Source organism: Dipodomys merriami, unplaced genomic scaffold (genome assembly GCF_024711535.1).
Source record: "Dipodomys merriami isolate MVZ:Mamm:240054 unplaced genomic scaffold, mDipMer1.0.p SCAF_1141, whole genome shotgun sequence".
Classification (NCBI taxonomy): domain Eukaryota; kingdom Metazoa; phylum Chordata; class Mammalia; order Rodentia; family Heteromyidae; genus Dipodomys; species Dipodomys merriami.
The window spans coordinates 1-59411 of NW_027202429.1; the positions used below are offsets into that span (position 1 = coordinate 1).

Here is a 59411-nt window from a genome sequence, read left to right on the forward strand (position 1 = left end):
GCTACTCAGGAGGCTGTGTTCTGAGGATCGAGGTTCAAAGCCATCCCGGGCAGGAAAGGCCATGAGACTCTTATCTCTAACTAACCCTCAGAAAACCAAAAGTGGTGCTGTGGCTCAAGTGGTAGAGCGCTTGCCTTGAGCTGAAGAGCCGAGGGACAGTGCCCAAGCCCAGAGTTCAACCCCATGACCGACCAAAAAAAAAAAGTCTGTACTTTCCTAAGATTGCCAGGTCAACATGGATAGTTTCCCAGTGACTGTTAAACTTTACTTTTCATCCTTTGCTTTGTAGTATTTGAAGTAATTACTTGAGAGTAAATTAAAAATCTTAATGAGTATATGTAAGGATCACCTAAAACCAAAAGTCAGGCTGGGCGCCAGTAGCTCACACCTGTAATCCTAGCTACTTTGGAGGCTGTGGTCTGAGGATTGTGGTTTCAAGCCAGCTCAGGAGGGAAAGTCTTTGAGACTCTTATCTCCATTTACCCACCAGAAAAACTGCAAGTAGAGCTGTAGCTCAAAGTAGTAAAACACTCGTCTTGAGAAAAGAGCTCAGGGACTGTGCCCAGGCCCTTAGTTCAAGCCCCAGGAGCACAAAAAAATAAAATGAAATAAGTCAGTAGTTACTCCTGGTAAATCGAAAATGAATGGTGGAAAATCTATCTAAAGATTCCTTATTACTAGCCAGTCTCCAGTGGCTCACACCTATAATCCTAGCAACTCAGGAGGCTATGATCTGAGGACTACAGTTCAAAGCCAGCCCAGGCAAGAAAGTCTGTAAGACTCATCTCCAATTAACCACTAGAAAACTGAAAGTGGCACTTTGGCTCAAAGTGGTAGAGCACCAGCCTTGAGCAAAAGAGGTCAGAGGCAGTGCCGAGGCCTTTAGTTCAAGCCCAATGACCAACCAAAAACAAAAACAAAAAAAAAACAGAAAACAGATTACCTAAACAATGACATGAGCCAGATAAGATGAAAGGATGACATGATATGCTTCGGATTGTGGACCATTTTTATATTACCTGTTAAAGCAAAAATATCATAACAGGCTGTCATGTCTTCCTCTTGGAATATATTTTTTGCTTCACACAAAACATAAGGGGTTTGCATTACATAAAGTGAAAGTGAGGCAACTTCCAGAGCATCAGTAGGTCTGTGGTATCCTAATAAGAGCAGCAGAAATGTATATCCAGGCTCACCTGGCTCTGGGTCTCAACTACAGTGGCTGCACATTTTAGTAACTCAGTAGTGAGCCAGAGACACCAGGGGAATCTGAACATGACCTTCAAGGGACCATCACTTGAATGTGATTGTAGACTTCTTTCCTGAACACAGTAGACAGGAAGAACATAAGGTTCATAAATCAGTAATTAGTTGAGAACAGTAGTATACTCCTATAATTCCAGAGCTGTAGAGGCTGAGGCAGGAGGACCACAGGTTCAAGGCCAGCCTAGCTACATAATGAGACTTCTAGAGAGAATGAGAGAGAAAGAGAATTCAAGAACAAGTTGTTAACACACAAGGTTAGCCCTGTGGAGACTTTGTACTCAGTGCCACATTCAGACCTGTTTTTGCTCCTAAGTGGGCACAACTTGGGCACAAAATCGCTTAGTTATAAGTGAATCTGAAAGTTGTTATACCAAAGAGAATCTTAAGAGGTGAATTCTTGAGTATATGCAAAATTTTAACTTTATTTCCCCACACACACTGAAAAGAAATATGCATGTTATTATCATTTTCCTACAACTTTGGAATACTAAAATGCATGAATAGCTTGACAGAACATGTACTAATATTTTCTGGCCCCTTTCAAAGTCTTTTTTCCCCACAACATTTAGATGTCAGCTACTTTATTACTAATAAGTTAAAAAATTACTGCTTTTATGGTAATGTCCTTGGTTGACAATATAATAAGGTTTTTTCATGTTAAGTCTGTGAAATTTAGTATTTTTATACCCATTGGAGTATGTCATTTTTAAAATTACTCACAGGGTGTTGGAGGCAGCCTGTATTTCTGTGAAATTTGAACTCTGAGCCCCCATGTAGTTACACTTGTGTATATGGTGCCATTGGGCGGGCAGGCACCAGCATGCAGCAGCCACGCAGCATTCTGTTTCTCTTTCACAGATGTCCTCACAGCTGTCCCGGTCCTTGAAACAGCCGGTTATGTGCAGAGGGACAAGGCCACAGTGGTGTGTGCAGATGCTAGCAGCATGGGGTTAAGATAGAAGGCTTCCCACCAGGAAGTTGGAGTTCATTCTTGCTCCTCCAGCAGTGGTTTGCATTAGCATGTTACCTAAATGAACTGTACAATCCCACTTGATTAGATTTCTAGAGGAAAACTAGCCCAGGGTCAGCTTTGCCAACAGAAGGAAAGAATGGGTTTTCTTAACCCTTCACCTTGTGTTCTGCCTGGCCTACCTGGGTTTGCTATTGTGTGGTTGTCTTGCATCCTAGCAACAGAATATGCTGGGCCAATTTGTGCCCCGTAAGAGCAGGCTTAACTTACATTGAACACAGAGCTCATTGAACATCAGCCTTGTGTTAAATTTAGCCATCAGAGCTACAGAAGAATTTTCAAATGACTAACTGGAGACAACTTTTTTCCCTAGTAACAATGCGTCAGTTTGATCATCCTCATATTGTGAAGCTGATTGGAGTCATCACAGAGAATCCTGTCTGGATAATCATGGAGCTGTGCACCCTGGGAGAGGTACTGAGATCTCCACACCTCCCATGCTTCCTAATCATTTCGTTTGTGCTTGGTTTTTCATAGCCTTTGCCTGAGAACCAGAAGTACAGAGACTACATCATAGGTTCTGAACAGAGTTCTCATTAAAGATTATGTGTGCTTTTGATTTAAATATGGAAATAAATACCTTCGTTGAGCTGGGTGCAGTAGCAGCATGTCTATAGTCTCAGCTACTACAGGTGTTGAGGGAAGTAAATCACTTGAGCCTGAGAGAGAGAGAGAGAGAGAGAGAGAGAGAGAGAGAGAGTGAGTGTGTGTGTGTGTGTGTGTGTGTGTGTGTGTGTGTTCATCATTACATTTCCACAATCTCTTTCCCATAGGCCTTATTCAGGACAGGTTTTATGGGTTTTTGTTTCTCTTACTCTTTGGTACCATTGCCTAAATAATTAGCCCAGTGATTTGAGGATGAAAGAAACACTTTTAGTGGAATATGGGTAGATTAATGGTGAATTGAGGTAAACCTAAACATTTCTTCATTTTTTTGAGAATTCACTTGCAATATCTTTCAGACTAGTTGGAATTCGTCATGGTTTCTTTGAAAAATATGAGTAACAGGAGTGTCTACGTCCTTTTAGACATCCTCCAGAGCACAGAAACCAGTGAGTCATCCTGTCACCTGGAAACTTGCTAACAATGCAGATCTGCAGATCTGCAAATCCAGGGCCAATCCCTGCCCGTTGAGTCAACCCCCAGCAGGGAGGTGACCAGGATTCCCCTTTCACCATCTCCCTCTGCCCTATGTTTCCAAGTCAAATGGAGGGATGGCATACATTTTTTTGTTCAATAAATTTGTATGCCTTTCTTTCCCATGTTAACATCTAGCTGAACTAATGGTATCAGTAGGAGTCAGGACTATTTAAGCCCAGTGGGGTAAACACTTGATCTAGGACCATTTTATTCTTTGCATCAAAATCCTCAAGGAGACAGAAGGGCAGATTTCTTGCTTCTTCTTCCTTAATTCCCACCCTAAACACTTTGCCTAAGGCAGCAAGGTTTGCAGTGGTGGATGGGCTATGTGTGTGTTAACGTTTGTTTGAATAGAAAATAGGTCTCTTTGTTCTCTGTTATTTAGTAGTATTTCATATTGTGCTTTAATTCTTTCCCTTGAGGGATATCTTTATTTTCTTAAAAATCTGCTCATAGTCACAAATGTTTTTATATTAGGATTTAAAACACGTAACTGTAATTTCTGAGTTACAATATTGCATCTGTTATACTTTTTTAAGTAAGGGAGAATCGAAGCCATCTTCCTGTAATAAAAAATGCATTTGAAAATGCTCACATTGCTGTTTTATGTGGCATTCTTGTTTTGATTTCTATTGTCTGTCTCTGAGTTATTCTCTTTTGTTTTGGCCCTTGTTCTAAAAGCTGAGATCATTTTTGCAAGTAAGGAAGTACAGCTTGGATCTGGCGTCTTTGATCCTGTATGCTTATCAACTTAGTACAGCACTTGCGTATCTGGAGAGCAAAAGATTTGTACACAGGTAAGACCCAGTCATGAGGCTGCTAAGTTGCTTTCTAAGCAGAAGTAGTAGATGAGAAACAGGCAAGGAAAATACCCCATAACCTTTGAACCATTTAAATCTCTAGTGCCTAGAAAGTCATTTGTCCTTTCAGACTGAAGTACATGGTACATGAATAAGCAGTGAAAGGGTTTGGGGATGCATTTATTCCGCCCACAAATACAGTCAAGCGCCTATACCTGGCTTGAGCAGTGAATATGTGGAAATAGGAAACTCTTCTGAGATTTTCAGGATATCTCTTTATTTACAAATGACATCTATTGGCATTCTGCAGAATTTCTCTTTGTAATTTGCAGCTCTGTAGTTTGAATCCACATGAATTTGTTTGCTAGATACAGTGTTAAGAGTTACGTTCTAGGAGCCGGGCACTGGTGGCTCACGCCTGTAATCCTAGCTACTCAGGAGGCTGAGATCTGAGGATCGCGGTTCAAAGCCAGCCCGGGCAGGCGAGATCGTGAGACTCCTATCTCCAATAAACCACCAGAAAACCGGAAGTGGCGCTGTATTTCAAGTGGTAGAGCGCTCACCTTGAGCTGAAGAGCTGAGGGACAATGCCCAGGCCCAGAGTTCAAGCCCCACAACCGACAAAAAAAAAAAAAAGAGTTCTATTTATTTAATGAGATCTCTGATAATGGCACAATTCCAATTTCAGTTGCGTACTATTGTTTGTCAGTTTAATGTAGTGGATAATATGACAGGTAATTTTGTAAGAATTTTCCTAATTTGAGAATGTATTTTGCCATCATTCAAAGTAAATATCAGTATTTTATGTGTGCATGTACAAATATATGTATTGTATGTATGTATGTATTTATGGGGTTGTTTTTATTATGTTTATTGTCCTCAATTTTTTATTAGGGATATTGCTGCTCGGAATGTTCTGGTATCCTCAAATGATTGTGTAAAATTAGGAGACTTTGGCTTATCGCGATATATGGAAGACAGTACTTATTACAAAGGTAAGAAATAGGTTCCAGACCTTCACTGTATTTTTTTAAAAGGCATTTTCCAGCTGGGTGCTGCTGGTGGCTCATGCTTGTAATCCTGGCTACTCAGGAGGCTATAAGACTCTTATCTCTAATTAATCACAGAAAAAATGGAAGTGGTACTGTAGCTCAATGTTAGAATGTGAGCCTTCAGAAAAAAAAAAAAAGAAAACTTAAGAGATAGCACCCTGGCCCAGAGTTAAAGCCCCAGGAATGGCCCACAAAAACGGTATTTTTCCAATGTGCTTGACTGAGTTATGGAACCAATTCAGTGGAGGAAAAATGGTGGTCTGTTCACATACAGTGCTGGAGGAGTTGGATAGCTTCAACCCCAGTCACCACAAAGAAATTCAAGATGGATCATACAACTATACAACTTTTAGAAGGAAAAAAAAACATAGTTAATGTTTACAGTCTAGATCTTTGCCAGGAGGTCTGTAGGTTGGTTTGGCACTAAAAACAAGGATGTAGAAGCAGCAAAATATGATTAGAATTAAACATTCTTATTCTACAAAAGACTCCTGGAAGGGTGAAAGGACAAGGTACAAATTAGGAGGAGATAGTTTGCTAACTACATGAGGACAGATATATGAAGGACTGACCATAGTAAGTGACAAGGCACAGGAACATGAACAGAAAAAATATGTGGGACACGTGAAGATGCTCAATATCTTTATCACTGAAAAATGCAAATTATACAACATCAAGATGATACTTACAACCCCATCAGGACTATTAAATCCATCTGTTTACTAAGATTAAAAAAAATAGTGACAACACTCATTGCCATAAAGACACAGAGAAACTAAATTTTCCATTATTTATTGATGGCAATAGAGCCAAAAAAGCTCAGCAAAATCTTAAAAACTAAATATACAGCTACCATACAACATAGCAGATGATGTTTGTATAACACGTTAATACAGTTTCAGTTGTAATAGCCAAAAAGTACAGTCAGGAGCTGGGGATCTAGCTCAATAGTAAAGGGCTTGCTTAGTATGCATGAGGCCCTGCTCTGATTCTCACCACAAGAAAAAGGAAGAAAACAAAAACAGTGCTGTTAACCCAAGGCTCTTCAGCTAATAGATACAAAAACCTCATCACTGCCGGGCGCTGGTGGCTCACGCCTGTAATCCTAGCTACTCAGGAGGCTGAGATCTGAGGATTGCGGTTCAAAGCCAGCCCAGGCAGGAGAGACCGTGAGACTCCTATCTCCAATAAACCACCAGAAAACCGGAAGTGGCGCTGTAGCTCAAGTGGTAGAGCGCTCGCCTTGAGCTGAAGAGCTGAGGGACAGCGCCCAGGCCCAGAGTTCAAGCCCCACGACCGACAAAAAAAAAAAAAAAAAAAAAAAAAAAAAACCTCATCACTGTTCTCTCAATATCCTATCTGCCTTTCATAGCTTATTACTGTTTAAACCATGATTGTTTGATATTTGAAAAGAATATGTAATAGATAAAAAGAATTGTTTGGTTGATAGTTTTTGCTATTTACTCATTTAACTTAGAAGCTCATAACCAGGCACTAGTGGCTTATGCCTGTAATCCTAGCTACTCAGGAGGCTGAGATCTGAGGATTCCAGTTCAAAGCCAGCCTTCGGCAAAAAAAAGTCCCCATGAGACTCTTATCTCCAATTAACCACCAGAAAATGGAAAGTGGCACTGTGGCTTAAAGTGGTAGAGCGTTAGCCTTGAACAGAAGAGCTCGGGACAATACCAAGTTCAAGCTCCACAAGAGACAAAAGAAACAAGAAAGATTTTATCCTAGTGAACTGAAATCTTACAACACAGTGCTGTCTACTTACCCTCCTGCCTGGTGGTTTATGCCTTCTGGCTCACACCTCACTTTGGGGAGGGCAGGACTTCAGTGTCTCATCCTCTACCCAGCTTCACCACTTACCCATCCAAACACCTCACAGAGAATCAAGGTCTAGAGGGTCAGATAGCTGGAGCTTTTTAGTTTAATACTGAAAGTCTCAGCAAGCTCTATAAGGTTCTCAAGCAGATAACAGGGAAAATTTATCTTCTAGCTTCCAAAGGAAAATTGCCTATAAAATGGATGGCTCCAGAGTCAATCAATTTTCGACGGTTTACCTCAGCTAGTGACGTATGGATGTTTGGTGAGTATTTTATTTTTAAGTTTTGAATTTAAAAAGAAAACTACATTTCACGTATCCTTCAAAATAAAGAATATTTTCTTGTCAGAGTAGGTAGAGTGTTGCCTTCCCAAGCTTGACCACTGCCCTCATTGGGAGGTCACTAACAAGTAGCTATAGAGCAAAGGTTATGCACCAGCTTCAAGTGTAATTCTCTGATACTCTATCTCACTTTCACAGCCTGTCACTTTTCGCTTTTGGTCCCTTTGGCTGCCTCCTCTTCCCCACAGGGAGATGCCCTATCTGTTTTCTTTTATCTCTCTTCCCTCCATTACCATCACACTGAATGTGGACACTTAATGTTCTTCTGGCTATGTGACAGCTCCTTTAGCCTGGAGGATCTATACTGCTCCGTCCGTCTCAGTGTTCCGAAATAGGCTTGTCTCAAGGCTTGGTTATCAATCCTTTGTCTTCTATAACTTCTCTTTCTTTGATGTTTGGTCTGTCTCTTCCTTTCCTCCAAAGTCGTCCTGCTGCTACTCTCTGGTGTAAAAGTGTGTTTCTAATTCATCTACACTATGCATGTACACTGCCTTTATCCAAATTGCACAGTGACTTGCTCTGTTGATGTGGAGCACTGCTGCCTCTTCTTGCCTGATGTTATTTCTACCCTGACTATCTCTTTCCTACACCCAGTCCTTCAGTGCAATCCCATCTAAGGTTAAAATCCATCTAGGTTCCCTGAAGGCTAACATTGCAGATAACCAGATACTGACCCCTCAAGAAATGTACTAATAGTAACCTCTCTGTACATCGCCTTTATAATAACAATTAAAACTATTTACTGGGGCTGGGAAGATGGCTCAGTGGTAGAGCACTTGCCTTGCATGCATGAGGCCCTGGGTTGAATTCCTCAGCACCACATAAGCAAAAAGAAAAAAGCCGGAAGTGGCGCTGTGGCTCAAGTGGTAGAGTGCTAGCCTTGAGCTGAAGAGCTGAGGGACAGCGCCCAAGCCCAGAGTTCAGGCCCCATGACCGGACCCAAAAAAAAAAAAAAAAAAAAAAACTATTTACTAAAAAAATAAATGGGGCTTGGAATGTGGCCCAGCATGCATAAAGCCCAGAGTTCAATTCCTCAGTACCACATAAACAGAAAAAGCCGGAAGTGGCTCTGTGGTTCAAGTGGTAGAGTGCTTGTCTTGAGCACAGAGAGGCTCAGGGACAGTACCCAGGCCCTGAGTTCAAGCCCCAGGACTGGCAAAATAAAATAAAATAAATGTAGTTGGGTGTCAGTGGCTCATGCCTGTAATCCTAGCTACTCAGGAGACTGAGATCTGAGGATCCAGATTCAAAGTCAGCCTAGAAAGGAAAATCCATGACATTCTTATCTCCAATTAATCACAGAAAAAAGCTGGAAGTGGCTCTGAGACTCAAGTGATAGAGTGTTAGCCTTGAGTAAAAGGGGCCCAGGGACAGCGACCAAGCCCCCAGTTAAAGCCCTTAGGACCCTCAGGAAAAAAAAAAAGAAATGTAACTAAGTACTGTGTATATCACCTTTATAATAACAATAAAAACCAACTTAGAGAATTAGGAAAGACTCTGAAGACCATGTGATTTGGGTACAAATCCAAACCACAGTTGCTAGCTGGGTAAATCATAGGACAAGTTAATTTGCCTTCTCAAGGAAACTTGAGAAACTTGATTCAGAAATCCCTACATTTTCACATTTTAACATTTCTAAAACTGAGGAATAACTTATAGTTGATAATAATTGGGGCTTTTTTTTTTTTTTCTTTTTTTGGTTGGCCGTGGGGCTTGAACTCTGGGCCTGGGCGCTGTCCTTCAGCTCTTCAGCTCAAGGCAAGCGCTCTACCACTTGAGCTACAGTGCCACTTCCGGTTTTCTGGTGGTTTATTGGAGATAGGAGTCTCACGGTCTCTCCTGCCCAGGCTGGCTTTGAACCGCGATCCTCAGATCTCAGCCTCCTGAGTAGCTAGGATTACAGGTGTGAGCCACTAGCACCCGGCCTAATTGGGGCATTTTTAAAATACAGTTTTCCTTACCCAAATTCATGTGAACTTCATAAGTTTTGCTCATATTGCTACTTTCATAGCCAAATGAGTTTAAAAAAAAAAAAAAACCTCTTTGTAATAATAGATTTAAAAATTAACCATAAGCTGGGCTCTGGTGGCTCACGCCTATAATCCTAGCTACTCAGGAGGCTGAGATCTGAGGATCACGGTTCAAAGCCAGCCCGGGCAAGAAAGCCTGTGAGACTTCTTTTTTTTGTCAGTCCTGGGGCTTGAACTCTGGGCCTGGGTGCTGTCCCTGCGCTCTTCAGCTCAAGGCAAGCACTCTACCTGTGAGACTCTTATCTCCAATAAACCACTAGAAAAACAGAAGTGGCACTGTGGCTCAAGCGGTAGAGCTCTCGCCTTGAGCTGAAGAGCTGAGCGACAGTACCCAGGCCCAGAGTTCAAGCCCCATGACCAATAAAATAACCATAGTAAGAAAAAAATTACACCATAAATTGGCACCGTTCCACCATCCATTTTGTCCTGTAAAATAATGCTGTTCCTTACGATCAGAGGCATCTTAGATGCAGTGTAGAGTACAGAACAAATGATAGAAGTTCAAACCAATATTCAAACAGTACTAGATATAGAGGGAGAGAAGAGGGCAAGAAAAAAGAAAGAAAAGAGGCCATTGCAAAGACTACGGGTCTTACAGGGTGTTTTGTTTTGTTGATATATGGTGCAGGGCATTGAACTCAGGGCCGTAAACTTTGTAGACAGGCACTCTACTTCTTGAGCCTTGTACCTCCTATCTCTTTATTCCTCATTATTTTTTTGAATTGGTCTCAAGTGTGTGTCTATGCTGGTCTGGGAGCAGTCTTCCCAAGTCAGCCTTCCATGCAGCTTAGGATGGAAAGGAATCTTGAAAACTCCTGCCCAGTCTGGCCTCAAACTCTAATCCTCCCAGTCTCAGTCTCCCAAGTAGCCAAGTTTACAGGTTTCATTAAGCTCAGGAGAGGTGATACCTAGTGTTACCATTAGTGTTGTGCATGAGTCCTGGTGAGGAAAGCAGCACCAAGGCATTTTTGTTGGTGTATTACTGGGTTGGGATGTGTGTGTGTTGTGTCAGACTCTTCAAATTTATATTAAAACTTTTGGATTGGGCTGGGAATGTGGCTTAGTGGTAGAGTGCCTGCTTAGCACACATGAAGTCCTGGGTTTGATTCCTCAGTACCATATGTGTGGGAAAATCTGGAGGTGGTGCTGTGGCTCAAGTGGTAGAGTGCTAGCCATGAGGAAAAGAAGCTCAGGGACAGTGTCCAGGCCCTGAGTTCAAGTACCAGGACTGGGCCGGGGGGCAAGGGGACAGGGGACCTTCTGGATCTTGGATCAGTTTTAGAATCAAATGCCTACATTGCATTAGCATGTAATACACAGTTCATCCTATAAAGATACAGTTCCTTCTTGGGGCATCATTTGTACAGTGTATTCTATGTTAGAAGTAGATTTAAAAGGACAATTAATTTCCTGGAGGAGAGGCAGGAAGTAGAGTTCCAGAAGAACTACAAAGGCACAGCACAGAGTGTACTGTCAGCCACGGCATGCCATGCAGGAGGCAGAAACGAGAGCGTGCTGGAAAGAAAACCCCAGCACTAGCAGAAAGCTTTCCCCTCTTTCCTTGCATTACTCATTGTAATCCTGTTGTGTTTGTCTAAAGTTGAGTTCTTTGAGACTTGGGGAAGGTGAAGGGAAAGTGCTTGATTTCCCAAGGTAGCGTCAAGTGTGTTTGGTTGTTTGTGGACAAGATTGCCAGAGTTGGGGCACTTTTTTGAGTTTTTTTTTTTTTTTTTAATCACACGTTTGCTGCAGGAAGGCAGTGAGTGTCGGGAAGGTAAAGTGACGGTAGTGCTGTCGTGCATCTCCACAAGGAACCTGAACTGTCTAAAGTCTTCAGCTTCCAGGTTTTGATTAGCCCTCAGGTCAGCTGCCGTAATATCTCCTCCTCGGGACATATCTAAAAGTCACTTGTGGTTTTTGGCACTGATCCATCAAACTAACTAGTGGGCTACTTCATAAGTGAGATTTTCAGAAGTAGACTACTAAAAACAATTATGACTTTATATGACTTTTTCCTGATAATAATTCAACACTCCATTCTTCACACTGTGTAAACTAATGCTTGTGCCTGGAGTTCATTGAGTGCTGTTGTGGCTCGCTGAGCGTCCCAGATCTTTCTGCTGGTTCTCTGGTCCTGAAACCTGGTGGACTATCTTCGTGCTGAGCTCACTGCACTGTTTTCATTCCCACTCCACAGGTGTATGTATGTGGGAGATACTGATGCATGGTGTGAAGCCCTTTCAAGGAGTGAAGAACAATGATGTGATCGGTCGAATTGAAAATGGGGAAAGATTACCAATGCCTCCAAATTGTCCTCCTACCCTCTACAGCCTTATGACGAAATGCTGGGCTTATGACCCCAGCAGGCGGCCCAGGTTTACTGAACTTAAAGCTCAGCTCAGGTAGGAGTGGGGTGGAAGGGGTCTGGGGCGGGGGCAGATTTTGCTGCTTCTCCTTCGCAGCTGTAGCACTTTAAGCTGGTTTTGTTAGTTCATCTGAGGCTGAATTGTTTCCTCTGCAGTTACTTTGACATTGATTTACATTTCTCTATACCTTGTCCAGAAACTTTAGTGAATTCAGTCTTAAAATCTTACTCCCTGACTCTGACTTAGCATGGCTTCCATTCTGTCCCTGCTGCCCTCCCCATTCTCATACCAGGCCTTCCCTGGTACCGTGTTCCAGCAGTACCTAAGTGTGTCATCCTCCTAGTCCCTCTCACCACCTTCCCACACAACATGTTCTCTCTCCACTTTTGCCACCTGTCCAATCTTCAGAATCCAGCTCAGCTATTCCCTCCTTTATGACCCTTTCCAAGTCAACCGTCTTCCCCAATGAGACAACCCCTCTCTAGTACCTTTTAAGCATTTCCACTATCCTATTACAAGCATCTGTTGCTTGTTCAAGTGCCAGTTCATGGCTCCCATTTTGGGCAAGGCACTGCCACCAGTAGCTCCCAGTCACTTGGAGGATCATGGTCCCCATGGGAACCACTTTGTGGTAAGCCCCTCAGAGAAGTGTCTGTATAGTCTACCTGCTGCCTGGCCTGGGAACATCTGGGTTGCTTCTCTGTCTCCCTGACTCACCTCAGTGATGGCCATCACCATGCCCCACTTGTCACCTGCCAAGCCACATTTGGACCTAGGCATCACGTAACTACCCAGTGAACACTTGTTGAATTCGATTCTAGATTCAAACTGAGCTCTAATACTTTCATAAGATGGTGTTTTAACATAGTACGCGGATATGAAGAGGTTAACCACACCATAGCACCATGGCTTGCTCTATGTGACCTCCCTCATATCTGGGTGACCTCTCTGAGTTTATGTGAGTATTTTTCAAAAATACCTCCAAATGTCGGGCTAGAAGACCCTAAATGTTTGTCTGCCCTCAGCACAACTTTGGGTACTCAGCCTGCTGAAAAGAAGTCTGAGCTCTGGGAGAAGTGTGAAGTTCATGTGGTCAGCCGGTATTTATGTCCCTGACCTACAGAGCTGAACCCAGTGGTGGGGGTGAGGAGAATGGGACAGCGTGGCCATACTCATTTACACTTCCATGAGACCTACCCTCTGAAAGGCCAGGCACTCTGGGTCTCCATAACCTGGACCCACAGGCCTGGCTCCACATTCAGGTCAGTGACACACTGCTTTTCATGTGCTTGGCCTTTAGATACCTCAGAGAATATTCTGATCTCAGTTTTCTTCCAGTTGAAGTTCTCCAATCTTCTTCCATCCTCTTATCATGTAATTATATATCCTATTGCTGTTAAATCTGGTTTTCTAATGGGCTTTATTTCATGTTTGGCTTGAAACTTCTTCTCCTCTTTGATCTTTCATTAAAACCTGACAGATCCTGACTTTACCTACTGATATTCCCCCTGCCTTTCTGACTTTACCTGCTGACATCCTCCATCTTGCTGCCTCCCACCCTTACCATGAACTAGACAAGACTTGGGTAGCCACCTCTTCTGTGCCTTCAGTACTCTTTGTGTCTGTTCAGCCTATTCATAGTCTCTGTCTCTCCCCTATTTAGCTTTGGTCCTGTCCTTTGCTCACAAGTACCACATCTCTACTTGAGATTTCCAGCTGGCTGTCGTGTTATCCAAGAAGCAAAGCCTTCTCTGAGCCACCTCCTCTCCCTTCTCCCCATAACTTCTGTGGCATAACTTCTTGGCCTATCTTCCTGAAATTCCACTAAGAAAAAGTAACACTGCTACAAAAGACAACTTCTAGTGGCTTACTGTGACCTCTCATGTTCTGGCAGAGGCTAGCAGGTACATTTAAACCTCCTTCTTTAGAGCTTGAAGAGCTCTTCCTCACAAAGCCAAATTCACTCTCTCACCCAGATTCCTCCGCTACCTGTGGAGACTGTCCCATCTCTCTCAGCTTCCTCCCTGCCTTGGCTCCTCATCATGGCTGCCAGCCTGCACCTCTGAGTCTGCATGGCTTGTGTGTTCTTGCACTTCCCCAAGCTCCCCCAGACCGTGCGTCCTGCAGTCAGTTCCGTTTCAAATGCTGTTGGGCCTGGTGCTGGTCACTGGGCACAGATGACCCAAGCACTTTTCCTGCCCTCGAGGAGCTCACAGTCTAGTATGTCTCCTTCCTACTAGACTGAGGCTCCTTGAGGACAGGGATCGTCATACTCACCACGGTGTTGCCCACACCTGCCGCCAGGAGCACTGGTATACACATGTGCCTCTTCTGTAGTTGCAGGTGGCCTTTTGTGCACGTTGAGCACAGGTGATTGATCATTTTCTCTGAAGCATTCTGTTTCTGCCTGAAGCAGTTTAATTTGCATTTTGAATATTTATAATATGGCTACCCAATAACTTTATACAGTCTGTTTAGATTTTACATGAACAGTGCATCACAAAAACTAAATCTGTAAGGTTTATTTCATATTTTATTTTTTAATAATTTTTATTGAGATTAAGTGATTATATAAATCACAGATTTCACAGTATTATGGGATAGTGATACTTAAAGTCACAAACACATTTTAACCTTCACAAAACAAATTGTCATTATCTTGGTCTATAAAGTTTGTGAATTCTACAAGCTTTGACAGTACAACTATTTCTTCTGCATTGGGTGATACGTACATTTCTTTTGCTTAGTGTTAGCTGTTCCCTCTTTCCCTCTTCATTCCTTCCCTCCCATTGTTGCCCTTGAGTTGCTTAGTTCATTTTCATCAATGTCCAGTGCAGCTGATGGTCTCCTCCGTTGTATTTTCCCATTTTATTTCATATTTTAATATATCCAAAGTTTTTTTTTTTGGTTGGTCGTGGGGCCTGTCCCTCAGCTCTTCAGATCAAGGCTAACGCTCTACCACTTGAACCACAGCACCACTTCCGGCTTTCTCTGCTGATGCGGTGCTGAGGAATCGAACCCAGAGCCTCATGCATGCAAGCACTGTACTATGGAGCCACTTTCCCAGCCCCCAAAGATTTTTTTTTTTTTTTTTTTTTTTTTTAACCAGTCGTTGGGCTTGAACTCTGGGCTTGGACGTTGTCCCTCAGCTCTTTAGCTCAAGGCTAGCGCTCTACCACTTGAGCTATAGCTCCCCCCAAAGTTTTTTAAAAGACATAATAGTAAATATTGGGTAACTCAGGCTTGTTTCCCAAACCCATTTCTCTCAGCTGCCTTAAGTACATGTGGCAAGCAGACTCCCCACTGTCCTGCCATTCTTCCTTACCTGGACTCTACATTCCCTGCAACTGCATAAGTTGAGAAAAGTAACTTTTGGGGACAACACTGTGAGACTTGGTCAAAGGCACAGAGATATTACTTGGTCAGATTTTGCTGAGATAGCCTCTGTGACCAAGAAAGCTCCTTTTGCCCTGTTTGCACGCTCACAGGAGTGAACGTGCAGGAAATGGGAGCAGCCTGTAGGTAGCCCTTATCTAGTGTAAAAAATTTCTCAATGAAAGTATTTCAATATGATTAAAATACTCTTGTATTTTTGTGCTTTATGATTGATTGATTATAAGAATGCACTAAATATTTTTAACGGGAAATCATTTAATCCCTTGTTAAGCTCTATTCTTTGTTAGATACTATGCCCCAAAACACCCATAATGAACAGCTTGTGCAGCTTCTGTTCAAAAACAGCATTTACCAGGGTACTCATGTCTTTGTGCCACCCTGTCAGTAAATACTGGTCATTCACGTTGTCTCTTAAATCCTGTTTTTTAGATGAGGAAGGACAAGAAATAAGCAGAGTAGCCATTTAAAGTTTTGTCTCATAACTTTTTTACATTTGTGAACTTTTTATTAAGTTGTATAATAAATAACCAATGTCAATTTGAAAACAGCGAACAAACAGTTCAGTGAATTTTCACAAATTGTACACATGATGTAACAATTATTTAAAACAAGAAAAGAGCCCAGAAATCCTCAAGAATGCTCATTCTAATTCATTGTTGGCCCTCTTACGGTAGCCACTATTCTGTCCATGGGTGGGTTCAGTCTGTTGATATGAAGGTATCAGTAGGTATGTTCTGTTTTGCTCATCATTTAGTTTGTGAGACCACTGTGTTATCTAGATAGTTCATTTTCTTTGGTGTACATAATACCCTGTTGGTGAATATGCCACAGTGTATTTGTACCTTCTGCTCTTGGTAGAAATTTGGATGAGTTCCATTTTAGAACTCTGCATGTTGCTCTGCAAGTTGGGCAGTTGTTGCCTGTGAGTGTGCGGATATGACTGTCCCTTTCTGGGGTTCTGGGGTTCCAGCAGTGAACTGAACTTCTGGTGGCTCTAACACTAGTTGTTTCCCAGGATTTTTTTGGGGGGGTCCAGTCGTGGGCCCCGAACTCTGGGCCTGGGTGCTGTCCCTCAGCTCTTCAGCTCAAGGCTAGCACTCTACCACTTGAGCCACAGCGCCACTTCCAGCTTTTTTTTCTTTTTGCATATGTGGTGCTGAGGAATCGAACCCAGGGCCTCATGCATGCAAGGCAAGCGCTCTACCACTGAGCCACCTTCCCAGCCCTCCCAGGATTTTTTGTTTTCTTTGAAGTTACATATTTAGAAATTACTATTGGTGATAAGTCATGCTCACACGTGCAGATGAGGTAGAGTGACGTAAATGGTGTGTGAAGTTTACTGGAACCTCACCTACTTCGCCATCCAAGACGGTCATGCTTTGAATTGGCCTTTGTCCCTGAGTTCTTCAGAAAGAACTTGCTGTGTGGGCAACAGCACTCTTCCCTCTGCACTTAGCTTTACTAGTTACAACTTCAAAAAAGTGACTGTTATTGAACCCTTTGTGTTGCTCAGCATGGTGCCTTGGCAAGCAGGAAGCACTGTCCCTGTCAGTGTGCAGATGAGGACGCTGCCACTGTGGCAGAGCTGGAACTCTGGCATGTCTGCCCCAGTAACCGCCCAGAGAGCGGGCACAGATATGTTAGTTTTGGACAAGGTCAGGTCTCAGCAGAGGTGATTTCAGGCAGACTGGAGCCAGGCCACTCTGAGGTCTGCTGTGAACTCTTTAGGTGGCATTTTAGCTGCAGCTTGGGGTTGTTGTGGGTTTTGTTTGAGGTTTTTGGTTTTGAATGGTATATGCCTGTGGGATTTTGTTTGGGGATTTGGGTTGTTTTAACTTTATGTTGTGATGTTTACTAAACTTGATCTTTTTTTTTTGGGGGGGGGGGGGTCCGGTCGTGGGGCCTGAACTCTGGGCCTGGGCTCTGTCCCTCAGCTCTTCAGCTCAAGGCTAGCGCTCTACCACTTGAGCCACAGCGCCACTTCCGGCTTTTTTTTTCCTGCTTATGTGGTGCTGAGGAATCGAACCCAGGGCCTCATGCATGCAAGGCAAGCGCTCTACCACTGAGCCACCTTCCCAGCCCAACTTGTTCTTATAGTACTGACCTTTGTGAGAACCAGCTCCGTGGCTGCCAACACGAATATCTTACCCTTTTTCCATACTGCTTCTCAGAGCATTTCAGGAACACAGACTATGTTTCAGTTGATCTCTCAGAGTTACCGCAACACCTTTAGAGTTGACAGGATGTTGGTGTGCACAAACAAAATTTAAAAGGCTTGGTGACGTCCAGAAAGTTACTTAGCATCCCTGTAAGAGCAGAATCATAAATACTGCCCTCCTGCTAGTTTTCAGGATTAAGTGAAATAATCCAGAAATGCCGTCTCTTGCAGATGGCCCATGGAAGTGTTTATAGTGTACACACTGTCAACCAGTCTCCTAATGGACACTAGTAAAGACCTTAAGCAGTTCGTAATAGTGTTCTTTGTGGAGATAAACAGTTAAGTGTCTTAGAGCAGTGTGGTTGTTTGAATTTGATTTTAAGCTCAGGCACTACAGAACTGTGTGAGAAAATGAGCTTTGGAGTGAGACAGACCTGAGAGGGGGCCCCGGCTCTACACTGACTGTTCTTGGGGAGTACCTGATAAAGGAGAACCTCCTTTATCACTTGCCCATTAAGGATGGCAGCAGCTGCAGGTGCTTCCAGGCCAGCTTGTGAGGCACAAGCGAGTGAAAGCAATGGCCTTAGTGCCTGGGAGGCGCTGTCCACTGCCAGCAGCCTCACAAAGACGAGGAGTGTAACAACACAGACTTTAAAGGTGGTGTCTCAACACTTCCTTAGTCTCCACATTTAATTTAGCCTTAGTGTTCTCTACCCTGTTGCCCTGTTAACCTTTGGAGGCCAGATAATGTACAAAAGAGAATTCGGTTCCCAGTGGTTCCCATTTGCTTCTTTAATGTTTATAGTAGCCTTAGCCTTCTTAATAATTAAAAAGTAAATAGTAAAGCTAAATGTGTGTATGTGTATTACCACTTGAATCACACACTTTCAGCACTTGTAATTAATGGGGATAAGATGCACTGATTTTCCTGCCCCAGCTGGCTTCATACTGTGATCCTCACATCTCAGCCTCCAAAGTGGGTAGGGTTACCAGCATGAGGCACTACTGCCCATCTGTAATCCTAAATTTAATAGGAATTTAATGGAAAGTTGAAGTTGTTTCCACTAAAATTATGTCTTTGTTGTTGTTGTTGTTGTTGTTGTTGTTGTTGTTGTTGTTGTTGTTGTTGTTGTTGTTGTGGGGCCTGAACTCTGGGCCTGGGCGCTGTCCCTCAGCTCTTCAGCTCAAGGCTAGCGCTCTACCACTTGAGCCACAGCACCACTTCTGGCTTTTTCTACTTATGTGGTGCTAAGGAATCGAACCCAGGGCTTCATGCATACAAGGCAAGCACTCTACCACTGAGCTACCCTCCCAGCCCTAAAATTATGTCTTAACTGTTGTTGTTCTTGTTGTTGGTCCTGAACTCAGCACCTTATACTCTCATTCACCTTTTTTACTCATGACTAATGTTCCACCACTCAAGCCTCACCTCTACTTCTGGCTTGTATAGCTGGATATGAGAGTTTCTCAAATTTGTCTACCCATGGATCTTAGATCTCAGCCTCCTGAGTCACTAAGATTATAGATAGACATAAGCCACTGGCACCAACATCCGATGCGGTGTTGTGCACAACAAAGAAATCTTTCCTAAGATTGGATTGCATTTTATAGAAATGACTTCCTAGGGCTGGGGAAGTGGCTTAGCAGTAGAGTGCTTGCCTAGCATGCATGAAGCCCTGGATTCGATCCAGATAAACAGAAAAAGCCAGAAGTGGCACTGTGGCTCAAGTAGTAGAGTGCTAGCCTTAAACAAAAGAAGCCCAGGGACAGTACCCAAACCCTGAGTTCAAGCCCCAGGAGGACTGGCAAAAAAAGAAAGAAAGAAATTGCTTCCTATACTTCCATAACCCCACACATCACTGTTATAGATATTACCTTATTTGGATTTCATAGCTTCTCCAAAGGATGAGTACTGAGGCTTAGAAGTCAGAAGACTTGCCCTGGTTGCTCAGGTCACAGGAGGCAGGGCCCCTCCTTTACGTCCAGACCTGTATTTCTTTTTGTCTCTTCCACAGTGCATCCCTCCTCTCTGGCTTCCCCATCCCTCCTGTTTTTTTGTCTCCTGATCAAATATCTCCCCTACCTGCCTTTTGTAAAGAGAGAACTCCAGCCAGATGTAACTTGCACATTTACTTTTTTTTTTGGGGGGGGTGGGGGCTTCCAGTCGTGGGTCTGGGCGCTGTCCCTCAGCTCTTCAGCTAAAGGCTAACACTCTACCACTTGAGCCACAGCGCCACTTCTAGCTTTTTTCTTTTTCTGCTTATGTGGTGCTGAGGAATTGAACCCAAGGCCTCATGCATGCAAGGCAAGTGCTCTACCACTGAGCCACCTTCCCAGCCTCGCACATTTACTATTTACCGCTTGATTCTGATCTCTGAACCACAGTGAAGTCATCAAACTTCCCTGCCATAACTACCAGAGTTCTTTTTTCCCAACTGTTCTATCACTATTTTCCTGTCCCCACAGTTTCTTTTTGGTTCTTCAGTTGCTCTAAATTCCCATACACTGAATTTCACTTCCAGGTTATGTCCTTAGAAAGCATTAATAATGATGGACATCTTTCTTCCTCTGGAAAGTGAAGTATCTGTAGTTCTCAGTGGCACCTTCTTTATTCAGCTTACAGATGGTCAGGAAAATTAATCTAGACGTGGGAGACACAAATGTGGGAACCTTGACTCTGTCTATGTACAAAAATTATAATAATTTCAAGTTGTCGAGCACAGCAACCAGGACTTGTTTCCTAAAGTTTGAGACACGTCATGAGTGGAGAGAGAAATGTGATTTGTGATTTTGGCATTTCAATGGAGCTAGGTGTCCATGGCACCTGTTCATAGGGGGAACAGAGATGCAGCTGCAAAAAAGCTTGTGGCTGTCAGCCTCCAGCTCACCCAGCCCACATCTGCCAGCCCCAGCTCTGCCTCAAGCCTACAAGTTGTTTTCCCACAAAGACACCAGGGGGCTTGTTAGAAGGTCAACTTCATTCCTTTCTGGTGAGGCAATATTGAGTAATTAGAAGAGATCATACTTCAGAACTGGTATTCCCATGAACTTGCCAGAACAAGCCCTTTTTTCTATTTTTCTTTTTCCTTTTTATTGCTCCTGTCTCCTCTGACTCTGTCTCCTTTTCTTACTCTTTCCCTCTCTTCCTCCCTCTGATATTTTTCAGAAGAGCCCAAATTACTATAAACCCAGACTGATTTTATGTTCAAAGCGAATTGTGAGATATCATCTCTTTGTTTCAGTGATAGTTTCAAAGAAAAGAGTTGGTAGAACATATGCTGTAGAAATTATATGAGGGAGGGGATGTGCTCAGTGGTACAGCACTTGGCTAGGATGTGCATGGCCCTGGGTTCCAGAAAGAAAGAAGGGAAGAGGGAATAGGAAGGAAAAGACCAAGAAGGGAAGGAGAAGAAACGAAGCATGTATAACTTCATCCCTTCCTAGTGTCTAGAAAGAACTACAGAGGCAGCTTACATTTACTTAAATTCCAAACCCTTTGTTTCTTGGAGGTGATAAGATTGCCTTGTGACTGTCTTCTGTGTGCTAAGCTTCCCGCCCCCCACCCCGGCGGGGGGGGGGGGGGGGGGGGAGTGAGCTCCTCCCACTGCCCTTTCTCATGTAGGGCTGCTCCAGTGACTTAGAGCATCAACTGTTCTAGATCAGTTGGACTCCAGTATTGCTGACTTGTCCTGGCTGGAGATCTGGGTTTGCATTTTATCTCAGTACTGAAAACAAGGGACCTAATAGACAATGTTCTTGCTCACCACCACAATACCTAGTGGTGAGCTGTTGTTTTGTTGCTCCAAAAGGGATTTAATGTGACTTCTCCATGCTTTGTTTAGCCAGTGGACTTTTGAGACTGAGTTTCTCAGAGGTGTGGCAAGAAAAAAGAAAAAAAAAAAGTAGCTATCAACAGTTTTAATGTCTTTTAACTGCAAATTGGCTGCCTTGGTGACGTTTTCTTTTAAATTAAAAGAAGCAAAAATACATTTGAACTAACGTTAAGGGAAGCGCCCTTTAAGATTCCCTTTCAAGGTGGAGCCCGTGAATAAGCCTATGTAATTATCAAATGCACTCAGGTTTACTAAATGACAAGTCTCAGCTCTTACTGTTTCATCTGTTTGCAAGGTTGAGCCTTGGAAACCACCATCCCAGGAAAAGCTGGGAGGGCTCATTGCCAGTTCACATTAGGCAGCTGGAAGCTTTCAGATGGAATGTATTGCTACTAAAAATATTGAGTCTGGGAAAATATGCTTCAGTCTGACCTCATGACTGTGTGCATTCTCGTGTGCCGCCCTGGGCTCTTCCACAGCTGTAGGAAGAGAGCTCTGCCAGGTCTCTGCGTGCCTCTTCTTCCATCTATGGAGTAGCCGCACACTGTAAAAACAGATAGTTTATGTGTTATTTACGTTCTTCACTACTCAGAGCTACAGACTGGGGTTTCTCACAGGCATTTTGACTTGCAGTTCCTGGTATGTGACAAAAGTGCAGAGATGGAAAGAACTTGCTTTCTACTTGTCCTTGTGTGCTTTGAGGCTCAAGATTATCTGCCCAATTAGACCTGCTGTGCACATTAGATGCTTACACCTCAATCCCACACACAACAATATGTAACTAAGGGCGGAAGAGAGAGGCTGTAAATTCAAAAGGTCAGAGCTGGGAAGTGACTGGAAAGGTCTATGTGTGGGAAGGGCCTCACAGGGCCTATATGAAGATTTGAAGAGAAACATTAGCCTTAAGACCAGGGTGACCAATCTAAAATGAAATGGCCCAGTGGGACCTGCTTAACATGGGATTGCTATTGCTTGAAAAAAAAAATGTCCAAATTAGCTTCTCAAAGCTTATCTGTATTTTCATTATTTCAAGAAGTAAGAGAAAAAAAAAAAAGAGAAAGAGCTTCACATTACTTTTTCCAATTGGTTTTTATGTACTCTATAGTTTTTGCTTTGTTTTTTTTTTTTGTAAGCCAAAAAGTATCAGGATTTGGTATCTGATGATTGTTTTCAGCATCAGGTGTTGAACATGACTCTAAAAAATCACTAGTTCAGATACCATAGCTCCTTGCTATAGTCTCAGACGGAAGCTGTGTTCCGAGTGGCCATCTGGAAGAAAGTTGCCAAAAGGCCTTTCCTTCAAACTATGTGGCCAGTTGCAAGCTCAGGAAGCCTATCCATGTGCTCTTCACTCAACAGTCAGCTGGAATAATCCATATTCTCTTCACTTGACAGTAGCCTTCTCTATCCATGGGTTTTATTCCTCTGTGCCTGGGCTTCGTTCAGCCATTCACCTGTCCCTTACTTGTGCATATTACCTACCCTTCAGAGTCTGTACCAGTTATAGGAATGGAAAAAAAAAAAATGAGTCTGTATGTGACAAAAGCCAAGCAACCAGAAATTTCCAATTTCCAGAGTTAAATTTAGTTAAGTGGTAGTTCTTTGGTAATGTAGACAAGAAAGGTAACTCAGCCTCAAGAGAGTTGGGAGCTTGAGAGAAAACTCCAGTGTTATTGGGCACTGGAATACTAGTGACATGGGCCAAGGAGGGAGAGGCAGTTTCCTTGCAGGAGAGGCTCAGGGAGCATAATAGGACCTTCTCTGGGGGGGGGGGGGGTGTAAGAAAGAGCAATAAGCCCAAATGTGCATGGCTTTGAGTTTCCTGTTTGCCTGTTTCTGTCCTCCTCAGGAGCCTTCGGGAATGGGTTCTGTGATGTAGAAACCTGAGCCATGCCCTCCCAGGACCCCACTGATGAACCAGCAGGGCTCGTAGGTACCATTCCAGATCATGCCCTGAACGAGGCGACAGATTCAAAGGCATAGCTTATCAAAAAGATGCAATTATGTGTATAAAAGTTATACTACAGGGGCTGGGAAGGTGGCTCATGGTAGAGTGCTTGCCTCGCATGCATGAGGCCCTGGGTTCGATTCCTCAGGACCACATAAACAGAAAAGGCCAGAAGTGGCCTTTTGTGGTAGAGCTCAAGTGGTAGAGCACTAGCCTCAAGATGAAGAGCTGAGGGACAGCACCCAGGCCTAGAGTTCAAGCCCCACGGCTGACCAAAAAAAAAAAAGCACATTTGGTCTCTTGCACCTCAAATTAATTGATTTTTAAGTCATTTTTTAAGTCATTTGAAAAACTTGGCTTATAGCCCCTTGTAGGAATGGTAGCCATCAGATACTGGGGAAAATTTGATGGGGAATTTGTCATAGTTCTTTATATTTTAAAAAAGCTTTTTGAGTTCAGAACCCTATTGGTGGTACTGGAGTATGAACTCTGGAACTTGCAGCTAGCTCTCTACAGCTTGAATACTCCTCCCGCCCATTTTGCATTAGTTCCTTTTTGAGTAGGGTCTCACTTTTTTGCCCTGGTCCAGCCTGGGCCTGGATTCTCCTAATTTTGCTTCTCATGTAGCTAGGGTCACAGGTGTGCACCATCATGCCAAGTTTTTTTTTTTAATAATTTTTTATTGAGATTAAGTGATTACATAAATTTCACGGTATTGTGATAGTTATCACAAACACATTTTAACCTTCACAAGAAAAATTGCTTATCATGGTTTGTAATGTTTGTGAATTCTGTGAGCTTTGACAATACAACTATTTCCTCCACATCGGGTGATATGTGCATTTCTTTCCTTTTGCTTAGTGTAAGCTGTTCCCTCTTTCCCTCTCATTCCCTCCCTCCCATTACTGCCCTTGAGTTCATGCCAAGTTTTTTATTGGTTGGGACGGAGTCTCTTGGATTGTTTTCCCAGTCTGGCCTCAAACCATGGTCTTTGCTATTTCAGCCTCCCAGGTAGCTAAGAGTACAGGATGAGCCCTGAACCTGTTTCAGAGCTCTGTACAGATTGTTTCCTTTTATTTTTTTCAACAACCTTTCAAGGCAGTAATGGGAGGCATCATTTTTGTGGGTGAGGCATGTGAGATAGCATAATCTTTTTGTCGCCAAACTTGTGCCTAGCTTTAGCCCAACTCAGACTGCAGCTTCTCTACCTCACTGTTAGCCCTCTCAGTTTGTTTATTCATCTCTCACAAGCTCTGATGCTGCTCAGCCAAGCCCCGGGTCTGGCAGGTTACAGTAATATATGCATCTTTCCCTCATACTTCAGTAGCACTGCTTGCCAGGCACTGTTCATCCAAGTACAGTAGAGTCACACATTTAATACCGTTAGTAAAAGGAAAGAGAGAAAGTGGGAGAGAGCAAGGAGGGAGGGAAGAAGGAAGAAAGGAAGGGAAGAGGAAATAAATTTAGAGGGATTTATGTCTATGAAAAATAGTAAGTCTGGTGATTCACACCTGTAATCCTAGCTACTCATAAGGCTGAGATCTGAAGGATTGTGGTTTGAAGCCAGCCAGGACAGGAAAAGTCCATTAGACTCATAGCTGCATTGAACCACCAAAAAAGCTGGAAGGGGAGCTGTGATACATGTGATAGAGTGCTATCCTTGAGCAAAAAAGTTCCGGGAGAGCACCCAAATCCTTAGTTCAAGCTCCAAGACCGCTCCCCCTTCCCTCCCCCTTCCCCCGACACACACACATACACAGGTGTGTAGGAACCATTGGTTTGCTTCAGTCTTGTAACGCTTGTGCACTGGAATGGGTTTGTCATTGCAGCCTGCTCCCTAGATTTCTTCCTGACCAGTTTCTTCCAGTTCCTGGAGGGTATAGCCACAGATGCCTTTGGGACAGCCTTCTTTTCCCGTGTTTTGGTGACACTCTTCTTGAGTCTTTCTTTGTCCTTAATTGGAGCACCTCTCTGACCAATGCCCCTGCATCAAGTAGAAATTTGGTAAATGCTTGCTGAGTTGCCAGCCAGGGTTGAGACCTCATAAGAAGTAACTTACTGATCCATGTGAGCATGACTGTAGCTCCTGCTCCTTTCCTCTTCTCATCCGGAAATGAGTGCTCTTGATTGAGAGTAGGCCAGAACCTGCCTTTGAGCACCCTGTGCTGCTTCCCCAGATACATCCCTGGCCAGGCTCACCTGGGTCTTGCACATGGGCCAGGTACCCAGCAGTACCAGTGCCTGAGCTCATGTCTTGCCCACTTACGAAGCAGCCAGGAAAGTTCTGGGGATTTTTGTTGGGTTTTTGGCTCTTGTGTGTAGTGCTGAGCTTCAAACCCAGAGCCTCATGCATTTAGGCAAGTATTCAGCTGCTGGGCTTTTCCTCCAGTTTCTGAGAAGTGAATGCTTAAACATTGTTATTAATTTACTCCACCACAACCAGCTAACTTGAGCAAGAAAAAAGTCTTACTTTGTGAAGGAGATGGGTTTTCTGGACTGGAAGCTTTCCTTTAAAGTGGTAATGGAGGGCCAAGAAGGTGGCTTAGTAGTAGAATGCTTACCTAGCATGCATGAAGCCCTGGCTTCAAGTCCTCAGTACCACATAAACAGAGAAGGCCAGAAGTGGCGCTGAGACTCAAGTGGTAGAGCACTAGCCTTGAACATAGAGAGGCTCAGAGACAGTGCTCAGGCCCTGAATTCAAGCCCCAGGACTGGCCAAAAAAAAAAACAAAAGTGGTTACAGGATCTGTTTCTTTGAACAGAACATTATTCTCTTTCCTTATGGGGAAAATGTCCTTAACCTATTCAATGCTAGCTTGCTCACTTGGAGCAGTTATGAAATGAATTTGTCTTCTTGACTCAGAAGGTGACTATGAGAGGAACAGCCTCCAGCCAGCAACAGGAGTGTCTTTTCAAACAGTGGAGTAGATTCCCAGATCAGAAGGAGTCAGTGTGTTGATGTCACTGTTTCCTGAGTGATTCTGTCTGCCAGGGGCCAGAAACTCTGAATGAGCCTCACTATCAGGAATCTGAGTTGCAGGCATGTAGGAAAGAGCCAGTTATTGGCACAGTTAGGAGAAAGTTTCAAAGACCCACCCCCTCTCCTTGCTGAGCCCCAGGGAGTCGGTGTGGAATGGGAAGCTAGCTGACTCTCCCTTGGCTCCATTCTGAGGAGTTTACAGGCTGGCAAACGGCCAGGACTGAGAGCCGCCCAGCAAAGCTGTGGAGGCTGTGGAGACTAGGGTGGCCACGGCGACATGTGGGACTTCACGTACCCCTGAACAGCCCAGCCGTTGGTAAGTGTGGCGCTTCCAGCTGAGAACAAAGGGTAGAAGCACCTGCAAATACTGTGGCATCTTCTTTTTTTTTTTTTTTTTGGTCAGATAAGGTACTGGTTAGACTGAAAGTTAGTATGAACTTAACTGTACTGAGCAAGCTGGAGAGGTTATTGGCCGCCCCTTACTGACTGCTCATGTCATGTGCGAGGAGTCTGTGTTTGTGTGAAGAGTCTGCTATAGACAGGCAGGTAGACACTTGGGAAAGGGCTGCTTAGGATTTCTCAGGGACTTTGTGTTTGGCTCAGAGCATACAAACATTTCATCTTAGCCTTTTCTTCATTTTCACCAACTCCTTTCTTAACCTCTGGCTATGCTTTTAATGAACTTGCTGATAGGGACTGTGGCTGTTCTAGAATCATCTTGTGAAGGGTTAGAAACCTGATTTTTTTTTTCTCCCTATGTGTGAGCTCCTTTCTTTTTGGTTATTTTCTACTGGGTGCCAACTGGCATCCTTTATATGGGTTAGGGAGAGGTCTAATGTGTGATTCTGGTTGTAGGCCCCCTTAACACAATGCCTTGTTTCTCTAGCACAATCCTGGAAGAGGAAAAAGCTCAGCAAGAAGAACGAATGAGGATGGAATCCAGAAGACAGGCCACCGTGTCTTGGGACTCTGGAGGGTCTGATGAAGCACCGCCCAAGGTAGCCAAGGTCCCCACCCCAACTTTGGGGTTCCTCTTAAACTAACTCCTACACTGGATGGTGTAGACAGCTGTTTTCACAAGGAGGAAATCTAGTCTCAGGTTACCCTGACAGTAGTTATAACATGTTTCTTAATTGTTCCTCCTTGATAGATTGCCACCCTGTGTACTCTTTTCCTAATTTGTGTTTTGATTTGAGGCCGTATGAGCTGGACAAGAACAGTCAGAATAGACATGATTTTATTTACATTCTTGCTTTCTCTCTCGTCCTCCCTTCTTGAAGCCTCCATAGTGAGGCTTAAGTAGAGTCTACTTCCATCTGACCACATTCACTGTGGTTTAGTTTGGTTGGGTTGGGATTTTGTGCACATTTTCTACCTTTTTCTAGTATGTGGCTGTGCTGTTTGTCAGGGGAAAAGCTCATCTCCTTTTTATGTCCAGGCATGATGCCCTCACACCCTGCCTGCCCATGTGCCCCCACACCCCTTCTCACCTCCCCTCCTACATGACGAGGGCAACCACAACATCTTATAATCTGGACAGTGGCTAGGGATTTTTACTGAGATGGCCTAAACACTTTTCTTGGATTAAGGAGCCTTAATAAGCTGGGCCTCTGAGGGTCATGCCTGTAATCCTAGCCACTCAGGAGGCTTACTGAGACCTGAGGATCATGGTTTGAAACCAGCCTGGGCAGGAAAGTCCATGAGACTCTTCTCTCCAATTAACTGCCAAAAAGTCAGAAATGAAGCTGTGTGGCTCAAGTGGCAGAGTGCTAGCCTTCAGCAAAAAAGCTCAGAGACAGGTAGGTCCCAGGGCCAGGTCAAAGGAACAACAACAACAGAAGGTCTTTATACAACATTTGTTTTTGAAAAGGTAGTATTTTCACATGGATAATCCAATTCAGACCTCTTTCTAGGAAGTAAAATAGTAATAGTGTTCTTTATAGCTAAATTATTGACTATTTAATAACTAATAATGTAAGTTTAATAGCTTTTTTGAAATGTATTCATAAATGTCAGCACAAAGAACTGTATTAAGTACTGTAGCAATTGTAGCTTTAATCATGATACTCAAAGGCTTGCCTTCTCGGCTACTGCTACTTGCAGCAGGGCAGAGGCAAAAGGTGCCTCTCCCCAGCCCCTCTGCAGAGGAAGAAGACCATACTATCTGCAGGGCGGGAAGGGAGGGCTTTGAGTCAGGCAGTGAGGAAAAGAGAACATTCCTTTGTCATTCCTAAAGAACAACAGAAAACATTCTTAGTTGCCCACAGACGACACATGAACCACTCATTATCTTACCTAAGGTCCTCTGATATGTTTACCAGTTTGCCTGTGTTTTAATTCCATGACAGCTGCAGGATTGTTCAAACAAGAGACATTAAGAACCTTGAAGTCAAGCAAGTCTGTTCATCCAGGCTGTTCTTATAACCTGGTGACTGGACACAGCGTCTCTCCATTCCTTCCTTTCCTTTTCTTTGTGAAATTGTGGCATTAATACTCCACTTCCAGCTTTAATTGGAGATAAGAATCACAAAGAGGGGCTGGGAATGTGGCTTTGTGGCAGAGTGCTGCCTAGCATACATGAAGCACTAGGTTCGATTTCTAAGTATCACATAAATAGAAAAAGCTAGAAGTGGTGCTATGGCTCAGTGGTAGAATGCTAGCCTTGAGCAAAAGTTCAGGGACAGTGCCCAGGCCCTGAGTTCTAGCCCCAGGACTAGCAAAAAAAAGAAAGATTCACAAAGATCTTCCTGGCTAGCTTCAAACCTCAATCCCCAGATCTTTGCCTTCTTGCTAGCTAGGATTTACAGGCAGGGTCTCATGGGTTTTGCCCAAACCAGCCTTGGGCCATGATGTTCCTACCTCTGCCTCCTGAGTAATAAGCAAATGCTATTGTCTGCCTGTTTAAGAATTTGAACAGTATTGCTGGAAGTAACATGCTGCACCCCCAAATCCCTAAGTGTTATGCTCCATAGCAGCCCTGTACACTAATCTGATGTTTACAGTAACAACCTTCTTGCTCTTTTGCCTTCAGTACTTAGTAATCCATTACAATGTACCTTTAATTTTGCCTGCTTAGAGACTTGCTTTGGAGACTGGGTCTGTCTTGATGACCCTTCCTGGCCACAAACGCACAGTACCAGCTGTGCCCTTTTTAATTGATGGCATCACTTGAGCTCCAACCTGTAAGATCTCTGTGCATTCCTATATGACTCTCACATCTGATAAATGAATGGCACTCCTACATTCTTTAGGCACTCTTTTGACTTTTGTTGGAATCACTCGGAACATAAAGCTTTTTAATGTTGACGGTGGCCAGTTGATCTTTTTTTCTTTTGCCCGTTGTATTTTTGGCATGTTAGCCAATAAACCACTGTCTCACCCAAGCTCATCTCTTACATGTCTTCCCATTAATCATAGTTTTAGTACTTTTTTAAGGTTTATCTGAAAAAGAGATTGAAGTGTTCATGTGAATATCCACTTACCCAGAATTATTAAAATGTTGTTCTTTTCCCTATTGAAATATGATTTCAATCATGCTGTTTTAGAGAAATCACCCAAATCATTTACATGGTGCTCTGTTGATTTTCACAGCCCAGTAGGCCTGGTTATCCTAGTCCAAGATCCAGTGAAGGATTTTACCCCAGCCCTCAGCACATGGTACAGACCAATCATTATCAGGTATACAGATTGTTGCTGTGTTATTGTCTAATTGTGTTGTTCTTAATTCCTCTGTACTCTGGATGGTAGAGATGTACATTAGACTTACTTCTATTTTCTTATATATTTATTTTGGTGAGCAGAAACTTACAGAGGCCTATCAACCTGCACCGAGGGTCTTCACAACTCACATGGTCTCAAAGCAGGCAGGACAGTGCAGCCCTCAGTTGTTAGACCTGATCTTTCCCACCGGCTCTTGAACTGGGCAAGGAGGAGCCAGTGACACACAGTGTGCAGAGGGAATGCCAAACTGAAGTTTTTCTAGAAGGCAAAAGTAAAATTTTAAAGTACCGTAGCAGAAGCCATATGAGTGGCCTTGTTTATAAGTGTGGAAGGAGTGTTGAAGTTGCAGGCAGACTTCTTCACAGAGTAAGATAAGGCCATCCTTGGAGAAGGGACCTGGAACAGAGTAGTAGTTTTTGGTTTTTAGGGAAGGATAAAGTCTGCAAGAGTCAAATACTGCTAAGGGGGGCTCACTACATTCCTCCCTCAGGATTAGGGACCTCTTAGGCCAATACGGGCGGAAATTCATAGCTATTGTTAGTCAATACTTGGTACTATAATACCAAGAGAGAAGGTATTACTAGAAAAGTCTACACTGTATATTCATGGTTGTTTAGCAGTGGACCTGGGTAAGTTTCAAGCTTTGTACTATTACCTCCTATATACTAGAATTCTATTTACTAGTTCAGAAATAGAGCATTGCTTTCAAACAGCTTCAGTAGTTCTAGGCAAGTGGCTCAGACCCATGTTTTAGGAGATCCAGCTCTGAGATAGTCAGCTGCAATAGATCCCTTCAGTTTCCAGGTTATTTATCCAACTACCATCCAGGCACTGGCTACAGAACTGTCATTGTGTGACAGATCACAGGGGCCCCTGGCCAGGATGATTAGTAATCAGAACAGCAGGAAATATGTGGACAGCCCAAGAGGAAAACCCGTGTCTGACTGTCAAAAGACCTTGTACTCCAGCAGATGGTACAGTGTCAGCCAGGAGAAAGTCCCAGGGTTAGTGGTTGGCCACACTGAAGTCAAAGCTCATCTGGCCCCAAGTGGGAATTGGATGGCAGCCCTATCCATTCCTTATACAGCTCTCAGAGCCCTGCTATCACCTGGCAGGTCTGCAGGTAGCATGGTAAGGTCAGGGTACAGCCCAGCACGCCTTCTGCTTAGGACCCAAGCACATGTGTTATGGTTGGCTGACCCCACTACGGCAGTCCCTGAAGACGGGGCTGGGTTTCCACCCTAAATGTCTTAGAACAGAGTAATTTTTTTTTTTTTGACAAAATGTATGATTTGCCTTTCTAAGCCTGTTTTCTTACCTGGTTGATAAGACCAATTGGAAAATTTCCTGGTGTTAACTGTGTTCTTTTTCAGCCTAGCACACTAAGGTGTACACACGCACGCACGCACGCACGCACCCTGCTCTCAGTCATTTGAAAACTCACTGTGAACATTCTGAAAGTTCTCTGGCAGCACTATGTCACTTCTCACAAAGATAGTAGTGGTATAGCAGTTTGCATTTGGTAAAATTTTTATTAATCTAGTCTTTATTATTCAAATAAGCAGACCTCTCCGTATAGGTTGCTTAATAGTTTATTAATTAGATAAGAAGTTTGGGTATAAATCAATGCCTAGAAACCTAATACATATGTGAAACTTTTTGCTGAAGGATATTTTATACTGATGTTTGGGAAGATGGATTGACTATGCTTTATCTCAATGTGAAAGTAACTGGCAGGCCCATTCATACTATCCTTTATTCTGCTCACTTGATCCTGAATCAAAAGATACCCTTTGTTCCCCTGCTGCCTGGATTTCTCCTCCTGTCCCACTAACCTCTACCTTAGTCATCTCTGTCAGAAGACATGACCTTTCCCACCATCAGCTCCTACTTGAGGTTCCATGAGGAAGGCCATTGCATGGTTGCATTTTGAGACAGTCTCAGTAAGTAGCCCAGACTGGCCTTGAACTTGGAATCCTACCTCAACCTCCAGAGTAGAGATATGGCATGTCATACCACCAGCCCAACAGGGGTTTTGTGTTTTTCTTGGCTCTTGTTGGGGCTGCTCCTGTTGGTAAGTTCTGCAAGAAAGAAGAGTTCTAGAGCTGAGCATGGTGCATCTGTTTTGGGGGTTTCCTGGTGCTTTTGTATCCAGAGGTAGTCTGCTCTGAGCATGTCCATAAATGTATAATTCCAAAGTAATTTCTTATCTTATAGTATATATTTGTGTTATTTATCTAATGGAGCTACAGAAAATTGCCTCTCCTGAAGATTTCAGTGAAAATCTCTTTTTTTTTCCCCTACTATCTTCTGTAAGCCATCTACATTCCTTGACACCAGTCCCCATAATTCACAAAGTGGGCAGTGTTAGATCACATCCATTCTAAATCCTGCACTTAGGAACACTTGTAATTATGGTAGATGCACTCAGTGTCATGAGTTGGTCATAGCTGCCATGCCAGAGAACATACTCAGATGTTCAGGAGATTAGAGATTAGAACTTGAACTTGGGCAATTATTCTAGACCACCGTGTTTTCTGTAACTTTGTTTCACATGCAAAGCAGGACCATGCTAAAGCTGTGTTGTGACCAAATCTTACCTTGCATAACACTTTCAGGTCTCTGGCTACCCTGGTTCACATGGAATCACAGCCATGGCCGGCAGCATCTACCCAGGCCAAGCATCTCTTCTGGACCAGACAGAGTCATGGAATCATAGACCTCAAGAGATATCCATGTGGCAGCCCAACATGGAGGTAAATTAGATGTTCTTGGCTTTCAGTTTGTTAACTTATAAAGGAGGCTTAAGGCACATCTACTCTCATGTTTTGTGGTTTTGTGGAATTTTTTTTCACTAAAAGAAATGCTACAATCATAATCCATTTGTTTGAAAGGCAGAGCCTTAAACTGGATATAATCAATATATACATGAAGCCAAAGAAAAAATCAGGTAGACCATCAGTTCTGTGGACCATGTTGTTTTATGCAACTTGCCTGGTAAAATAAAAGACCTGGTTTATGATATTAAAAATTATTTGGATTAGTGGCGCTGTAGCTCAAGTGGTAGAGCACTCGCCTTGAGCTGAAGAGCTGAGGGACAGCGCCCAGGCCCAGAGTTCAAGCCCCATGACCGATAAAAACAAAAAACAAAAAAAATAAAAAGATTTCCTCTACTTTGCCGGGCGCTGGTGGCTCACGCCTGTAATCCTAGCTACTCAGGAGGCTGAGATCTGAGGATCGAGGTTCAAAGCCAGCCTGGCAGGAGAGACTGTGAGACTCCTATCTCCAATAAACCACCAGAAAACCGGAAGTGGCGCTGTAGCTCAAGTGGTAGAGCGCTCACCTTGAGCTGAAGAGCTGAGGGACAGCGCCCAGGCCCAGAGTTCAAGCCCCACGACCAACAAAATAAATAAATAAATAAAAATAAAAATTATTTGGATCAAAGAGTATCCATAGTTTTACTTTTGTTCTTTTTCTTAGAGTATGTTCAATGACTACTTTATATTCTCTAGGATGTATGTATCATACTTAACTCTTGTTACTCTGCTTCAAGGTGTTTCTATGGTTTTACTATAAGAAATATTGCATTCTTTGCACATCTTAGATTCTCTCTCTCTCTCTCTTTCTCTCTCGTCTCGCTTTCCTTGTCTCTCCTTTTCCTCTCCTCTTTCCCATTTTTGTAGTACTAAGGATTGAACCCAGGGCCTTAAACCTGAGCTTGCTGGACAAGCGCTGTACTACTTAAGCTCTAGTTCCTCTTGGGGTTTATGTTAAGATAGGGTCTCACTAACTTTTCACCAGCTGGCCTGGAACTCTTTCCTGCTGTCTCTGCCTCCCAAGTAGCTGGGATTACAGATGTGCACCACCCCTCCTAGCTAAATGATTCCAGTAGATCATTTCTTTAGAACCAAGCCCTATCGGTAAGTCTGTGACACACAATAAATTTTGGTTTGCAGAAAGTAGCTAGAATAGGAACAGCATTATTCCCACCATTTTTTTTTTCTGTTTTGTTTCACTATTTTGGATGGCACACAACACAAACAGACTCATGAGACTGGAAATGCTGTTTCCATTCCTCCTCCTAGGACTCAGCAATCTTGGACCTGCGAGGCATCGGGCAAGTGCTACCCACCCACCTGATGGAAGAGCGGTTGATCCGACAACAGCAGGAAATGGAAGAAGATCAACGCTGGCTGGAAAAAGAGGAGAGATTTCTGGTAATTGTGTTCCTGAGCAGTTTCTTCCACTTTTTAAACCCTGTTAAGTTACTGTGCTACTTGGGATTATTATAAAACCATTTTCCAATGCAGAGGAATTAGTTTTATATCTGGTCTCTCAAAACTAAAGTAAGTGTTATTTGCATTTCTACTACTTGAGCCATGCCTTCAGCTCAGTTATATTCATTTTTGTGACTTTTTGTTGTTGTCATTCTGGGTTTTTTTTTTGGGGGGGGTGGCAGGAGCAGTATAATGGATTAAACTCCAGCCTTGCCCATGCTAGGTAGTTCTACCATTTGATCCAAGCTCCCTGCCCCTTTTTTCTTAGTTATTTTCAAATAGGACCTTGTTTGCATTTATTCCCAGGCTATCCTAGGTCATGATCCTCCTATTTTTGTTTCCAGCTTTTACTGGTTGAAATGAGATTTCATGAACTTTTTGCCATTATCTTCCTAAATCCTCTACCTCCTGAGTAGCTAGGATTACAGGAATGAGCTACTGTGGTCCGCTTTTCTTTCTTTCCTTTCTTTTCTTTCCTTTCTTTTCTTTCCTTTCTTTTTCCTTCCCCTCCCCTCCCTTCCCCTCCAAGCTTGGGCACTGTCACTTTTGTTTTCAAGGCTAGTGCTCTGTCACTTGAGCTACAACTCTATTTCTGGCTTTTTGGTAGTTAATTGGAAATAAACAAATGTCTCATAGACTTCCTTGCCTGGGATGGTTTTGAACCACTGTTGTCTGATTTCCTGAGTAGCTAGGATTACAAGCATGAGCCATCGGCACCCAGCTTCTTAATTATATTTTGGGAACCAGGTTTTTTTATTATTATTATAAAGGTGAGGTACAGAGAAGTTACAGTTCAATAAGTCAGGTAATGTGTGCATTTCTTTTTGGACAGTGTCACCCCTGCCCTCACTCTCTGCCAGTTTTCCCTCCCATCCCCACCCACAAGTTGTATAGTTCATTTTCAACGTAATGTCTAGTGAGTACCACGGCTGTGTTTGTTCATCCTTTGTTCCTCCACTTCTGTGCCGCTCCACTTACCCTCCCAAAGACAAAAGATACAAGGAACAAACAAGACAAAAAGAAAATAAAAACAACAACAAAGAGAAAGCCTTGTTTCCATTTCCTGGAATTCATTTTGATAAATATTACTTTATATGATCAGAGGCACATAGGTATTGTACCTTTATATTCCTCCCTTAAGAGTGTCCTCCCTTGGGGCTGGGAAGATGGATCAGTGGTAGAGCACATGCCTTGCATGCCTGAGGCCCTGGGTTCAATTCCTCAGCACCACCACGTAAGCAAAATGAAAAAAGCCAGAAGTGGTGCTGTGGCTCCAGTGGTAGAGCGCTAGCCTTGAGCTGAAGAGCTGAGGGACAGCGCCCAGGCCCAGAGTTTAGGCCCCATGACCCGACCCAAAAAAAAAAAAAAAAAAAAAAAGGGTGTCCTCCTTTGATCTCATAGTATGTGAATGCCCAGAGTCCTGTATAATTTATCATGTCTTGGTATATTTTAGATCTAGCTTCCGCATATAGGAGCAAACATGAGCCATTTGCCTCTCTGAGTTTGGCTTACCTCACTTAACTTGATTTGTTCTAGGTCCATCCATTTCCCTGCAAATGACATAACAGCTGTGTAAAATTCCACTGTGTATAGGTACCATGTTTTTTGGATCTACTCGTCTATTGTAGGGCAGCTGGGCTGTTTCCATACTTGGCTATTGTGAATAGTGCAGCAGTGAGCATGGATGTACAAGTGTCCTCACAGTACCCTGGCTTGTGAGATTCTGGGTAGTTGCCGAGAAGTAGCATGGCTGGATCATAGGGAAAATGTGTGTTTAGTTAGGAATCCTTTTTTAAGATTTTGTCATACATTAGGGCTGAGAGCATTTCTGTGGTTTTTGTTGTTTTTCATTCCTTGTTTATGCAGAAAGGACTACAACTTAAGTGTCAACGTGAACATAAAATAATTGCAATGCAATCCCATATGACGTAGTAAAAACTACCTTCCTGAGGTCCTTTTGCAGCATTGTCTGACAGGTACAATTCCCCTTTCCAGTGTGTTTGGACTCAGGGATAGGAATTGTGTTCTTTACATAGCCCTTATCAACAACCCCCTTCAGAAGTCCCTTGGGGACAGAGAGGAAGTGGTAGGGAGAGAAGGAAACGTTGTTTATTCATACACCCAAATGCTCTTTTAGACTCATCATCACCCTCAGAACTGGGACCTCTGGGAACTTATTGTCAACTCCCCTTCAAACCTTGAAAGAACTGTGGCTGGAGGGAGCTGGATTTCCTGCTGCCTCCACAAAAGCTTAGTTGGTTGCTGTACCTGAGGAGTCCAGATCTGGCTCCCCTTGCTTCAGTTCAGCTGGCATTCTCAAATGCCAGCTCTGTGTAGGTGAAATGTCAAGAATCAGACTCCAGCAGGAGCCTGTTCCTGTTCCTAACCTGACTTGAGACCTTTAAGTTAAGAAGTGGTGCTGTGGTTCAGAGTGGTAGAGTACTAGCCTTGAGCAAAAGAGCTCGAGGGTAGCCTCCAGGCCCTGAGTTCAAGCCCCAGGACCAACAACAACAAAAAATAGTATAAGACCTTTAAATCAATGGTTTCAAACAGTGTTTTGTCAGATTAATCAAGGATCAAGGTGTGATTCCAACTTCAACTTGGTTATACAAAACTTTGATTTCTTGCCTTGCACTTTTAAATTAAACACCTTACACACTCTGGGTGATGGAGCACTCTGTCCTGTGGAGGTGGCCAGTGCACTTGGTGGGACTCCTCAGGAGGTCTTGGGGCACACCCACAAGAAAACTCATTTTATGTCTCAGCCATTACATGTGTACCCCATTCAGGACAAGTGCCCTTACTAAACACACACCCTTGTGAAAGGTGACAAGAAAAGAATAAGGCAACAAGCAAGAGTCTCAGTATTGCTGCCATACACAACATTGACATTGTTTTCTATCTGAAGTTACTCAGTATTCACAATCACCCTGAGAGGAATCCTTTGTCCTAATCCTTTAAGGGCTGGACCATGTGTATCTCAGAATTAATTCAATGTTTCTTAACTCCTAGAAAGTTAATGACATACCTGATCCACATCACATTTCATAATACTCTTAACGGCATCCTAGAGTGAAAACTACTAATGCTTCTAGAAGCAGAATATGAAAGTCTATGAGACTCACATTATCTCTAGTCAACCACCAAAAAGCTGGAAATGGAGCTGTGGCTCAGGTAGTAGAGTGCTAGCCCTGAGCAACAAAGCTCAAGGACAGTGCCCAGGCCCTGAGTTCAAGCCCCAGGACTGGCCAGCACACACATAGAAGCTGAAAGTGTAGGTAGTGTAGTGCTAGCCTTAAGCCAGAAAGCCAGCCAAAAGCACGAGGTCCCGAGTTCAAGCCACAAAAATATATAGAACCTGTAGTTCAGGGAGGAGCTGGGTTGAGGAGGTCGCATGGCAGGTGGGCATAGGCAAGGAGGAGGAAGTCAAGACCGGTGAGTTCCAGGTGGGTGCTCATAACTCCACAGAGGAGAATGAGGAGACAGGAGGAGGGCAAAGTGGGAGTGAAGCCTAGAACAAGTAAATGGAAGCATTTGGCTTAGATATTTTAAGTTGAGATTAAATCTGAAATTTTATTTCTTCTAATCTGAATTGTACACCACAACTATAGCAATCTGTAAAATCCAATCGAATCCCTCCTTTCCTGCATTAAAATCCACCAGTACACAAGGCCTTAGGCTTAGCTGCAATGTTTGTGTACACACACACACACACACACAAATACATACATATATTTTTACAGCTGGACCCCAATGACTCATGCCTGTAATCCTAGCTACAGGAGGCTAGAGTTCAAAGCTAGCCAGGTAGAAAGGCCTATGAGATTCTCTCTCCAGTTAACCACTAAAAAGTCAGGCTGGAGGCTCAGAGCAAGAAAACTGAGCTAGAGTGCAAGGCCTTTAGTTCAAGCCCTGAGGCTGGCACCTCTCATTAAATGCTTTTCATGGCTGTGTGCCACTCCTGTTGTACCAGGCTATGTTGTGTCTGTGAACTACTTGTTGCAGTTGACTTAGCACTGAGTTGTGGGTATTCCCATGTGTATGGGCCACCTCAAGATTGTGGCCCCAGGGACCAGGCTAGGGCAGCAGACATTTGGATTCTGGCACCTGCCTCTTCATTCCTGAGTTAAAGCACATGGCTTCTCTCAAGTGCAAGAGGATTTGGGTGGTGACAGGTACAGAGAGGAGGGAGCCCCTGGTCTGTCTTCGTCTGCATTGATGGACTCTTCCAGAGCCATGCGCATGCACCTGTGTGTTTGGGGGAGTTTCTTTGTGGCCTCCCAATACCTCTGGCTGCTTCTGCTAAGGACCAACATGAAACACTGAGAAAACTCAGCTACTTTTAGAAAGATTCTGCATAAGTACATAATGCAGGTGGCTCTTAGGTCCTGATCCCCAGGGTTGGAAGCCTGCCTTCAGTTTGCTGCTTGGGCATTAGAGCCTGGGCTGGGTGAGTGGGCTTGTTTCGCCAAGATGCTGAGTCTGCTGAAGTAGAGCTTTTGAGCCAACAACCCTTTCAGGGCAGGGCATTTTTAAAGCATTCAAAATGCAAGCCTTTTTTTTTTTTTTTTTTGGTCATGGGGCTTGAACTCCGGGCCTAGGCACTCAGAGTTCACCGCCACCAAGCTCTGCACCCTGGGACACAAGCTCTGTTAATTTGAAAATCACTTTGCTTGTCAGTAGTGGTAACCAATGTTTTACTCCTGAGTTAGGGCAGATAGCTGTTGTGTGTCTTCTGTTTTCAGAGCTCACACTGTATTTTGTGGTTGTTGCTTTTAATTGAGTCCCTTCCAGTTCAGATATCCCTCCGCTAACATATGTCACAGGCTGATTTCTATGACAGCAGCCCCAAGGATCCTTCTCAAGGTTACATGGCCTCAAGATAGCAAACCTTTCAGCAGACCATGCTTCCTCTCCTGTTACTGTCTTAGATGGTAGCCTGTGTGAGATAGCAGTATGTCAGGGAATCCACTGACCAATTTTCCAGAATGCTGTTGAGGGAACTCACTTTTCTATCAGGCACTGCTTAAAAATAAAGTTAGTTGTTTTTTATTATTATTGTTGTTGTTGTTACTATTATTATTACTGTGTTCACAGTAGTTCTCTAATGTGGTACTATGCTTTAAAAAAAAAAAAAAGGACAACTTTTAAATGAAAAAGTCTTGTCTGGGCTGGGAAGATGGCTCAGTGGTAGAGCACTTGCCTTGCCTGCCTGAGGCCCTGGGTTCAATTCCTCAGCACCACATAAGCAAAATTTAAAAAGCCGGAAGTGGCGCTGTGGCTCAAGTGGTAGAGCTCTAGCCTTGAGCTGAAGAGCTGAGGGACAGCGCCCAGGCCCAGAGTTCAGGCCCCACAACCAGACCCAAAAAAAAAAAAAAGAAAAAAGAAAAAGTCTTGTCTATATAAAGCCCACTTGAGTTCTGAGAAAGGACAGTAGTCCAGCTGTTTTCCCCTCACACAGCATGCGCAGTCTAGATGAACGAAAATGTTGGCTAGGGGTGGGACTAGCAAGCCATAGGAGGCTGGCCACAGAAGAGGGCAGCTACAGCCTTCCTGCTGGCTTCCAGAAGAGAAAGCAGCAATCTGATCTAAGGAGAAAGGACTTGGAGTCCAAAGCCTTAAGTTTGACCCTTTCATTTTCTTTTTTCCTAGCAGTACTGAGCTTTGAACTCAGGGACTCATGCTTGGCTGGATTGGTGCTCTACCACTTGATCCATATCTTTAGCCCTTTTTTATGATGATTTTGTTTGGAGTTGGAGTCTGATGAACTCTGCCTGGGCTGGCTTTGAACTGAGATTGAGTTTCAACATCCTAATGAGATAGGATATAGGCATGAGCCACTGGTGCCTGGCACATTTGACATTTTCTAGAGTGATATCTGTGAGAGCAGAATCCATCACTGACTGACTGCTTTCAACAAGCTATGGGGTTACTGATACTGCTCTTGGACTTTCCAATCTGCAGTACTGTGAGCCAAAACAATGCTTTGTTTTATAAATGACACACAGTGGCTTGGGTGACCCCTCCTGAAGGGATCTGATGTTCTAGCTGGAAAGGTATAGCTTCAGATAGGAAAAAAGCTACAAGCCAGGTACTGGTGGCTCACACTTGTAATTGCAGCTACTCAGGAGGAGGAGGCTGAGCTCTAAGGATCACAGTTCAAAGCCAGCCCAAGCAGGAAAGTTTGTGAGACTCTTGTCTCTGATGAACTACAAGAAAACTAGCAGTGGCGATATGGCTCAAAGTGAGTAGAGTGCTAGACTTGAGCAAAAGAACTCAAGGACAAGGCCCAGGCCCTGAGTTCATCCCCCTAACTGAAGCGGGGGGGGGGGCGGGGGGGAGTGAGACCCTATCTCAAAAACAAGCTGAGGCTGGAGACATGGCTCAAGTGTCAAAATTATCTGCAAGTGCAAGCAAGGCCTTAAGTTCAAAGGCCAGTAGTACCATCTTTGTGTGCGTGTGCGTGTGCGTGTGCATGTAGTGGTGGTGATGATAGACACCCATAATCCCCCACCTGGAAAATAGCTAAAGCAAGAAGTGCTGGGGAGGGGCTGGGAAGGTGGCTCAGTGGTAGAGCGCTTGCCTTGCATGCCTAAGGTCCTGAGTTCGATTCCTCAGTACCACATAAGCAAAAAGAAAAAAGCCAGAAGTGGCGCCTGTAGCTCAAGTGGTAGAGCGCTAGCCTTAAGCTGAAGAGCTGAGGGACAGCGCCCAGGCCCAGAGTTCAGGCCCCATGACTTGACCAAAAAAAAAAAAAAAGAAGTGATGGGGATATATCTCAAGTGATAAAATGCCTGCCTATTTGGCACAAGGCCCTCATATCAAATCCAGCACCAAAAAGAAACAGTCTTTTAAATATAAGATGGGGCTAGGAATGTTGCCTAGTGGTAGAGTGCTTGCCTTGCATGCATGAAGCCCTGGGTTCATTTCCTCAGCACCACGTACACAGAAAAAGCCGGAAGTGGTGCTGTGGCTCCAGAGGTAGAGTGCTAGCCTTGAGCACAGAGAGGTTCAGGGATAGCACCCAGGCCCTGAGTTCAAGCCCCAGGACAGGCAAAAAAAAAAAAGATGAGCACAGTGAGTGGAGTATAGCCCAATGGTGGAAAACTTGCCTGACATGAGCAAAGACCTGGTTTCAGTCCTCAGCAACAAAGAGAAGAAAAAGGCAACAAAAATTGGGCTTATCCGATGTTAACCTGAAGGGCAGGAACAGTCAAACTTGGGAGCACAAACGCAAGGCAGTGGGAAAGTGCTTTACTGCAAGACCATCAGGGCAGGGGCAGGAAGCTGGGAGGCTGTGGTAACAGAGGACAGATGTGCTACCGGAGGAGATTATTTAATTTAGACCATCAGGACTGTCAGTAGCTTTCGAAGAAAAAATGAAGTTGTTTTTGTTTTTCTAGAAACCTGACGTGAGGCTCTCCCGAGGCAGTATCGACCGGGAAGACGGGAGTCTTCAGGGCCCAGTGAGTGCTTGCTGACGCTGTCGCGGCTCCCCGGGCTTCACTCACACTCGAATGGGCCAGCAGCGCCGTGTCCCAAGATACCCAGCATGCAGCATGGGTGATATTGTATTCTAGGAATAAAGCACACATTCTAGCTAGGACTACTCACACATGCTGTATAGGGAATTCTTAGAGATACAGAGTTTCCTGCCTCACTATTGAGAGAGGCTTTTTATTAGTAAGTCAGGCTCCTTGTGACCTAAAGAAATACTTTTGTACATTTACTCTGTCTGTACACAGGCTGTTGTTTGCTAACTGTTCATATTTCTTGTTCTTTTTTTTTTTTTTTTTTTGGATCCGGTCGTGGGGCCTGAATTCTGGGCCTGGTCATTGTCCCTCAGCTCTTCAGCTCAAGGCTAGTGCTCTACCACTTGAGCCACAGCGCCACTTCCGGCTTTTTTCTTTTTGCTTATGTGGTGCTGAGGAATCGAACCCAGGGCCTCATGCATGCAAGGCAAGCGCTCTACCACTGAGCCACCTTCCCAGCCCCTCATATTTCTTTTGTGGGTTGTGTTGCCAGTCACATAAAACTTGCGCAAACAAGATTTCGTTCTTCTGAGAAAGGAGAAATCCCAAATTGGCTTCAGAAAGCTAGCCTCTGAGTATTTTCTGAGGCTTTTGTAGTGCCTAGCATTGTTTCCAGCATTTGAAGGGAAGTAGCCTAAACTGTTCTGTTAAGGTTTCCCCCATGAGGGGTCCACGTCAGAGATGCAGGTTCTGTTAGCACACATGGCCCTACCAGTCCTAAGCTGTATAGTGGAATCTTGAGAAATGAATTGCTCACTGTGGGGCACCTAGTAAAAGTGAGTAATGGAGTGAGCAGGCCAGTGAATGACATAAGGAGGAATAGTCCTAAGTGAAGCCGTCTCCAAGACCATGTGCTCACTTGTCTTCCTCAGTTGACTGGCACTTTTACCTCTTGGGCTATGCCTACAGCCTGGCCCGTGTGCATGTGCGTGTGCGTGCATGCATGTGTGTGTTGGGTCCTGGGCTTCTCAGGTTGTTTTGCTCAAAGCTAGCCCTCTACCACTTGAGCTGCAGCTCCACTTCTGCTTTTGGTGATTAATTGGAGATGTCTCACAGACTTTCCTGTCTGGGCTGGCTTTGAATCATAATATTCAGATCTTAGCCTCCTTAGTAGCTAGGATTAATGTTGTGAACCATCAGCACCCAGCTTACAAACTGGCTTATTGATGGTTATTTTGGATATGGACTTTTCTGCACAGTCTGGCTTTAAGCTATAATCTTCAGGATCTCAGCCTACAGAATAGATGCAATTATAGGCATGAACTGCCAGCACCTAGTGTAAGTCTTTGTATTTTTTATTCTTTTTTATTCTTTATCAGACCTAACTAAGTCAAGGCATAGTTTGTCTTCTCTTTTGATTTTTTTTTGGGGGGGGGTCCAGTCATGGGGCCTGTACTCTGGGCCTGGATGCTGTCCCTCAGCTCTTCAGCTCAAGGCTAGCGCTCTACCACTGAGCCACATTCCCAGCCCTCTTTTGATTTTTAAAAAATACAATTTTATTATTAAGATACCGTACAGAGGGGTTACCGTTTCATAAGTCAGGTGATAAGTACATTTCTTTTTTGGTCAATGTCACTCCTTCCTTTGCTTCTCTTTTGACTTGGCCTAGAACTCAATAGATGTGTGACACCAAGTTTTTACACACAGAATATGCTGGGGACAGGGACAATGTAGTCCCATAGGACACAAGTACCACAGTATTCCCAGGCTTCTCGCCATCATTGTTTGAATGCACCTTCCGGTACTCAACTAGGAAAAGAGGAGAGAGGAAGCAGAATAGCAGAGATATGCTGGGAAGGCCTGAGCTTGTAGCGCTTTAAAGTTAAGCTAAGAATTTAAGTCCATGTGGCCCAACCACATGTGGTCCCAGAGCTTCCCCTGCTGGCCTCTCCACCCCCTTCTGGCAACACTGTTACTTTCCTGATGCCTGCACTGCAGTGACTGTTAAGCAGTGCCATCTATTCAGCAGAGACAAGGGTGGATGATGGAGGGGAAGCAGTCATCGTGTGCTGCACACACCGCTGATGTAGTGACTGAATTTTTCTCTTCTCTCAGACTGGAAACCAACACATCTATCAGCCTGTGGGTAAACCAGGTCAGTGAAAAATGTGTGTTGCAAAGTTGGCATCATTTGTCAGGAGCGTGTTTTCCGTGAGAATGCTGTTGTGGCCTTGGAATGCTCTGGTGATTTTAACAGTCTTCCCTCTGCAACCCACAGCCAGACAGTGCCTAGAATGCTGGGAGCATAATTTATTGCTAGAAAGCATCAGAGACGCTGCCTTAGAACATAAGCATATTGTGTGTTGTTATAACAATACCTCTGTGTGGCTGTGTTCTTACACTGACTGTAGAGAGAGAGGAGGCAGAGTAAACCTACCCCATATACACCTCAGCCTAGGCCTGTGCCTAGTCTGTATTGTTAATGGGGAGACAAGGGAAAAAACAAAAAAACAAAAAACAATACCTCTGTGTGACCGAGCAGGAAGGGTCATGTGGTCTCTCTTCATGAATGTTCATGAGAGTCTGCTTTTCTAGATCCTGCAGCTCCACCAAAGAAACCGCCACGCCCTGGAGCCCCGAGTCACCTGGGCAGCATTGCCAGCCTCAGCAGCCCAGGGGACAGCTACAATGAGGGTGTCAAGGTAGGCATCTCAGGCTGGGAAGCACTGTCTGCCTTCAGTGCTGGTAGAGTCCTTGAGACCTCCATAGATGGTATGTCCTAGAATCAGGGCCCAGAGGTCACTGGGCTACTTCTGAAGCCTCCAGCTGTTGGGAAACTTATAAAAAGGAAGACTAATGGTTCATGCCTTTAAGCCTAGCTACTCAGGAGGCTGAGATATGAGGATCACAGTTTGAAGTTAGCCCAGGGTAGGAAAGTTTGTGAGACTCTTATCTCCAATTAACTACCAGAAAATCAGAAGTGGAGCTATGGCTCAACACTAGCCTTGAGCAGAATAGCTCAAGGACAGTGCCCAGGCCCTGAGTTCAAGCCCATGACCAACCAAAAAAAAAAAAAAAAAAGGAATGGCATGAACTCTCCTTCCTGGTTTTCTTTCAAACGTGATAGGTCTTAGGGTCTCAGTTGCATCCTGACTTTCTGCCAACCTTCTGTGGATTCACTGCCTCCCAGTTTATATGGCTTTCTGGGAAACCTTTTATCCCGCTCAGGTAAGAATTTTGTTGTTAAAAAGACTAGCAGAGCCAGGAACAGATGGTTCACACCTGAAATCCTAGCTACTCAGCTAAAATCCAAAGGTTCACAGTTCAAAGCCAGCCCCAGCAGAAAACCTGACATTCTATCTCTAGTTATCCAGCAGAGTGCTGGAGATGTAGCTTGAAAGGTAGCACCAGCTGTGAGCAAAGATACTGAACAAGTATAAGGTCCTAAATTCAAGCCCCAGTATAGGCACACGCACCTGTGCACACAAACTAGAAGAAACTTCCCCAGACCAAGAGTAAAGTTCGGGCAAGACTGTAGGCATGCCTGTGTGTGGCTCTCCTCTGTCTCCTACATCCCCACAAAGGGCTGGGGCAGCTTGCTCTCTCTCTCTCTGGGAATGGGAAAGAGGAGCTTCCCTCTTCTACCTCTGCCATTTGCAGGGCTAGAAAATATGCTCTATTTCTCAGTTTGAGTTTCATAGGATATTGCTAGAATATGGATGGCTTTTTTTTCTGCTTAGTGTTGTTTTTGAAAATGGTGTATCAAGTGGCACTGTGGCTCAAGCAGTAGAGCGCTCACCTTGAGCTGAAGAGTGCAAAGACAGCGCCCAAACCCAGAGTTCAAGCCCCACGACTGACCAAACGGCATATCAAGCCAGGTGCCAGTGGCTTACACCTTTAATCCTAGCTACTCAGAAAGCTGAGAAAGGAGGATCACGAATCAAAGCCAGCCCAGGCAGGAAAGGCTGTGAAATTCTTATCTCCAGTAAACCACCAGAAAACCAGAAGTAGTGCTGTGGCTCAAGAGGTAGAGCACTAGCCTTGAGCTGAAGAGCTGGGGACAGTGCCCAGGCCCAGAGTTCAAGCCCAATGACTAACCAAAAACACAAAAGTATATCAGCTATACATGGCAGTACTCACAATCTCAGCACTTGGAGGCTGAGGCAGGTGCATCAGGAGTTCAAGGCCAGTTTGGGCTGAATAATCTACCCTGACTAAAGCAGAAACAGGAAATGAGGTATATATTATATGAAAAGCATCTTAAATCATAAGAGTAAAGCCAAGTTAGATAGCTTTGTTTTCAAATATTCATGTATGGAGTGTCTTCTCTGTACCGCATGCTGTGACAGACGCTCTCCATCAATACTGTAAATCCCCACGTCAGCCTCACAGTGGTGGCAATTATATTTTCCACAAAGTTGGCCAAGGCTCACAGAGGTCCAGGGTCACTCTGCCAGTATCTGAGCCATGCACAGACTGCCCGCCTTGTGCCTCTGCTCAAGGCATCCATCTCCAGAGCAACGGGGTGACGTGTGATCAGTGTGGGCATGGGATCCTCTTGGGAATCAGAGCATGCCCCAGCTGCCATCCTGCCAATGCACAGTCTGTCCAGGAGGTGAGCAGAGCATGCCCCAGCTGGCCTGGCATGGACTAGACTAGCACAGCTGAGCTGGAGGTGCCCTGCTATTGCAGGGGGCCCAGAGCCCTTACAGGCTTGCCCTCTCAGCTCCAGGAAACCCAGTGGAGAAATGAAGTGAATGGACATTATTGCCTTTTCATAAGTGCAAGAGTCAACTTTCAAAATGGCTTGTATAATCATTACAAACCAATTTGAGAGGTAGGTAAGGCACCATGGTGGAATTAAGACATATGTTCGTTCGTTCGTTCCTAACAGTTTGAGTACAATTGATTTCACAATTAGAATGTAAATGATCCGTATAATTAGGAATCCTCTTAACATAGGATATTAAGCAAGCAGAAATCTTAGGGATACAGTGTACTTGTTTCAAACATAACAAATAAAGATTGAAAAATAAAGTGATACATATTTGTTTGAAATATACTGAGTAAGGTTTTTTAAGTAATGTGAAGTATATGCCTTTATTTCTCCATTTTCTGTCATTTATTTGAGGGTATTACGCAGCCTAAAAGAACAATAACTTATCCAGGCAGGTAGAAATAGTCCATTTTGTTTTTCTTGTTTGGAGTTTTTCTTTTTTTTTTTTTTAATTTTCTTGCCAGTACTGGGACTTGAAATCTGTTCCTCATGCTGTCTCTTGACTTTTTACTTACGGCTGGCACTCTGCCACTTGAGTCATGCCTCTACTTCTAGCTTTTTGCAGCTAACTTTAAATAAGAGTCTTGCAGATTGGTGTGCCTAGGCTAGCTATGAACCACCGTCTTCAGACTCAGCCTCCTTAGTAGCTAACGACAGGCTATTTAGGGTCTTTTTGGTTGTTGGAGGTCCCTCATTGCTAGGGAGTGACCAAAGAAGTTGTACAAGTTAGGCAAGCCCTCTGCCACTGAGCCACACCTCCAGGCTGGCTAGTCTTCAAACATCAACCTAAGTGGTTTATTTGGAACTGACTGGCTGTGGAGGGTGATAGCTTCTTACGGAGTGCTAGCCAAGGAATCCTAAGGTGTCACAATCTAGGAAACAAGAACCCAGTATAGATGCTTTTCCAACTAAGCTCTGGCTTGTGGGCGTCCCTGTAAGTGCCCTCTGTACGAGAGTGAAGAGAAGGGTCACAGTTCATGCGGGAAGCAAAGCTTTAAGCCTTCCCTCGCCATGGCATTGGGGGATTGGTGGGACTGTGGAGGGACACTTGCTCCCTAACACTCCCAGGAAGCTGCTCCTTCTGTGTTGGTGAGACCTGAATTTCCAAACACAGAGGCTCCATGACTCAGAGCAGAGAATAAAGTACAATAAGTGGGCTCTTGGGAAGAACACACCAGAGGCCTGCACTTCTGAACTGAAGATGCTGTTGCTTATATGCCAAGAGTTGTTTCCTTTGAAATTGTCTCAAGGACAAGAGAGAGGGCGCTGTGCTGGGTCCCTATTGACTGTTTGACCTATCATAGTAACATGGCCAGGGCTCGGGTTTGGAGGAGGAAAAAAATGGCAGTAATAACCACCTATAATCCCAGCTATTCAGGAGGCTGAGATCTGAGGATCATAGTTTAAAGCTAGTTTAGGCAGACAAATCTGTGAGAACCTTAGAGTTAACTAGCAAAAAGCTGGAAGTGGAAGTGTAGCTTAATTGGTAGAGAGCCAGCCTTAAATGAAAAAGTTAAACCAAGAGTGTGAAGCCATGACTGAGTTCAAGCCTCAGTACGAGCACACAAAAATAATAAATAAATAAACTTGTCAGTTTAAAGTGGTGGAATACACCTGTAAAAGAACTAGCTCAAAAGGTGGGTTTTAAAGCCAGCGATGGTGGTGCAAGCGTGTAATCTCAGCCCTTGGGAGGCATAGGCAGAAGTCACAGGTTCAAGGCCAGTCTGAGCTACATAGCAAACCTTACCTCAGGAGACAGAGACAGAGGATTGAGATTTTGAGGCTGGCCTGAGTTACCTCAAGACAGATAGTGTCACAGACAAGTGATCCTAACTACTTAGGAAGGGGAGGTAGGATCCACAGTCCTGTCCCAGATTAGAGGAAGTGAAGATGAGACCCTATCTGAAAAGCAATCGAACTAACAAAAGGACTGGGGAGTGGCCCAAGTAGTAGTGGGCTTGCATGCCTCCCTGAGTTCAATCCTCACTACTTTTTTTACACTTTGTTTCTAACTATAAGCTTCTGAGGTCTTGAGACAAACCCCAGCCTGGAGTTTGTCTGTCTTAGGGTGGGGGCTACTGGTTGCCCATGGAGACAGAGACTTCAGGGGCACAGGGCGGGCCGGAGCTGAGTGTTGAACAGTTTCTCCACAGGAAGTCTGGTGACTGAACGTGTTCTTCTCTCTCATGACAAGCCTTATTCTCCTGACTCTTGCACGCCTGCTGATTGCCCCTCCAAGGCTTTGCATGCGGTCCTGCTCATTATCTTATGCAACAAGCAAGGTGCATGGCGGGGCACAGAGGCGGACACTCGGCTCTCATGGCCAGTAAGCTGAGTGCGCAGGTCAGGCTTGCAGCTAGGTTCTGGGTGTCCTGCTTATGTATTGTACAGGAATTATCTGCTGCCTTATTAATATTGTTTTTCTTTTTTCCCTTTCTCTGATAAATTCCTTTAACTTTTCCTCACCTTCCGTTCGACAATAGCCATGGAGGGTAAGCACGTTGTGTCTGTGTGTCTGTCTATCTCTCTGAATCACATCCCACTCTGTGCATGCAACTCTAGGCTAGTATGTGGGATCCCAGTGGGAGGGTACCCCTGCCTTGTTCCTCACCAAAACACCATGTGTGTTTTCCAGAGACAGAGTTGTGAACATCTTCATAGTGAATGAGTTACTCTTGACCCACTTGAACTGAGTGCGGTCTACTTGGACCAGAGTACTGCATGTTCAGAATGGGCATTTGCAGGCTTAGCCTGAGTACCAACAGCAGACCCGTGATCATGATGGCTGTTAGGCTATGGTTTTAGACCTAGTGGAGTCCTAACCAACTTGCATTTTAAAACACTGTGGAACATCCAGAGGCCCTACCTATGTCATTATTATGGCTAACATTTGTCATCTCAGTGCCCAGGCCCCGGTGGGCATATTTGCATCTTGGGCTTCATGAGCCCTTCTTCACTGCTGCCTAGGGAGGGAGCTGAGGCCTGCAGGCTCAGGTTTACTCAGCGGTCAGCAGAGAGCTGGCTAGAACCCCCACCCCTACTCCTTGGACTTGAGTAGCTTTCTGCAAGCAGACTGTCTCCCCTTAGAGCTGTGTGTCCCCATTTTTATCATCTTGAAACCATGTTCTGTCCTGTCAGATGGTTTGTAGGCAATTGACTGAGCCACATTTTTACTGTGGAACTCAAATAGAAGTGTTTCATATTAATGTAGCATGTTTGATCATTTAGCAAGTAACTAGCTTCCACTAAAATTTGATTAACTCTCAGAGGTAATTGAATGGATTGTTTCTCTTATGGTGAGTGATTTGGGGGTCTGAGATGTAGAATCATTTCTTTGAAATCATCTGGGTATTTTGCTGTAGTGGGTACATGCCACCTACTTTCCTTTACCTGATCTCAAAGTAAAAATCACTGCCTCATGTATTTATCACTTGGATGAATCCCTTACTGTTGTCCTTAGAAGACAGTATCCTGCACAGACAAAATCCATAAAGACCCTCTAACATTATTGTGATACCTCGCCACCTGCTGGAGAGTAGAGAAATGATGGGCTTCTATTTTGTCTTGTCAGCTTCAGCCCCAGGAAATCAGTCCCCCTCCTACTGCCAACTTGGACAGGTCCAATGACAAGGTATATGAGAATGTGACGGGCCTGGTGAAAGCCGTGATTGAGATGTCCAGCAAAATCCAGCCAGCCCCACCGGAGGAGTACGTCCCCATGGTGAAGGTAATGCATGCACACTCAACAGGGCATTCAGAAAGACAGTGGGTAGGCATCATGAGGCACCCAAAGTCAGGCCTGAGGCTTGAGGTGGTAAGCCTTCCTATGAAGATAAGATCCAAGGTCACCTTGAATCACTCTGCTGCTTCACTTGTTTTCCTACTAGGATGGGAATTTCCTGAATCAGTGTTGAGTCTTCTGTAATCACTGCTCACAAATCCCGTCTTCAGTTTAAAAAGGAAAAAAAGTCCAGCTACAAAAGAATTAATGGACAATATGGGCACTAGTGACTCACACCTGTAATCCTAGCTACTCGGTAGACTGAGATCTGAGGGTTGCAGTTCAAAGCTAATGCTGCACAGGAAAGTCTGTGAGACCTTTGTCTCCAATTAATCACCAAAAAAGAAGTGGAGCTTTGGCTCAAATAGTAAACCATTAACCATTTGCAAAAAAAAAAAAATCTCAGGGACAGCACCCAGACCCCAGGACACATTCTCTCTCTCTCTCTCTCTCTCTCTCTCTCTCTCTCTCTCTCTCTCTCTCTCTCTCTCTCTCTCTCTCTCTCTCTCTCTCTCTCTCTCTCTCTCTCTCTCTCTCCTTTCTCTCTCTCTCTCTCTCTCACACACACACACACACACACACAATGATTCGTTTAAGGGGACGTAGCTTTAGGAATAAAGCATGACACCTTTTGTATGCTAATCCAGAGAAAGTGTCATCTTATTGGAATATTTAACTTAGTGTTTTGGTCATTACATATTTCATCCTCATAAAAGTGACAATAATCAAAGCTGAAATTGAAGATTATGACTTAATTTACAATTTATGGTTATGAAATTAAAAACTGATTGTAGTTGTGTCCTTTTCATGGCTGGTCCCACATGGGCTCCAGAGCAAGACCCACTTTGCCCAGGGCGGTGTGGTGCGCCCATGGGAGGAGAGGAGTGTCATTTGTTCCAACCTGAGTTGACAGGCCAGCCTGGTGGAAACAAGAGCACACGCATCTGCTTGAAACAGGGCGAGGAGAAGGAAAAGCCCTGCATGTTGTGTACTGTAACACTGGCTGTGATTCTTGTCTGGCAGGAGGTTGGCTTGGCCCTGCGGACATTACTGGCCACTGTGGATGAAACCATTCCTGGCCTTCCAGCCAGCACGCACCGAGAGGTAGGGCACAGTGGGGTATGTGGTCAGACGGGGATATGGGTAACTCAGGGAGGCTGGGATGCTGTATTAGAGAGTCTGTCATCCTGACAAAATACCTGGGATAATAATGTGGGGCTTGCGGTTTTGAGGTAAGCCCATGGCTGCTTGGCTGTGTAATTTCTGGGCTGTGATGAGAGAGAACATCAGCTGAGAACAGTGGTGGAGCTGAGCTGCTTGACTTAGAGCAGCCTGTGAACAGAGAGAAGAGTGTGGGGACAGAGGCCCCTTGAAAGGTATGCCACGCACCCAATAACCTAGCGCCCTCCACATGAGCACATTAGCCAGACAGCGCTTTGAGCGGACACTTCATTTCCAAATCACAGCACCTGCTGCTGAGAGCTGCCCAGCAGAGGCTGGAGATAACCTCTCCCTGACACTGGCCCCAGCTGCGTTTGGCCAGCAGAGTGCGGGAGCAGCACCTGCTCTGCTTTTAAAGCCACCAGGCATGGTTCACCTGGAATGCAGAGTGGCTAGGAGCCCAGGGAACTACTGGCGGTGCCCAGATGGCTAGGCCAGTACTTCAGTGCTCCTGACATCATGTTTGCAGATGTCACAGGTTCTCCCTTGAAAGCAGTGATAAGTATCTAAAAATTCTTGGAAGGCTGGCACCTGTGCTCACAGGTGCTCGCTACTTAGGAGGCTGAGATGGAAGAATCTCAGTCAAAAAGGATCTCAGCTTCAAAAGCCAGCCCAGGATAAGAAAGTCTGTGAGACTTATCTCCAATTAATCACCAAAACCAAAAACTAGAGCTGTAGCTCAAATTTTAGAGAACTCGCCTTGAGCAAAAAAGCTCAGGGACCCCACCCAGGGCCTGAGTTCAGTCCCCAGGGTCAGCATGCAGAGATATATAGGTAGATAAACACACTGGGGGGGGGGGGGGGGAGGAGAGAGAGAGAGAGATAAAAAATAAAGAAAAAGAGTCTCTTACAGGCCGGGCACCGTGGCTCACGCCTGTAATCCTAGCTACTCAGGAGGCTGAGATCCGAGGATCGTGGTTCAAAGCCAGCCTGGACAGGAGAGACCGTGAGACTCCTATCTCCAATAAACCACCAGAAAACCGGTGGCGCTGTAGCTCAAGTGGTAGAGCGCTCGCCTTGAGCTGAAGAGCTGAGGGACAGCGCCCAGGCCCAGAGTTCAAGCCCCACAACCGACAAAAAAATAAAAATAAAAATAAAAAATAAAGATTCTTAGAAACTAAAGGTCACCCAACATGCAGCCGTTGCCTTTTTTTTTTTTTTTTTTTTTTTTTTTTTTGCCACCTTTGGCACTGTAGCCTCCTAGGCAGTTCACAAACAGCAGGTGGCCCTCCACATAGTCCCTACAGGGAGTCCTACATGTAGTCACTGCGTGGAGTGCTGCATATAATCCCTGTATGTAGTCCTGCATGTAGAACCTGAGCTTAGTCCCTGTGTGTGGTCGCTGTGCCTCAGCCCGTCCAGCAGGCCCACGCTGTGGGGAGCCTCTGCGGAGCCCAGCCTTGCTGTTCCATGCCTCTCTCCGAGTGTCATCCTTCAGCCCAGCCCACACAGGCTTCTTGTTTTTTACTGTTTGCTTTTAAAGCAATTGAAGGCTGAAGAAAAACTGAAAGAATAATACAAAGAACTCTAGGCATCATTTTTTATTTTTTATTACTTTGTTGTTCGTGGGGCTTGAACTCAGCCTGGGCACTGTCTCTAAGCTCTTCAGCTCAAGGCCAGCATTCTACCACTTGAGCCACAGCACCACTTCCAGTTTTCTGGTGGTTCGAGAGATAAAGAGTCTCACAGACTTTCCTGCCCAGCCTGGTTTTTGAACTGAGATCCTCAGATCTCCAGAGTAGCTATGATTACAGGCGTGAGCCACCGGCACCCAGCTTAGGTGTCATTTTCCAGTATTTCCACTTGTGAACATTTTGCCACATTTGCATTCTGCCTTTCATGGAAGGTTTTGTGAACAGGCTGCGCGTCCCGCCCTCCCAGCCTCGAACACATCGCTGCTCTGTGCCTCCCCCTGCAACCCTGGCCTCCCTGGTGAACCAGGTGGAGTCATGGCAGTGGCCAGCCCTCACAGTATCCAGGGCTACCTGATGCCACAGGGTCAGCACCTGCCCCACGCCCTCTCTACAAGCCCCTCCCACCTCTTTGCTCCTGCCCTGAGTGTGCTTGTCCTTCAGAGGGGCTCACCTGTTTTTCAAGGAAGACTTCACCTTGGCAGCGCGCCCCCTCGCCAGCCCTGCGGTCAGGACTGCGCCACCGCCCAGCTCTGCACAGCTCTTCATTTCCCTTCACAGTGGCACCACCGTGCAGCTGCCACCCGTGTGCACCATGGGGTCTCGGGGTCCTCATCCTCACAGCCTCCCACTCGGCCCCCCCACCACCTCCAGAACAGCTCTAAAAAGCTCACCTACGGTCTGTGCCACATTAGCAGACAAAGGTGACCTTGGCATGGCCCACAAGGCCTTCAAGGTTGAAGCTGGTCCACCTGGACAGTCTAAGCAAAAGTCTGACTCTTGTGTGGAGTCCTTCTGAGACAGAATGAGGGTCCCTCTTCTCTGTACATTGTGTGTGTGACTTGTAGTGGGTTGCAGGTGGCTCTGCACCTGCTTCTCCCAGCTTGGTTGTACACAGCACAAAGTGCGTCATGCACACTGGCTGTTCAAGGATTGCTAAATGGTGAAATTAGTTGAACACACAGCACACCTAGCACACTGACCCTGCTGGCCACACTGGGCCTTCATAGCCATTCACATCCTGGTGGGACATGGGTGACCCCTGACATTCCTCTGCATAGTTGGCATAGGAGACATGACATGAGATAGGAACTCCAGAGCGTGGCATTTGTTCCAGGCTAGAACTGAGCTGGCACTGGGACCTCCAGCAGGTCACTTTGTGCCTCAGTGGTCCATGCTGAAGTGAGAGTGTTTGGACTAGGTGATCTCGGAGATATGTTGGTTCTGTGATTCTACTTTGGGAGGAGGAAAGTCCTGCTGAACGCTGAGTTAGACAGCAAACAAGAGTGGGCCCACGAGTGCCACGCTGGCTGAATTTCTGAAGGAAGGCTGGTGTGGCCACCTGTATCTTCTAAGGAGGATTATGAAACTGCCCAGAGAAAGGTGCATGAGGATTGCTGGAAGCAGCCCTCCTGATCCTCTCTTGTCCTTCCAGATCGAGATGGCGCAGAAGCTGCTCAACTCCGACCTGGGCGAGCTCATTGGCAAGATGAAGCTGGCACAGCAATATGTCATGACCAGCCTGCAGCAGGAGTACAAGAAGCAGATGCTGACTGCTGCCCATGCCCTGGCTGTGGATGCCAAGAACCTGCTGGATGTCATTGACCAAGCAAGACTGAAAATGCTAGGACAGACGAGGCCTCACTGAGCTGCCGGCAAGCACATCTGCCCCACAGGAGTTCTCTGGCCTTCCACCAGCAGCGAGGAATGAACCGTGTCCTCGATTGCCAGCACTCACAGCTAGTTGGAAATCCCTCATAAGTTTAACCACATTTTGATTTGGATTTGTTTAATTTAAAAAATCATGGTATTGAAGAAAGTCTAGGATTCAAGATGTGTCATTTTCCTGAGAGTGAAAATGGTACGTTGAGAAGCTTTCAAGAACCATGAAAACAGTTGCTGTTTAGCATTTGGGTGTGTTTTCGTGGAGATGGCTGGGGCGGCATGTTAACTCCTGACCACCTCCCCTGCAAGAGAGGGGAAGAGCGGGGAAAACGGGGCTGGGGACCCTTCTTCCATCATTACTGGGTGGAGTGGAACACTGCTGCAATATGCTAATCCCAGTTGCAGACAAAGAAAAGAAGAGCTATATTTTGAAGACTCAAGTTGTTTGAGAAGAAAACTACCACCTTCTTATCTTCCACCTTTTACTTTCATGTGGATATTGAAGCATTGGGTTGGGAACTAGCTGTAGGACATAACTAAACTTGTCTTTTTCACCAGAATTATGTGCCAGTTTTTGTAGCAATGTAATTTCTCTTGGAAGCAGAAATGCTTTGTACCAGAGCACCTCCAAACTGCATTGAGAAGTTCCAGAACCATCCCTGTTTTCCATTTTTATATAATTTATAAGAAAGATCAAAGCCATGTTGACTATTTTACAGCACTGGAGCTATAACCTTCATTGCGTCTGTCTTCCCAGGAGAGCACTCAGCGGAACGAGGAGACTTGGCTCTCTTCAGATGTCCGGTCCTTGCACCATCCATTCTGTTAGATAATTTTGAAAACTATACCCTCCCTTTAGTTTGTCGGGGGATATAAATTATTCTCAGGAAGAATATAATGAATTGTACAGTTACTTTGACCTATTAAACAGGTGTCACCAGTAAAGTTCTTGTTGCAGTAGTCTTTCTTTTGGTCCTTTTCTTTCAAGGAACTTTCCAGAACAGTAACAAAGTCCTAGGAGGACTTCATCACAGGTGATGGCCCCATCTACTTCCACCCTGTCATCTGTCTTCACGCAGGTGTGTCGTGGGAAGCTCCTCTGTGGCCTCAGTGCAGGCGGGGGAGTTATTCCTGTGCGTGCAGGTGAAGACTTGTGAAGGGAATTGCTAGCATTGGTCTCCCACACCATCCCTAATCTTGATAGAATCTCTCAGCCACAAAGCCAGAAGACAGAAGTGAACTCCAGTGGGCTGGCATTGTGGACTGAGAAGGCTAAGGAAGAAGCTCCCAGGGGAAGGAAGCAAGGGAACATTCTTTAGTAAACACATCTTTTCAAATACAGTGTTGAGTGCCTTGAACTCAACCCTCAGATCTCTCAGCTAGTATTACAGCCATAGTAGCTCAGACTATAGACATGGGCCACCAGCGCCCAACTTGACATAAAAATGTTTACCTATTAAGGTCTGCAAGATCTAGTAGCTCATTTCTTCATTCATTTTTGTAATGCACTTTTTTTGTTTTTGTCCATAGTAGGGCTTAAACTCTGGGCCTGGGCGCTGTTTCTTCAGCTCAAGGCTAGCACTACCACTTGAGCCACAGCCACAGTGCTACTTTCAGTTTTCTGGTGGTTTATTGGAGATAAGAGTCTCACAGACTTTCCTGCCCGGGCCAACATCCTCAGATCTCAGGCTCCTGAGTAACGAGGATTACAGGTGTGAGCCACTGGCACCTGGCATGTCTTTTCATTTTTATGGATTAATCTTTTCCATAGAACCATTTTTTTTTTTTTACAACTGCAAGAAAAATGCCTTATTAATAGCTGACTTTTTTTTTTTTTCTTGTCAGTCGTGGGGCTTGAACTCGGCCTGGGTGCTGTCCTTGAGCCACAGCACCACTTCCGGTTTTCTGGTGGTTAATTGGAGGTAAGAGTCTCATGGACTTTCCTGCCTGGGCTGGCTTTGAACCATGATCCTCAGATCTCAGCCTCCTGAGGAGCTAGGATTACAGGAGTGAGCCACCATTGCCCAGCTATAGCTGGCAATTCTTACAAATTCCAGAGGAGTTGCCCAGGTACATAGAACCAAAATTTAACTTCATTAGTTTATTATGCCCATTTATTTCTGTTCTGATGTTTTTCATGTTCTTTGAGTTTAATTTCTTCACCTTTTTCTGGCTTAAAATTAAAATTGGGGATTTTTTTTTTTTCTGGCACCTAGCTTTATTCCTTAGCTTTTTTGCTTAAGGCTAGTGTACTACCACTTGAGACACAGCTCCACTTCTGGCTTTGTGTTCTTCAAGGGGCTTAAACTCAGGGCCTGGGTGCTGTCTCTGGGCTTTTTTCTTCTTTTTTCTCAAGGGTAGTGCTCTATCATCTCCACTTCCAGCTTTTTAGTGGTTAATTAGAGATAAGAGTCTTTTGACTTTCCTGTCTGGTCTGGCTTCAAACTTCGAACCTCAGATCTCAGCCTCTTGAGTAGCTCGGTGATACTGGTGCCTGGTGAAGTCAGTGTTTAGGAGCATTTGTGAAATGATGAATGGGTACTCAAGATATTCTGGTCCAGATAAAGGAGGCTCACCCATCCTTGGAGGGATGTGTGTGTGTCAGTGTGGGATGAATCAGAAGGAGGTAAGGATGACATCTGTGACAGAGGGGACAGCACCTGTCAAAGCATGGCAGCATGAGCCAGCAGGTTGAGTTTTCAGATCAGCAAGTCATTTGGAATGAATGAAATGCTTGGTGAGTGGGTGAGGTGCAATGTGAGACTTTACCAGAGCTGTCATGAAACCTGCAATGCCACTGAAGCTTGAGATTCATCCTGGTAAGAGCCAGGCATGACATCAAAGGGAGGGAATGGCAGGAGCACAGATGAGCTCCCACATTTGTGGCTCAATCTCCTGGGTGTGGTGTGGCTGCAGTGAAGGGGCAGCACAGCGGGGGAAATCTTTCAGGATAATCTTCTGGAGGTAAATAAATATCCAAAAGGCAGTTAGACTCTTGAGGTCTGGTCTCCCATAGCTTTAATGGCACATTTCACGCAAATGAGGAGTACATTTTCCATCCTTCACCGAGAGTCAAGATGTTTTGTCTTTCTCCAGAAGGCTTCCTTCCTTTCCCTGTCCTTTTTTTTTTTTTTTTTCCTGTACCCCGTAGACTCAATTACCGGATTCCCTTATCACTGGCAGCTTGATTCCCCTTCTTCAGCAGCAGGAGCCTGATCTGCGTGGGGTGGGTGGAGAGGGGCGGTGGGACTGCAGCAGGTCCACTGAGTCAGGAGTCAGACCGGGCCTGGTGGCTCACGCCTGTAATCCCTAGCCACGACGGCGAGGAGTCCACCATTGTCAGTACCGCCGTCCCGGGGCATCCAGGGAGCCTCGAGGGCTGAGGCCGCGCGGGAAGCGTACGCACACTCTAGGGGTGCGCATGCGCCCTTTTTTTTTTTTAATTTAGCATTTTTGTTCTAAAGTCATTATAGGTCCACATACACTTATAGACAATGATGCTGAGAGGGAGGGGTAGGTGTGTAGTCAGTGTGGAGTGTGTGTTTGGCACTCCAGAGGCCCTGGATTCGGTCCCCAGCATGCACTTCACAAACAACAAAAACAATGTATCCTGTGTGTCCTTTACCCAGGTCCTCCTAAAGGGAAAGTGTGTGTGTGTGTCTGTGTCTGTGTCTGTGTGTGTGTGTGTGTTATGTATGCAAATTTTATCATGTATATATAATGTTTTTACCAGATATAATAAAGCATTTGTGTGATTAGCTTGGCTCCTTGGGTATGTGCTTTCTGGCGCACTTTATTGGGGTCTACTTTTTCCCCTGCTACTTGATACCACTGGCCTGATGTTCTATTTGCCTACTCCATTTATCTTGGGAACTTCTAAGTGCAAGGATTTTTATCATTGTCACATCAGTAAGCTGTTAAGTCATTTCATTGTATGAGTAACTTTCACTCAGGCTCAGACACCCTATTTTCCACAATTTGAAAAGTTAATTTAGGCTTCATAAAAGAAATTAGGAAGTATTCCCTTCCATTTTCTTGGTACAATTGTGTAAACTTAATTTTCTTAATGTTTAGTAGAATTATCCAGAGCATCTGGGCCTGGGACTTTGGTTTTGCTTTTGTTTGGGGGTGGGAGTGCAAGTTTGAATTAAGAATTGAAGTAGCCGGGCGCTGGTGGCTCACGCCTGTAATCCTAGCTACTCAGGAGGCTGAGATCTGAGGATCACGGTTCAAAGCCAGCCCGGGCAGGAGAGACCGTGAGACTCCTATCTCCAATAAAACCACCAGAAAACCGGAAGTGGCGCTGTAGCTCAAGTGGTAGAGCGCTGAAGAGCTAAGGGACAACGCCCAGGCCCAGAGTTCAAGCCCCACGACCGACAAAAAAAAAAAAAAAAAAAAGAATTGAAGTTGGAGGGGCTGGGAAGGTGGCTCAGTGGTAGAGCGCTTGCCTTGCATGCCTGAGGCCCTGGGTTCGATTCCTCAGCACCACATAAGCAAAAAGAAAAAAGCTGGAAGTGGCGCTGTGGCTCAAGTGGTAGAGCACTAGCCTTGAGCTGAAGAGCTGAGGGACAGCGCCCAGGCCCAGAGTTCAGGCTCCACAACCGGGCCCCCCCCAAAAAAAAAGAATTGAAGTTGGAGGTGCAACTCAGTTTGTAGAGTGCTAGCCAATGAGTGATAGACTTGGTGGGAGGTACCAAGTTC

General features: G+C 44.8%; 1 protein-coding gene and 1 pseudogene across 2 annotated transcripts; both read left to right on the forward strand.

The window, feature by feature from the left end:
* Window positions 1–2581: 2581 nt before the first annotated feature.
* On the forward strand, window positions 2582–55655 carry LOC138822757 (focal adhesion kinase 1-like). Of its 2 annotated transcripts, XM_070015698.1 has the most exons (15): window positions 2582–2710; window positions 4118–4233; window positions 5131–5231; window positions 7288–7377; window positions 11683–11887; window positions 27053–27164; window positions 29758–29844; window positions 32505–32642; window positions 33972–34103; window positions 41567–41629; window positions 43751–43790; window positions 44231–44337; window positions 49984–50139; window positions 51217–51297; window positions 54481–55655. In XM_070015698.1, the coding sequence occupies exons 1-15, from the start codon at window positions 2615–2617 to the stop codon at window positions 54691–54693; spliced, it is 1737 nt and encodes a 578-aa protein (XP_069871799.1). In that variant the 5' UTR covers window positions 2582–2614; the 3' UTR covers window positions 54694–55655. The 2 variants fall into 2 exon arrangements, with proteins under 2 accessions (XP_069871799.1, XP_069871801.1); XM_070015700.1 differs by lacking the exons at window positions 2582–2710; window positions 4118–4233; window positions 5131–5231; window positions 7288–7377; window positions 11683–11887 and adding an exon at window positions 26296–26482.
* LOC138822763 (small nucleolar RNA SNORA51) lies at window positions 44011–44131 on the forward strand (annotated as a pseudogene).
* Window positions 55656–59411: the final 3756 nt, after the last annotated feature.

What these genes read in the sequence shown, in the direction of transcription:
- LOC138822757 (XM_070015698.1), top strand. Translation starts at nt 2,615, where the DNA reads ATGCGTCAGTTTGATCATCCTCATATTGTGAAGCTGATTGGAGTCATC. An exon ending in AGACAGTACTTATTACAAAG is followed by an intron (nt 5,232 to 7,287) that starts GTAAGAAATAGG and finishes TTTATCTTCTAG; the next exon opens with CTTCCAAAGGAAAATTGCCT. An exon ending in CAGCCAGCACGCACCGAGAG is followed by an intron (nt 51,298 to 54,480) that starts GTAGGGCACAGT and finishes TTGTCCTTCCAG; the next exon opens with ATCGAGATGGCGCAGAAGCT.